Source organism: Lactuca virosa, chromosome 5 (genome assembly GCF_052849685.1).
Source record: "Lactuca virosa cultivar CGN04683 chromosome 5, Lactuca_virosa_CGN04683_v6, whole genome shotgun sequence".
Taxonomy (NCBI): Eukaryota; Viridiplantae; Streptophyta; class Magnoliopsida; order Asterales; family Asteraceae; genus Lactuca; species Lactuca virosa.
The window spans coordinates 360,676,177-360,748,265 of NC_136430.1; the positions used below are offsets into that span (position 1 = coordinate 360,676,177).

The 72,089-nt window shown below is 39.1% G+C and overlaps 1 protein-coding gene across 1 annotated transcript; it reads left to right on the top strand.

Annotated features, from left to right (window-relative positions):
- The first annotated feature begins 26,698 nt into the window (after positions 1 to 26,698).
- Positions 26,699 to 27,136, top strand: LOC145113523 (secreted RxLR effector protein 161-like). Its single transcript, XM_079049596.1, has one exon. The coding sequence runs from the start codon at positions 26,699 to 26,701 to the stop codon at positions 27,134 to 27,136; it is 438 nt and encodes a 145-aa protein (XP_078905722.1).
- Positions 27,137 to 72,089: the final 44,953 nt, after the last annotated feature.

A 72,089-nucleotide genomic window follows, 5' to 3' on the forward strand; every position in this document is an offset into this window, starting at 1 on the left:
CTCCGGAAATCCTCCGGCTACAATCCCCACAAACACTCAGTTAGAAACTGATATCTATTCTTAGGGTAAAATGACCATTTTACCCCCAACCAAGTCCAAGTCAAAGTCAACCTCCAGTTGACCCGACTCGCAGAGTTGGGTCGTCAACTCGCCGAGTCCCTCACCCTTTACTCGTCCTCATCCATGACCCCACTCGTCGAGTTGGGCCGTCAACTCGACGAGTTCTTCTCTCATATGAACATCACCTGAAAACTCATCCGACTCGCCGAGTTGATGAACAACTCGTCGAGTTCACCTTCATCTGATGAACAAGTTCTGTCCTCGACTCGCCGAGTTGATGAACAACTCGTCGAGTTCATCTTCATCCTTAAGAAGATTGCCTTGGACTCACCGAGTCCATTCATGCACTCGACGAGTCCCATGAATTCCAGAACCATAGCTTAGTCCAGAACGTTGGGTCACTCCTCGGGACTCCCTAAAACCTTTCCACACTCAACTGGGTCCTTTTGACCCTCAACTGACATGGGACAGAACCCCAGGACTCGCCGAGTCCAAGAATGGACTCGTCGAGTTGGTCACATCCTCTCACTAAATCTTCGATTTCTGATGTACAACCCTTGATCAAAAGATAGATCTATGCTTCTACCATCAATCTAGCACGTAAACTTACAACCTTTACGTGCTTGAATGGGACTTTGAGCTCAAAAGGTCCTAAAACAAGCTCTTACAATGCATGGGGCCTTCTTTGAGTGCAAAAGCCACTCCTTTCTGCCTTGTAACCCCTCTAAGGACCTAGATCTGAAACATCAACCCCAAACCATGCTTGCAATTATGGTTGGTGACCAAAATGGCTTAGAAAAGCCCTAGAACTCCACAAAATGGGATCTATCAAAAGAACAAACAAGGTATAGACTTTATACCTTCTGTAGACTGCAAATGATGCTCAAAATCGGATCCTTCTAGCCTCCTCTTGATCCTTCAAGTTTTTCCTTCCTTCCTTGGGTCACAAAAGCACCAAAATCACTCCAAATGCCTTAGATTGCTTCAATAACGGCTAGGGTTTCAATGAGAGGTGTTTTGGAGCATAAAGGGGCAATGGAGGCTGCATAAGGTTGTTTAAATAGGGTGCAAACCCTCGGATTAGGGTTTTTGTCCAGACAGTGTCTACTCGCCGAGTCCGGGACCCGACTCGCCGAGTACATCACTTAAATTTCGCGTCCCGTCCTGCTTCTACTCGGTGAGTTGGTCCTTCAACTCGCCGAGTCCAAGGCCAAAATGCAAAATACTTAGAAAGAAATACGTACCAAGAACCAGGTGCTACAAAAAAGGCAAGTTTTTTTGAAGATTCTCCTAATAACAATTTTGACGGTTAGTTTTGACATCATCAGATAGGGGAGATTGTAAGGTCACACCTTATGCTCTGATGAGTCAAACATTATCCACACGCTGTCCACCAGTGTCTGTGTTAGGGTGCAAAGTCATGCTTTGGTGCTTCTAGTAGCTTACCCTTTTTTATGTGTAATGAGTTGTATTTCGTATAAATAGGAAGTTAGTGACACTCATTTTATGTAACACCAGTCAAAATAGGTCAACAACAATCACATGTGATTATATCAATCATGTAATGTGATTTTGTTAAAACTAGTAATGCAGTAAACTTACTATGTATTTCATGATAATTCTAATATAAATATGAATTTTCATACATAATTTATAGTATAAATCAAAGTATACATCCATACGATTCGAAAAGTATAGAGAACATCTAAATCTAAATTCGCGTGAAGAAGTTATGATAAATTCTAACGCTATAATGCCTTATAACAAGAGGGATTTAAAATAGACTTAGAATTAGCTATTGGAGTCTAAAAGAAAGTCATAGTACTCAGAATTACCTACGCGTGCATATAAAGAACGCCGAAAACGGAGTTCGTATGCAAAAGTTATGGCCTTCCGAAGATGCAGCTGTCATAAACCCTAATTTGACTGAACTCACGACGTGAGCATCAAAAATTCACGACGTGAGGAGTCAACAGACACTAATCGGAGCTAGAAAACACGTGTTAAGGCTATGGGATGACTCATGGAAGTTCACGACGTGAACCTATCATGTTTACGACGTGAATGGCCCCAAAACACCCTATAAATAGCGATCAAAGCTCATTCAATCCTTACACCTTCTCCTTTCATTCTCTCTCGTTTCCGAAGGCCGTTTTCCCTTCTCGATCCTAACAACGACGAGCCTCTGACCGTTTAGATTCTATAATCATGCTACTAAGGTGAGTTTCACGGCCCCGCTTTCTAATATTTCGGGGGAAAACGCATGCTAAATATTATATATACGTTATTATTATGTCTATATGATAGTATATTAGTATCAACGTAGATAGTTATAATAACCGGATATAGTTATTTCATATTTGAAAGTATACAACTATCGTAAAGTTGTTAGCATGTTATTGTTATAGTAGTATATTAATGTAGATCTTGAGTTATACTTAGGATTCTATATATATTTTGTGTGCAATATAGTTCCGAAGTTATATTCGGAAGTTCTATATGTTAAGTTATAAAGTATGTTGCTATTATTGGTTTTATGTCAAGATAAAACTTGGTATGTTATATGTTGTTATTGTTAGTTTTATGTCAAGATAAAACTTAGTATGTTATATATTGTTATTGATAGTTTTATGTCAAGATAAAACTAGGAACGTTATATGTTGTTATTATTGGTTTTATGTCAAGATAAAACCTGGTTTTAATTCTAATTCTAGCTATTGTACTACCTAAGTATTATAAATATTAGGAGTAATGTTAAAAGCATAGTCTAATAACTTAGGGTTTTAGACACGAATATGATTTTACTACTAGAACTAACGGAACTCGACAAGTCTACATGAGCTATTGTATTCATCAACTAAGATTGGAAATCTTAGGGAAAAATCCTTTGACCTGTAACCGTTAATCCCGTGTGAGCGAGGAAGTCATGTATGAATAAGATACGGGTTGACAACCCCACTCGTGGTTCCTAGCTACAACAAATCCGTGTGCGAGTGACGAACTATCCTTTTGTTTGTTTATTGTTCCGACGTTGATGAAGCGTGTGGAACTTATCTCAAGATGAGAAACTTGTAGCATCAAGCAGAGGTTTGAAACTAGTCATATAGCCGCGGTTACGGACTCATGGTAGCAAATTGTTAGAAGCATTATACTTTGTCGTTATACAAGTATTAATGTTAAGTATAAGTTTCCCAAACACTTATACTCTAGGTACAAGAAACTGGTAGGTATACTACTTGTATATTAAGTAGATAATTATACCTAACACACATACTCGTATAGAATTGAAATAGATTTATACGTAGCGGTTTTACTCGTATATATATTTAGTGTGCGACATAGTTCCGAAGTTATATTCGGAAGTTCTATATGTTAAGTTATAAAGTATGTTGCTATTATTGGTTTTATGTCAAGATAAAACTTGGTATGTTATATGTTGTTATTGTTAGTTTTATGTCAAGATAAAACTTAGTATGTTATATATTGTTATTGATAGTTTTATGTCAAGATAAAACTAGGAACGTTATATGTTGTTATTATTGGTTTTATGTCAAGATAAAACCTGGTTTTAATTATAATTATAGCTGTTGTACTACCTAAGTATTATAAATATTAGGAGTAATGTTAAAAGCATAGTCTAATAACTTAGGGTTTTAGACACGAATATGATTTTACTACTAGAACTAACGGAACTCGACAAGTCTACATGAGCTATTGTATTCATCAACTAAGATTGGAAATCTTAGGGAAAAATCCTTTGACCTGTAACCGTTAATCCTGCGTGAGCGAGGAAGTCGTGTATGAATAAGATACGGGTTGACAACCCCACTCGTGGTTGCTAGCTACAACAAAACCGTGTGCGAGTGACGAACTGTCCTTTTGTTTGTTTATTGTTCCGACGTTGATGAAGCGTGTGGAACTTATCTCAAGATGCGAAACTTATAGCATCAAGCAGAGGTTTGAAACTAGTCATATAGCCGCGGTTACGGACTCATGGTAGCAAATTGTTAGAAGCATTATACTTTGTCGTTATACAAGTATTAATGTTAAGTATAAGTTTCCCAAACACTTATACTCAAAAAACTGGTAGGTATACTACTTGTATATTAAGTAGATAATTATACCTAACACACATACTCGTATAGAATTGAAATAGATTTATACGTAGCGGTTTTACTCGTATAGAATTAAAATAAGATTTATACATAGCGGTTTTACTCGTATAGAATTGAAATAAGATTTATACGTAGCAACTTTCGTTTGTATGGAATTACAAATACTTATACATAGTATATGAGACTTATAGGTAAACTACTTATTTGGTAAGTAAACTTTTATACCTAGGTTATATATGCTAAACGTTGGAGAGTCAAAATGATACTTTCAAAACTATACGTTTGAACTTGGAAAATGTATTATTTTTATATGGAGTCAAAACATGTGGACTCACCAACTTTATGTTGACGTATTTTAAAATGCATGTGTTTTCAGGAAATTGATAACTATGATACAAGAAATGATGTTACATCGCCCGGTGTTTCCGCCGACGGCCGGGTTGTGACAGATTGGTAGCAGAGCTATTAACTATAGTGAATTAGTACTTTCTTAGGAAAACACGACTATAGTGTAGGGCTTACTCTGTTAGGTTTAGGTATATCCCTTAACTAACAAGTAAAAAGTATTATTAAATTATACTACTGAAGGACTACTTACGTTAGCGGTGACAAGGATAGACATGTCGATTTGGGTTGCTGGATTTCAGAACGGCTATATGCTAAAATGATCCTGCCCACCGACTGTCCTGACTGGCCGGTGCCTTATCAGCTAGACCTGAAGTAACAAACAATAATTAATAATACTCGTGAATACAACAAACACAAAGATATAGAGTTATGTATGAACTCAGTTCCGCGATGAGAACACATGTATATAACCCAAAAATTTGGAAAACCCAAACCCTCGATAAGAATTCAACGTAAGGTTTTAGGTTAAACTACTTAGTCGAGTTTTATTGTACATGGTACGAACCACAACTAAACGTAGACTGATCACCTATGTTTAATTTTGGTCAGACCGATGCACAACTAAACTTGGATACGGTGTCTGATAGACTAAAACACCTGAAGATTCTAGAAGATTAAAGATAGATCTCAGATCAAGATACCATCAACTCGGAGTACAAGAATACGATGTTCTGAAAACAACATTTAGGACTCGGTATGGTCAATCTAAGTTCCTAGCTAAGCCTTTGGATTGACCAACGCTCCAACAATGTTCATGGACCTCATGAATAGTGTTTGCAAACCGTACTTGGATAAAATTCGTGATAGTGTTTATCGATGATATATTGATATATTCACGAACCAAGGAAGAACACGGTCAACACTTACAAATAATCTTGGAACTTCTAAGAAAAGAAAAGTTGTACGCCAAATTCTCCGAATGTGAATTTTGGATTAGAGAAGTACAAATTTTTACATGTAGTTAGTAACAAAGGGATTCATGTCCAACCCTCCAAGATTGAAGGAATTAAGAATTGGGAAGCACCAAAGACGTCAACAGAATTGCGTCAATTCTTAGGATTTGCTGGCTATTACCGTAGATTCATAGAGAATTTCTCCAAGGTAGCCAAGCCACTTACAACACTAACCCAGAAGGATATGAAGTTCAACTGGGAAAACAAACAAGAAGCTGCTTTTCAGAAACTAAAGCAAATGTTGTGTAGTGCACCAATCCTATCCCTTCCAGATGGGACGGAAGATTTCGTCGTATACTGCGACACATCAAATCAAGGATTGGGATGTGTGTTGATGCAAAGAGGAAAAGTTATCGCCTACGCATCACGACAAGTAACGGTGCATGAGAATAATTACACTACCCATGACCTTGAATTTGGAGCTGTAGTTTTTGCACTGAGAAGTTGGAGACACACAATTGGCCAGAGAACATTTAGGTGATACCTTATGTGCCGAGCCAGAAATAATCCACGAGACAAACTCAAAAGATTGTGCAAATTAAGGATTGATTAAAGGCAGCACGTGATCGTCAGAAGAGCTATGCTGACGTAAGACGTAAGCCTTTGGAATTCCATGTTTGAGATAGAGTAATGTTAAAGGTCTCTCCTTGGAAAGTCGTAATTCGATTCAGGAAACGAGGCAAACTAAACCCACGATATATAGGACCTTTTGAAATTATATCAAGAATTGGTTTTGTCGCATACCAAATCAAGTTACCTCAAGAGCTAAGCAATGTACACGATGTTTTTCACGTGTCAAATCTCAAAAGATGTCTATTCGATGCCACTCTGGTTGTACCTCTCGACGAGATACAAGTCAATACCAAACTCAACTTTGTAGAAGAACCTGTCGAAATCATGGATCGATACACCAAATGATTAAAACAAAGTCGTATTCCCATAGTGAAAGTTCGATGGAACTATTTACGAGGACCTGAATTTACTTGGGAATATGAAGATCAGATGAAACAAAAATACCCCCAACTATTTAATAAAACCCCATCCACAAGATAAATTTCGGGACGAAATTATTCTAGCGGGGGGAGAATGTAACACCAGTCAAAATAGGTCAACAACAATCACATGTGATTATATCAATCATGTAATGTGATTTTGTTAAAACTAGTAATGTAGTAAACTTACTATGTATTTCATGATAATTCTAATATAAATATGAATTTTCATACATACTTTATAGTATAAATCAAAGTATACATCCATACGATTCGAAAAATATAAAGAACATCTAAATCTGAATTCGCGTGAAGAAGTTATGATGAATTCTAACGCTATAATGCCTTATAACAAGAGGGATTTAAAATAGACTTAGAATTATCTATTGGAGTCTAAAAGAAAGTCATAGTACTCAGAATTACCTACGCGTGCATATAAAGAACACTGAAAACGAAGTTCGTATGCAAAAGTTATGGCCTTCCGAAGATGCAGCTGTCAGAAACCCTAATTTGACTGAACTCACGACGTGAGCATCAAAAATTCACGACGTGAGGAGTCAACAGACACTAATCGGAGCTAGAAAACACGTGTTAAGGCTATGGGATGACTCATGGAAGTTCACGACGTGAACCTATCATGTTTACGACGTGAATGGCCCCAAAACACCCTATAAATAGCGATCAAAGCTCATTCAATCCTTACACCTTCTCCTTTCATTCTCTCTCGTTTCCGAAGGCCGTTTTCCCTTCTCGATCCTAACAACGACGAGCCTCTGACCGTTTAGATTCTATAATCATGCTACTAAGGTGAGTTTCACGGCCCCGCTTTCTAATATTTCGGGGGAAAACGCATGCTAAATATTATATATACGTTATTATTATGTCTATATGATAGTATATTAGTATCAACGTAGATAGTTATAATAACCGGAATATATAGTTATTTCATATTTGAAAGTATACAACTATCGTAAAGTTGTTAGCATGTTATTGTTATAGTAGTATATTAATGTAGATCTTGAGTTATACTTAGGATTCTATATATATTTTGTGTGCGATATAGTTCTGAAGTTATATTCGGAAGTTCTATATGTTAAGTTATAAAGTATGTTGCTATTATTGGTTTTATGTCAAGATAAAACTTGGTATGTTATATGTTGTTATTGTTAGTTTTATGTCAAGATAAAACTTAGTATGTTATATATTGTTATTGATAGTTTTATGTCAAGATAAAACTAGGAACGTTATATGTTGTTATTATTGTTTTATGTCAAGATAAAACCTGGTTTTAATTCTAATTATAGCTATTGTACTACCTAAGTATTATAAATATTAGGAGTAATGTTAAAAGCATAGTCTAATAACTTAGGGTTTTAGACACGAATATGATTTTACTACTAGAACTAACGGAACTCGACAAGTCTACATGAGCTATTGTATTCATCAACTAAGATTGGAAATCTTAGGGAAAAATCCTTTGACCTGTAACCGTTAATCCCGTGTGAGCGAGGAAGTCATGTATGAATAAGATACGGGTTGACAACCCCACTCGTGGTTCCTAGCTACAACAAATCCGTGTGCGAGTGACGAACTGTCCTTTTGTTTGTTTATTGTTCCGACGTTGATGAAGCGTGTGGAACTTATCTCAAGATGAGAACCTTGTAGCATCAAGCAGAGGTTTGAAACTAGTCATATAGCCGCGGTTACGGACTCATGGTAGCAAATTGTTAGAAGCATTATACTTTGTCGTTATACAAGTATTAATGTTAAGTATAAGTTTCCCAAACACTTATACTCTAGGTACAAGAAACTGGTAGGTATACTACTTGTATATTAAGTAGATAATTATACCTAACACACATACTCGTATAGAATTGAAATAGATTTATACGTAGCGGTTTTACTCGTATAGAATTGAAATGAGATTTATACGTAGCGGTTTTACTCGTATAGAATTGAAATAAGATTTATACGTTGCAACTTTCGTTTGTATGGAATTACAAATACTTATACATAGTATATGAGATTTATAGGTAAACTACTTATTTGGTAAGTAAACTTCTATACCTAGGTTATATATGCTAAACGTTGGAGAGTCAAAATGACACTTTCAAAACTATACTTTTGAACTTGGAAAATGTATTATTTTTATATGGAGTCAAAACCTGTGGACTCACCAACTTTATGTTGACGTATTTTAAAATGCATGTGTTTTCAGGAAGTTGATAACTATGATACAAGAAATGACGTTACATCGCCCGGTGTTTCCGCCGACGGCCGGGGTGTGACATTTTATGTAAGAACTTGTGAGAGATTAGTATAGAGAGAGTATTTTTGCATGACCCGCTTTGTAATACTTTCTAGACTAATGAGAGCTTAAAACGAGATTATTTACATCCTTGTGTTCTTCGTGCTCATGATTCTTGTATGATTCACTAAATCATTTCATATTCCACATTCATCAACATGGATAGGATCACTACAATTGGTATCAGAGCGGGTGTTCTTGAATCTCTCAAGAATTGATCCATGATGAAATTTTTGATTTGGTGATTCTTAATTGTGATTTGATCTTCGTGTTTAGAGAGTTTTTGGATTCTAGAAATCGAATTGTTCCTTGATTTGATTCATAATTCGATTTTCTTCACTAATTCAAGTGATTTTTGCTTTCTCTCACTAGAAACCCATTCAAAATCACTTTCTCTCTCTAGAAAAAACCCAAGATCTTATCGATTGATCAAAGATGGTGTACTTTCCTTATGATTCATTGATTGTGATCATTGAAGATGTCAAATACAAAGTCAATGAAAATCAATTCTATGGATTATTATTGAAAGGCGGGTTGATTTCATTGGAAACTTTGATTTCTTATGGAGGTTTGAAGGATAATCATGGAAGATTGATTTTTCAACTACTTTCAAAGATTGGATGCTTAGTTGAAATTTCCATGAACATGGTATCTTGGAGTGAAAATCAAAAGGAAGGAAAAGAAAGAGATTTGTTTGATAAGAAATACATTTCTCTTATTAAAAACCCAAATGATCTTCATGCTCTTAAGTTTGTTGAAGTTCAAGACTATGGAATTCAATGTTATGTTCTTGAAGTTCAAGATAAGAAGATTCAAGTTGATTCTCATGAAGATGAAAATGTTTTTTTCTTGATTGGAGTTCAAAGGAATGATATTTTGTGTTCTTGTGATTCGTTTGAAGGAATGATTCCTTATCGAAAGCCATAAATTCAAGAAATAGGAAGTTAGTGACACTCATTTATGTAATAACTTGTGAGAGATTAGTATAAAGATAGTATTTTTGCATGACCCACTTTGTAATACTTTCTAGACTAATGAGAGCTTAAAACGAGATTATTTACATCCTTGTGTTCTTCGTGCTCATGATTCTTGTATGATTCACTAAATCATTTCATATTCCACATTCATCAACATAGATAGGATCACTACAATTGGTATCAGAGCGGGTGTTCTTGAATCTCTCAAGAATTGATCCATGATGACATTTTTGATTTGGTGATTCTTAATTGTGATTTGATCTTCGTGTTTAGAGAGTTTTTGGATTCTAAAAATCGAATTGTTCCTTAATTTGATTCATAATTCGATTTTATTCACTAATTCAAGTGATTTTTGCTTTCTCTCACTAGAAACCCATTCAAAATCACTTTCTCTCTCTAGAAAAAACCCAAGATCTTATCGATTGATCAAAGATGGTGTACTTGCCTTATGATTCTTTGATTCTGATCATTGAAGATGTCAAATACAACGTCAATGAAAATCAATTCTATGGATTATTATTTAAAGGTGGGTTGATTTCATTGGAAACTTTGATTTCTTATGGAGGTTTGAAGGATAAGCATGGAAGATTGATTTTTCAACTACTTTCAAAGATTGGATGCTTAGTTGAAATTTCCATGAACATGGTATCTTCGAGTGAAAATCAAAAGGAAGGAAAAGAAAGAGATTTGTTTGATAAGAAATACATTTCTCTTATTAAAAACCCAAGCGATCTTCATGCTCTTAAGTTTATTGAAGTTCAAGACTATGGAATTCAATGTTATGTTCTTGAAGTTCAAGATAAGAAGATTCAAGTTGATTCTCATGAAGATGAAAATGTTTTTTTTTTCTCGATTGGAGTTCAAAGTGATGATATTTTGTGTTCTTATGATTCGTTTGAAGGAATGATTCCTTATCGAAAGCCATAAATTCAAGAAATTCATAAATGTCAAACTCTAAAAGATTTGATTCAAACTTGCAAAGTTGAAGTTGTCAAGAATGAAGTTGTTCTTGATTTAAAATCTTCAAGATGCAAAAAGTTGAGAAAGAAAAAGAAGAAGAAGATCAAAAGTAAGAAGAAATGGGTTTCTTCACAAAAATCTTCAAATGTTGTTGTGAAGCCAAAATCTATGAAGCAAATTTGGGTTCCAAAGCAACTATCATCAAATGTTGCAATGAATTTGAATTCAAAACCCAAAAGTGTTGATGGTTCTTATGAAGACGATGCTAGATTGTTGAAGAACACGAAGAACGGGTTGTACAACCCGCATTGTGGGTGGTACAATGTGAAGATTGGTAAGTTTCTTGTTCCAAGAAAAGAACAAGATCTTCAATGATTGATTCGTGTGTTTCAAACGGAAAAAGAATCGTCAAGAAGGTATCACAAATTCTCAAGTGGATTCCGAAAAGTTCATGTTGAGATCAATGAAGAACGATCCAGGTTTTATCGAAATTCAATTTTAATTTCGATTCGTGTGTTTCGTTTTTTTATTTTTGATCGTTTTGATTCGTTGGATCTATTCCGTTTCAACTCCATTGTTGATCCAACAATATTTTTTCTAGATCAAGCCCAAAACAAACATTAATTTTGTTTTGATTAATTCTTGAGCGCAAAATCATTTTTCTTCAATGTTCATGAGATCCGATTCGTAAGCCCAAATCAAGTGCAATTACTGTTCATGATCCATTACTTCGAGTCCAACTTGAAAATCAGTTCACTGTTCATCTTTTAAGTTTCGATATCTTACATTCTCATATCTTCGACTTTGATCAAAGGAAATGTTCATGACTTTCAATTAATTTGTCACTATTTGATTTGTTAATTGATTCCTTCTCCTGAATCGAAATTGATGAAGGATTGATATATAGAACGAAGTAATTGTTAATTCTCGTTTTCTTTCTTTGCATCTATTTGACTTTTTGATTTTGTTTGAACGAAGAATTGATTCGATTCATCTTGGCGATTTCGATGAAATCGATCAACATAAGATTTCAATAATGGCAGAAATAAGTCGAATTGATTATTGAATTGAAAGTCAAGATTGATTTAGATTGTTAAAAGGCTCGGTCAAAAATTGGTGTTCTTGTAAAATGGATTTAGAATTGCTTATTGATTTCGAATTAAGGGATGATAATGAGTATCGATATGATTTGTCAATATGCGAATGCTGGATTACGATTTGTCTATGGTTGAATGTAATTTCGACTAGCTTGTTTTGGAGTCGAATGCTTCTACTGCGAGTCAAAGTTATATTCGACGTGATGAAAATAACTTGGAGTCAATTCTGACGGGTTGAGTGTCGAAATCAAAAGGTGAAATCGATTTCGAATTGTATTGTGTTGTCGTTAGTTCAAATCAAGAGGAACTGGAAGTCGAAATCAACTTGAGTTATTGAAGTCTGTAATTGTAATTCGAACATGTTTTTGGGCATTGAAGTTCGCTGTGCGACTGAACATTTCGACTCATGATGTGTTCTTGTTCGCTATGGGTTAATTGATTTGGATATAGAAATTAATTTCTTGGAGTTATCGAGTTCGATTTATGGATAGCGAAATTGGGATTTTGATAGCAAGCCGTTGAAGTTTGAGGTCGAACATGTTGCTTGAAAAACAAAATCGAATTTGTGTAATAACTTGTTGGGAACTGGAAAATGAGTTGGGAACGAAAGCAGTTTGTTTGGAGTTGACGATATTGATCGAAGTAGAGTTCGAAATGTTTTTGAAGTGGCAAGTCGAAAGCAATTTACTTCAAGTCGAGTATGTCAATTTCGAAGGTGTATGTGTTTTGAGTCAAGAGTTGATTTCGATGTGTTGGAGTCAATTTTAATTTCGAAGGCTCGTTGTGGGTATCGACATGCAATGTTGGAAGGTCATTGATTTGGTACATTTGAAATGGGTATCAATTTGCTTTGGTCAAAGGTCATTGAAACATATCTGATTTCGAAGGGCAGTGGAGAAGAAACAAAACCTGTCGATTCGAATCCCTAAACTTTCTAAGAAGTGGCAAAAGTTATCCACATTCGAAATGGGGACAAAATATGTGAAGAATGCATGATTTTTAATTTCGAATCCCTGAAGTTTCGAATATTTTGAAGAGTTTACCTAGTTTCGCAATTGGGCCAAATATTCTGAAAAATGGGAATCTTTTCGAAACAGGTCCCTGCAGTTTAAGCGAATTGACACTTTATGCCCAATTTCGCATTTGGGGAAAAGTTTCGCATCTTAGGTTGTTTTGGGCGCAACGGGTCCCTGCAAAATTCTGATATTCGCAGTTTTTACCCGGATTTTCGAAATTCTTGCAACTCTAACCCAAAAGTCGAAAATTTTCACATAAATTGGAAATTTTTCATGACTTTTTCGTGATTGTTTTTCATGCAAGTTTTTCGCAGTTTCATTTTTGGCACACATCGAGGGGGAGATTTGTGAAGTTTATTCCTCGGGCTTCTCAACCTTAGTGGGTTTTATAATCACTTGTTGATTATAAAAAGGGGGAGAATGTAGAGTGGGTATACGAAGCTTTTCGGGTATTCATTTGCGGATATGAAGACCGATATTACTTCGAGGGGGAGTTGGACTTGATCGCACAAGCTCGTTTGGAAACTAAAGCCGTGACATCCAATCCTAACTTTGAGGGGGTGAATGTTAGGGTGCAAAGTCATGCTTGGATGCTTCTAGTAGCTTACCCTTTTGTTTGTGTGTAATGAGTTGTCTTTCCTATAAATAGGAAGTGAGTGACACTCATTTTATGTAAGAACTTGTGAGAGATTAGTCTAGAGAGAGTATTTTTGCATGACCCACTTTGTAATGCTTTCCAGACTGATGAGAGCTTAAAACGAGATTATTTACATCCTTGTGTTCTTTGTGTTCATGATTCTTGTATGATTCACTAAATCATTTCATATTCCGCATTCGTTATCATAGATAGGATCACTACAGTATGCACCAACACCAACACCAACGTAAGCACCAGCACCAACGCCAACGTCTACACAACATCAACGGCAGCGTAATAGTTTTGTATAAAGTCCGATTCTTTTTTATATTAATCGGTTAGACACTTCGTACTAACAGATAATTTTGTATTTATAGAATATATATATCTGATCCATAATCTTAGTGATTAGGATCAGACTATACGTAGATTAGATTACATCCCTAAAATAAGGGGATTTCTGTTTATTGTAATCGTATATAGTCATACATTAGGGCTAAACCCTAATATATCATGGTGATCGTCTTTGTGACCGCCTTGTGCACCATTCTTTATGTGAGAACACTTTTCTTAGTGAAAACCCATCTTTGTGATAATCATTGTTCTTCTGTTCTTTTGTTATTCCTTGTGTTTATACTTGTTTGTATTCGATCAAGCGAACCTTCAAACCCATTCAAAAGTTGGTGCATCAAGAAACACATTGAACAAAGATTCATGTCAGTAGTGCACCCCCAAGCCAATGGCTAGACAGAAGTATCCAACAGGATGCTGGTCAACTGTATTTAAAAGCGACTAGGGAAATCCAAAGGTAATTGGGTAGATGAACTCCCCGGCATGCTCTGGTCATACATGCCACACCAAGAACAAGCACCCAATAAACCCATTTCAGCTTGACTTACGGAACAGAGGCGGTCCTCTCAGTGGAACTAGTGGTCCGATCAATCCGAACAACTAGATTCCATGAAGATAAAGTGGGGAACACCTAAGACAGGACCTAGACCTTATCGAGGAACTACGTGAACGGTCAACATCCGTTAAGGTAGCCTACAAGAATGTTGTAGAAATCTAATACAAAAAACGAGTAAAGGAAAAGTCTTTCAAAGTTAGCAACCCTGTCCTAAGGAAGACAAAGCGAGGCATGCATTGCCTCGGGGGAAGCTAGGATTGACATGGGAAGGACCTTACACAGTCATTGGAGCTTATTGAAATGGGTCCTACTCATTGGAGACCCCAGAAGGGAGGACCATACCTAGGACATGGAACGCCAAGAATCTCAAACCGTTTTTATATTAGCGAGAATAAGCAAAGACTCGAAAAAACATAAGGCAAAGCCAAGCATGGACTAGGATATTATGTAACCCCTACTCAGAAGGGATAATTACGAGTTAACCCCTAATCAGAAAGGATGATTATGAATTATTTTCCTATGTAATCACTTGCGTACTAGATGGTCTGATCACCCAGGCCAATGCTTAAATACTAAACGTATTTTCTTATACAATAGTTCGAACATAAGATATAATGCAAGCCTCAAAAGGATCATAAACTCAGTCTTAAAAGATGCTTGGCACTTAAGCTCATCTCATGTGCACTGGCTAGCAGACCCAAAACTAAGGACCCAGAGATAACAATGTCAATCCGAGAATATGCTTGGCACATAAGCCCATCTCATGTGCACTTGTCAGTAGGCCCAAAACCAGGGAACCAGATATAACAATCTCAAACCCAGAAAATGCTTGGCATCTCAGTCCACCTCGTGAGCACTGACCAGCAGGTCTGAAATCATAGGATCACAAATGTCAACCTTAGCTTCAAAAACAATTAGACATTCAGGTTCGTATACAAGCCAACAGGCTTCAACATCAAAAAAGAAGAATAAACAACAACAACAACAACAACAACAACAACAACAACAACAACAACAAAAACAACAACAACAACAACAACAACAACAACAACAACAACCACAACAACAATAACAACAACAACAACAACACAAATAAGAATATCTCAACAACAAGCAATTGAAAGCAGATAAGACATGGGGGCTAAAAATGCATAAATATCAAAAGCTACCCAAAATTAAACCAATACAATATTCAAAACCATGCCACAAAGCGCTTACTACTAGAACACAAAAGAACAAAATCAAAACAAGTTTTTCATCACACCCTGAAGAGTAGCACAATGGAATGCCAACACTTTACCTAATCAAACACCACTAACACCATCAAATTCGTCATCATTTCCACTAGATCCATCAGCATCTCCACCAACCATACCACCGCCAACAACATCACCATATTCACCAGCCCTACTACCATTAACTATACTATCACACCCACCACCAATAGTTCCCTGAACATGCCCACCACCCAAATCCTTGAAATTATCCTCTAAAATACACAGTTGCCTCAAACCTGTGATATCGAGGCGACCAATGCCAAGAAAAGACACATAATCCAGCGTTGCAAAACTCACATTCGCTTCATCAAGTTCAGTAGTATGACTGGAGCGGGATTCGCTAGCGTCAAGATCATACGTCCCAACATCAATCTCAGCCTTCAACCCAACACGGCTAACCTCCTCACCTGCAATATAAGCAGCATGACGGATCTGCCAGGCACCATTCACAAACTCGGGATGCTCAATCAATTTATCCATAATATGATAAACGCCCACGTGAAGTAACCAATTCAAATCCCTTTGCACATTCCCCAAGCTAGCCCTAGCCTCCACAACAAGCTTACCCCTATCAGCAACGTCGAGATCAAGACTTTGATTCTAAATCATCAGGCCTTCATTGGACTGGGTAAGAGCGTCCACCTTGCTCTCCAATGCCATCCGAACCTCCTCAACAGACATCTTCTCAGCCATCAAAAGCTTGTATATTTGATCAAACTCATGAGTTCTTCGCTTAAATTACACAATCTGATGCTTCAATTCAACTTCACTCGTCGCCAAATCCGCATATCTCTGCTCAACATCATTTACCGCTGGATACACTGAGAGGCGTCAACCAGGAAGAACATAGCCTGAGCAGCAACATAAGACATGTTGTGGGAAAGAGCAGGACCAATCAATGCATCCATATCTGCGACAGCAGCCAGAGGAAGTGCATGGCGAGAAAAATCTATGGCATTCACACGAACAGACAAATGCGAATCATTGACAAGATTCCACCCAGGAACAAAGGGGAGAGAACCTAAGCCTATAAGATTAGGAAGAATATACTCAGAGGGAACTCCACGAGGAAGACCCTTAGAACTGCCCCCTAACGAAACAGGGTTGGGATTAGAGTCAGGGGAAAAACCTCTAGAACTTGGCTCAGGAACAACCATCGTCGACGACACTGGTTACTCCAACTGGTGATGACCTCAACGCATAAATCAGAAGATTAAAAAATTACGCAATAGTCTTGAACTTGGGTAATCTAGCTGAGAACTACACCCTTGAACGAAATCTTTCAGCTATGAATCTCCACTCTTGTGCACTTGGAATATACAATTCATTCAAACGCGGCCAACACCAAGCTAAAATTCTAAATCGAACTAACGGAAGAACTAATATACTTTCCTCTAATGAATAACTCGAAAGGAGAAGATATCCCTACGTGGCTACGTCTAAACCACCCCAGCAATGCCGACCACCAAGACCTCGAGACACTACAACACAATTGTATACACATGACAACTGTCTTCCAGAATGAACCTTCTAATAACAAAGCTTATTTCATAAATGCAAGATATAATAAAATAAATTAAAAACATACCTATAGTTGCCACAGCCGCCATAACTAGATCCTCTGCAACAAACTGGTAGGCTATTTCTACATCCCTTGGCTCCTCAGCCCTCCCCAGGTGGCCATCTGGCATTTGTTATGCTAAAGGTGTGGGATCCTGCACTTCATCGAACATGAGGAGAGGACAATGATCTCTAATGCCACCCTCTTGGTCACAATGGAAACAAACCCGCCTGCTATGCCTGGAATCTCTACCAAAATACCCCTCCTTGCCACACCAGCTACATCCAACATCGATACCTTCCGCCATGACACTTCCCACACCTGAAACTCCCCTGCTCTACTAGTCTAGATCTCGAGTCGGGTGACTTGAATCGCTTGGCTGCCGGCTGCAACTGCACTAAAGTTGACCTCTCCTCTTTCCTATGGATCTCTAACTCAACATCCCTCCTCCTGGCATTCGACTACAACTCTTACAAAGACCGATATGGCTGAGTCAACACGAACTCTTGAATCTCTGTCTTGAGCATACTCAAGTATCGCGACATATGAAACTACTTTGAAGCGGCATACTCTAGGCAGAAAAGGTCTCTCTCTGTAAACATCTTGGTGATATCCGTCACCGAGTCAGTCGATTGCTTGGGTGACTGGTACTCTTGTACCAATGACTCTCTTTCTCTCTCTCTCTCTCTCTCTCTCTCTCTATATATATATATATATATATATATATATATATATATATATATATATATATATATATATATAATACAAAACATCTTCAAAAACTGCTCCCAGGTCACTACGGCTCGCTCTGCATACGTAAATCTCTGGGTCACAAACTCCCACTAATCTTTCGCACCCCAACGAAGACGATTCAGCGCAAATTTCAATTTTTGGTTCTCGAGACACGAACACATGTAGAAACATCCCTCCACGTCGGATATCCATCTCAAAGCACTAATCGGGTCCATGTCGCCTTTGAACTCCGAAAGCTTTGTGTTAGTGAACTCCTGGTATAGCATCTTCCCACTTCTATGAAGTCCTGCAACGGAGATGGTTGTAGTAGTTGCGGGTCGTAGCAGCCTGTGTGACGGCGTCATAGCGCCTGTAAAACTCCTCTATCATTGTGGTCTTAACCGACCAGAACAACTACAGAATTGCCTCCCTAATTGCACGTCCACCTTAGCAATAATGATCTTGTGGATCTCCTCATCACTCGGACCCATCCTCTCAGTGCCGACAAAACCTAATCCTAAACCTTTGATAGCCACCATACAAAAACATGTACAATATAAAAGGTCAAACATCAAGACACAGTGCCCAACACACCATGTCCTCACCTATTATTTCCTTAGTAGCCATGAGATTCCTTTTAGCTCTCATATGATCATGTGCTTTCAGTAGTACGAGCCCATACTATCTTCCACACCTATCCGTAATCGACATACAATTCACCCCAGGGTCCTAATTCACTACACTAGACCACCCCTAGGTGTACTGATGTCCACATGCTTCTAATATCCTTAACTAACTTCCTAGGCACTCCTCGTAGGATTGTCCTCAATCACGTTTCCGCATTGCAGGTTGCCTTGTACATGCTAGTTGTACATAATACTTGATCATATAGACTATCGAATAAATGACTCTACCCTAAGGCCACAACCAAACCAGGAACAGGAAATAGGGCTAACTCAATCATTCTAAGGCTATGTAATCCTAAACCATATACAACTATACAACATACACCTAGCAATTCACATAATCAGATAACATATAACAAGCATTTTCATAGGCTATAAGGCATCACATAAATCAGGCAATACTATCATACTATTCCTAAAGGGATCCTTAGCCTATCCACTAGAATGTATTTCTAACAATTCACATATTAGCAAGTTCAAATTCAACATATATAATAAGTATGGATATTTTGCGGATCAATTTCCTATTCGGGCTCTGGCTGACTGTACACATAGTATCTCCTTGTAAAACTGATGTCGAATCAGAGGTCCATGTTCACGATCCCAAACCAACAATCAAACAAGAACATGACAAGAGATCGATCCCATGTCTCTAACCCAACCATTTTACTAAAAATTCTTTTTCAAAAAAACGTTTTTTGTGAAAATTCTCAGATCCTAGTTTGAGTTTGGATTCACACTAGTGTTCCTCTAAATCCCTCAAACCATGGATCTGACACGGACTTGTAATGTCCCATTTTCACAAAAAAAAAATTAATTTTAATATAGGTAAAACTCCACATTATAGTATGATGAATGTGTACAATCATATCTTCGCCCTCATACGGTCACTACTAGTACGTGTAAAACATTAAATCCATAACAATAAGCCAAAATGTTAGTGAGTTACCCCAAAATACCACACACCACAATATATATATATATATATATATATATATATATATATATATATATATATATATATATATATATATATATATATATATACAATTCATGCACACTGGGCCCACAACACGAAGACTGGATTTCCACCAGGCCCACAACACGAAGATTGAATTGCCCCTGAGCCCACATCAAAAGAATGAACTGCACCCTCTAGGGCCCACAGCTCATGACTGCCTTGCTCCCGAGCCCACAACATAAGACTAGAAATTACCTTTCCGACCCTCAACTTATGACTGGATTGCTCCCAGGTTTTTTGGCCTATAGCACAAAGCAGGACCGCCTCACCCCACCCCACCATAATATATCGACATATGAAACAAGTAAGTAATTAAGTAATCACATAAGCACAAGCAACTATCTACCCTAGTCTACCTATCTAACAACTCACTACCACATACCCAGCCTCATACAATACTACACCACTACTGGCAGATCTCTAAAGAATGCATAGCTATATGTAACCAGAGGTGAGATAGATATTCGAACAAGAGATCCCACTCTAGAGCCACAACCAAATGAGGAACATGCAAGAAATTCTAGATCAATATTTCTCAGGCTATCCTATGTGTTGTGACATCGTTCTGCTGGCGAGACTCCGACTGGCTGAGGAATCTTCATTCAGAACCTGTATCCAGAATCAAACACTACATCAGGCGTTCTCCGGGAGGGGATCCTAGGAAGACGTTTTGACGATCTAGTCAGCTATCTGGGAGAGAGACTTAGTGGAGTATGAGGGAGAAAGTGAAATATATTGTACCCCTTTAGGCGTTTCCTGAGTCCCTTATATAGTTAGGGTTTTACATTGAGGGCACCATCATAATGGTATTTGATATAGCGGGCTACGATCTGTCCACATGTATCCGTCTCACTCTTCCTCTGTCCTGATTAAAGTAGAGGGAATAAACGGTAGTGACCTATGCACAACCGTACTGACTTCTCCCTGCGTATGACAGTTCATAGCCTTACATGGGGAGAAAGAGAATTTACCCTAGATGATGATGGATGGTTGTCAAGGATAGATGATCCTTTCGTCCGTCTTACTGGGGTGTCGCCTCGACATTCCCCTCTGCTAACTTGTAGGCTTTGTTGGGTAGTGTCGTTCAACTATTCCTTATTTCATATGTTCGAGCCAGCAAGCGCCTCTCTAGACGAGATATCATCTCGTTTAGTCACACCATGACGAACAGCTATGGGGTACATCATCATGCCCCCTAGTCTAGTAGTGATGGCGTAGTGTAGTAAGTCATCATGTGCTAGACTCATAGGTACATGTGTCGCTTATTTATCTATCGGGTAGTTAATACCTCCACAGATGGCCTGGTTTTTTTGGACGTTTGATTTTCCACGATATTTATACATAAATACCCGCCTTTCTATTTACATGCTTTCTTCTTTCCATCTCTTAGTTTTATTCTTCCTTTGTTCTTCGTCTTTTAAAGAAAATGACTCTCCTTATCAGCATCATCTCTTCTCATAGTGTTGTTCCAACTTCCGAGTATGCTGAGACTCTCTGGGAGAAGTATGGTTTTTGGATTAGTTGTCTAAGCCAATAACTAAATTGGTATATACTTGAATTATTAACAAAGTCCTTTTCGGTTGTACAAAAACTTGGTAATTGAATAATATGACTTTTAGAGAGAGGGACTGATTTATTGATTTATTATATTATTAACAAATAGCAATAAATGATCTTATTAATATGTTATGAGAATAATCTATTAATAAGAAATAGTATCATTTAATTAAGAATGAATCAAAAAATAATTGGAATTAATTTTGGAATTAATTGGATTAATTAATAGTGCAAGGACCTATGTTCGAATTTTTCAGTAGTTAAACAAAAGGGTTCCAGAACCTTCCCCATAGAGGTTGGAAGATTCTGGTGTGATTCTAGGGTTCTAGAATATCCCTTGGAGATAATTACGAAACCAGATAATTACCTGATTTAATATGTTATTATTTTAATTAAGTAAGGGTTATTTAGGGTTTTCTTATCAGCTATATATAGGGACCATTAGCCTCTAGATTTTGGCAATCACTCTAATAGATAAGAGTATAGCCAAAATTTCGTCTCTCCCTTCTCTTCTCTTCAAGTTTCCTAGTTGCTAGGGTTTGGGTGTGAACCATCAGAAGCATGATATTTCTGGTGATAGCTTCCAAGAGCTTTTTCAAGAAGGTTTGTTTGATTGTTTACTACAACAATTAAAAGGTATGTAATCTTCTTCTATGAATTTCGAAATTAGCTAGGGTTATAGGGTTCTTGTTGTTCAATAGAATGTTACATCAATAGTGTTATGACTTGATCAAAGAGGTTTCATGTACCCTTAAGTATATAAGGATATATCTGCGTTATTGCATGTAAAACCCATCAGTGGTATCAGAGCGTATGGTTGTCTAACAATTAATAGTATATTGCTTGAAATTGAACAAAACCCGACTTGGAGATTTATTAGAATCGTCATTTTGTCACAACACCACGTCGTTGTCCTCTTTTGCCACGACGTGGGGATCTTTATATCCGCGTTTTTCTTCGTTCTTTCTTAACGTGGCAGTCCCATGCCACGTCGTGGTGAACCCTCTGATCAGCGAAATCGTTTTTGCTTAATTCAAAATTGATTAGGATAATTACTTTAGATAATGTTTTTTAATTGTGTAAAACTGAATATTTATCTTTGCAATATGATATCCTATATCTTGAATTTGTGAATTATCCTAATAATTTAATTAGTTTAGTTAATTGTTAATTAAAAGATAAAGACTAAATCAAAATTGGTTTATTTTTAAATTATATTAATTTTAGTATTAATTTCGAGAATTTAAAATTAAACCTAGTATTTTAGAAAAGTTTTAAAATACATCTTATACTATATGTATAAATAAAAGTTTTAATATATTATATGTATAAGACAAGTTAGTTAAATTGCTAGTACGTCTCATTCACGAAGCCATACTATAAGGGGAGTTTAAGGAAGCAGCCTATAAAATGACTGTCATTGGGTATCCAATCTTACCCACCGCTCCCTTGTATGGTGGAGGGTCGTTAGCAAAACGGATTTGATAGGACATAATCTCATTAATAAGTATAATGATATAAAGTAACTAAATTATTTTTGAAAAATCCCACTCTTAGTTACTTTAGTAAAAATGTAAAAAGTATGCTAATCCATAAAATTACACATTATACTTTATATGTAGTTTGTGGAGCGTGTGTGATTAACCGCCACACTAATAGTGACTATAAAGAGAAATAATGGACATCTCGAAAATTATCCTTGTTAATGGAGCACGTGTGCTTCACCGACACATTAATTCGAGATGATAAATGACATTGGGAGTGCCAAGCTTATTTGTATGGTTATTCGCATCTTGTTTGTCATCATCGGCATACCAGTCGTAAATAGAAGAGCATAATTTGAGATTAAACATACCATTCAAAAGATTCAATGAATCTCAAAAGATCTAGGAATTTCATAGTTTGAAATTGGTAAATTGCCTTTACCTACCTTCATAAATTCGCAATAAGATTACGACATCCCTTTTCTTAGTTGTGAATTGTTATTTAGGATCCTAGCCTTCAATATTAATTATGGGTTAAAATATTAAGGATTATTGTCATCTAACTAAAACTACTTTCTTTTCTCTATAAATGTTTACTTCTGGTGATGCTTCTGCTTCTCAAAACTCTACCCACAACTTCTCGCTACTCTCGATTGTTTCCAAGGTTACATTGGATGGCACCAACTACAATGATTGGATGTGCAACATCAAGATGGATCTTCGATACGAGGGAAAAGAATATGTCTTTGAGAAACAACTTGTTGAGATCGATGAGACCACTGCTACTCTTGAAGAAATAGCCTCCTACAAGAAACACTATGACGACACGACTAAGGTTGCTTGCATCACAGTTGCCACCATGATTCCTGAGTTGCAAAAGTTTTATGAGGACAATTGGCCATACGAGATGAACTTGGATCTTGTGGAAAAGTTTCACAAGATAGCTCATCAAGAAAAGTATGAGGTCGTCAAAGGATTAATGGCTTGCAAACTGAAGGAAGGAGAATCTATCCGCAACTATGTGTAAAGAATACAAAGATACGTGGAGCACCTTGAAAGGCTTAAAGTGAATTTCGACGAGGAGTTGGCCATAGACATAGTCCTTAACTCTTTGCCTCCTTGTTATGATAAGTTCATTTTGGCTTATCATTTGAACAACACAGAAACCACATTGGCCCAACTCCACAACCTGTTGCGAACATCAAAGTCATGACTGAAGAAGAATCAAACTCCTAGCCCTACTAATGCTCCTTTCCTTGCCATTGGAAAAAACAAAGGAAAGAAAAGGAAAGGTTCTCCTAAGCATAATTGGAAGGGTAAGGACCATGTTGGATCATCAAGAAATGTCCCAAACCGAAACCCATTTCTAACATTCCTTCTGTTAATGATGCCAAGGAGGCCATTTGCTTCAATTGCAATGATAAGGGCCATTGGAAAAGAAGCCACCCCATGTACTTGCAGGACATCAAGGATATCAAAGTGAAGGCATCGTCAACAGGTATTTATACTATTCAAACTAATAATTCACAACCTACTTGTTCTTGGGTTCTTGATACAGGATGTGGTTTTCATATTTGTTCTGATTTATAGGGACTAAATGAAAGTGAAGAGGTGGGGCATGGAAGCATGAATCTAATCATAGGCAATAGGCGATCTTCTCCTGTTACCAAGATTGGAACTTATAGTCTTATGCTTCATAGTGATGTTAAATTAGATTTAGTTAATTTTTGCTATTTGCCAGAAATGACGCGAACCATTATTTCTTTTCATTCACTTTTTAGACAAGGTTTTCGATATTCATTTAATGACATGAATGGGTCGATTTTGGTTTATAAAAATGGAATTTTTATGTTTGAAGATTTACCTTGTAATGGTGTGTATAACACTGTGATTTGTGTTGATAGCTTAGGTAATAATGTATTTCATATAGATTCATCTAATGGTTTAGACAAGGCATGCTTGTGGCATTATCGTCTTAGGCACATTAACAAGAGACGCATCCCCCAACTCCAAAAGGATGGAGTGTTGGAATCATTTGACTTAAGGCTAGATGATGAATGCAAGTCTTGTCTTTTAGGGAAGATGACAAAATCACCTTTCATTGGATCTTGTGAAAGAGGTGAGGGTTTCTTAGATCTCATACACACATATGTGTATGGGCCCTTCAGATCCTCCACGAGGGATTCCAATCGATTTTATGTAACATTTATAGATGATTATAGCAGATATGGTTATATCTACTTAATCAAGCATAAATCAAAAACCTTAGAAAAGTTCAAAGAGTTTAAACATGAAGTCGAGAATCAATTAGCTAGGAAGATAAAGATGCTCTGATCTGACAGAGGCGGGTAGTATCTTAGTATCGAGTTCCACGACTATATCAAGGAATGTAGAATTATTTTACAATTGACTCCTCCTAGGACACCACAACTTAATGGTGTAGCTGAGAGGCATAATCGGACCTTCTTGGATATGGTTCATTCCATGATGAGTCAAGCGTATCTCCCCATTTCTTTCAGGGGGTATGCCTTAGAAACAACTGCCCATATCATCAATCTTGTCACTGCAAAAAAGGTTGCCAAAACGCCTCATGAGATGTGGACAAGGAAAGTTCCCTTGTTAGCACATATCAAGGTTTGGGGTTGTGAAACTATCGTTAGACGAGAGACTCATGACAAGATAGAACCTAGAAGTGAGAGATGTATTTTCATTGGCTACCCATAAAAGTCTTTTGGATATTTGTTTTACATACCTAGTGAGAATATGGTCTTTGTAGCACAAAGAGGCGTCTTTCGTGAGAGAGATCTCATAAACAAAGAGGTTGTGGGAGTACACTTGACCTTGAATAGATTCAAGAGTCAACCAATGAAGGAACCTTAGAAGATACAAGCTATCAACCAGAGAATGAGACTCCTGTTGAACCCATTGATAAATCATTACCTCTTCACCGATCTAGTAGAGTTAGTATGCCACCTGAGTTCTACGGTTTCCATATAACTATTGAGGTTGACACATTTGTCAGTGATCGTACACTGGTAAATTTGGATAAGCCAGCTAACTACAAGGAAGCGATGGCAGGCCCTGAGGCTGCAAATGGAAAGAGTCAATGGATAGGGAGATCAACTCCATGCATGATAGCTAAGTTTATAATTTGGTTGATCAAGAACCTGGTCGAAAGACAGTTGGTTGCAATTAGATCTTCAAAAAAAAGACTGACATGTATGGAAAGTTACACACTTTCAAGGCACAACTGGTTACAAAGGGATTTACTCAAACCCCAGGAATTGACTATGATGTGACCTTCTCACCAGTGGAAAAGATAAAGTCTATTAGGATGATGCTTACCATAGATGCCTTTCATGATTATGAAATATGGCAAATGGATGTCAAAACTATTTTCCTTAAGGAGAAGTTGGCTGAATATGTTTACATGAGTCAACCAAAGGGTTTTATAGATGCAAAATTTGCTAATAGACTGTGTAAGCTTTAGAAATCCATTTATGGATTGAAACAAGCGTCTCGTAGCTGGAATCTTTGCTTCCATGAGAAAGTCAAAGAATTTGATTTCTCTAGGAGTGAAGATGATTCATGTGTGTATGTCAAGGCTAGTGGGAGTATAGTAAACTTTCTAGTATTGTATGTTGATGACATAATCCTTATAGGAAACGACATTTGTCTTGGCTTGGAAAATGTTTTGCTATGAAGGATTTAGGGGAGGCAACCTATATTCTTGGGATAAGAATCATAAGGGATAGAAAGAAAAGACTAATTGGTCTTAGTCAAATTACATACTTGGATAAGGTACTAAAACGTTTTGTATGGAAAATTCCAAGAAGGAAGAGCTACCTATTCAAAGTAATGCCAAGTTAAGTAAGAATCATATCCCTAGTACAGATGAAGATATATCAGAAATGAGTCGAGTCCCATATGCTTCGGCTGTAGGATCGACCATGTATGCTATGACATGTACTGGCCTTGATGTGTCTTTTGCTTTAAGCATGATCAATCGCTTTCAGGGAAATCCTGGCAAAGATCATTGGACATCAGTGAAAAAAATTCTCAAGTATTTGAGAAGGACAAAGGATCTGATTATATTCCTTGGTGGCAGTGATACAATGAGGATAAGTGGGTATAGTGACACCCACTTTAAAAAAGATAGAGACAATCTTCGTTATCAATCTGGCTGGGTGTTTCTATTAAATGAAGGAGCTGTTACTTGGAAACGTTTGAAGCAGGATAAGGTGGCTGATTCTACTTGTGAATTAGAGTACATAGCAGCACGTGAAGCATTAAAGGAAGCGGTTTGGCTGAAGAACTTCATCGGTGATCTCGGAGTAGTTCTGACCATTCAGGAGCCAATGGAATTTCTTGTGATAATGAAGCATTAATGTAACTTTTCATGACTTTTTCCTGATTGTTTTTCCTTGCAAGTTTTTCGAGGTTTCATTTTTGGCACACATCAAGGGGGATTTTTGTAAAGATCAATCCTCGGGCGCTTCTCACCCTTAATGGGTTTAATAATCATTTTTTGATTATAAAAGGGGGGAGAATGAAGAGTGGGTATTCGAAGCTTCGGGTATTCATTTGCGGATTTGAAGACCGATATCATTTTGAGGGGGAGTTTGGTCTTGATCGTGTGAGCTCGTTGGATATTGAAGCCAGGACATCCAATCCTAACTTTGAGGGGGAGAATGTTAGTGTAACATCCTGTTATTTTCTACTTGTAAAGTCAACCCTAGTCAACCAAAGTCAAACTTGGGTCAACTAAAATCCCCTTTATTGTTTGGATTTCTACTAAGGTTAGAATAATACTTTTTACATGTTGAAAACCTTAGAATATTTGTGGTAGAATTTAGAAGGAAAACGCTTGAAAAACCGAGAAACTTCGCATCCTCTTTCCTTCTTTCTTTCTTCTCTTCGGATCACAAACATGACCGCAAACCTCGCATGGCCGTGAACTGTTTGCTGTCTTCGGGCCGTGAACAGTGAACCGCCTTCGGACCGTGAACCGAATCCGTGATCATGCTTCGGGCCGCATACGAGGTTCACGGCCGTGAACCACTTCGGACCATGAACCCCTTCCATATATATATATATATATATATATATATATATATATATATATATATATATATATATATATATATATATATATATATATATATATATATATATATATATATATATATATATATATATATATATATATTCGACTGATTTAATTCATTTCTACACTTTCAAACGAAAATCCAACCCTTTTCTCTCAAGTATCATCAGCCAAGAACATCCTCTCTCCTCAAGAACATGCTAAACTTATCCTTTCTCATCATATTCATGCGATAATCACTAGTTCTTCATAGGATCTAACAGGTATCATTTCTTAATCTTGTTATCATTTCAAAAACATCCTTCAATCTTCTTATACTAGACTGAAACCCGTTAATTTCACTAGTTTTCACGAAGAACACATGAAGAACACGAAGAACACGCGACCGAAAACCTTTGAATCTTCTTAGAAACTTGCTTAGGACCTTCAGGTGTTCTTCATTCATCAAGAACATGGGCCGTGAACACCCATCTGGGCCGTGAACCCTTCTTGAACCGTGAACCCTTCTTAGGTCGTGAACACATATCAACCTTCCATTTTTTGATTCTAACACTTCTTTGGTAAGTGTTTCTTACACCATAGACTGTTTCCTATACACCTTTATGATTATGAACACTAAATGTATACATATTTATATCATAATATGCTAAATAGGACTCGTTTGTGCTTCAGGATTTCACTCGAGAAACTTGCCATCCTAAATCAAAACTTCAATCAAATCACTCACGAAAGGTGAGTTCATACCCCTACATTTTTATGATTTTTAACTGTTTTAGGGGGGAATACCAGTTGAACACAATTAAAATTGTGTTAATATCTAAAATACTATTAAATGTTTTTAAAGTTTTTAAATTGTTATAATTATTAAAAATTACATATTTATATATGTGTAAATTATACAATTTGGATTCAAAAGATTTAGAATATATAATTTGACTCCATTTCCTGTTCCTTGTTTGGTTGTGAGCTTGGAGTAAAGTTATATAATCGAAGGTCTAATTAATCACAATTATATAAATATTACATTTATATAAATATAAAAGGGTTTTCAAACTGTTTGGTAGTATTTGGTACAAACAGTGAACTTCCTGGAATAACAATATTACCGATTCTTACCACAGTTAAACTATAATAGGTATAGTTTAAAGAACTCATTCGTCGGTACTTAACGGAAAACGAGTAGAAAACAGTTTTCAGAAAACAACCATATAAACTACATCTTATATAGATTATGAAACTGACCTACTGAGTATTTATTACATAGTAACTTGTTATTATTCTATACATAATCATCAATATAGCATTTGTGAGGCAACCTTCATGTACTTTTATAAGTATCCCAAAAGTCCTAAAATTACAACCAGAGTCTCCTTGAGGGAGAGCGCGACACTTGTGTATAGATCTATACGGGACTGACAATCCCGCACCAGAGTTGCTTGCAATAGCTAGGTCGGCAGACATGTGGTGACAAATGTCCTACCGATTGTGACGCCTGAAGAACGTCGTGTTCAGGCGATCCTTGGTCACCAAGTATGGTTATGATAACTCACATTTTGATATTGAATAAAATGATTAGTGTATGATTAAGTAAAACTTCACATAGTTTTATCTTTATAAAACTATAATACAATATTTTACCAGTTTAAATACGAAAATACTATTTTCGTATTGGAAAACGCCTTTTCTTTATGGTTTTATGTAAACTATAATACAGTATACCACTTAAGAACCAGAAACTTTCACCCCTTTTGCTTACCGTATAATACATTAGAAAATATAGGATTTTCTAGGAAAAATGTATTTACTTTATTAAAGAACGAGAAAACGGATTTGAGTTATAAACATTCTTATGAACTCACCAACTTAATTGTTGACACTTTTCCAAAACTACTTGTATTCTCAGGGAAACAGTAATACAAGTACACCACCGCTTTTGAGAAGATGGAGCTCTTTATACTTATGTCTTTTGAACTTATACTTTTGGTGTTATGAACATTATGTTTTGAGCACAATTGTCAAACTTATAACTTTGTAAATACAATGGTTGTTGTTGTACTTTGATTACTATTATGCATTGTTGTGATACTATACATGAAGTCCTCCACCCCCGAATGTTTCCGTCGTTCTGGATTGGGGGTGTGACAGTTAGGGTGCAAAGTTCTCCTTGGATGTGGCTTACCCTCTTGTATGTGTAAATGGGTTGAGTCTTTCCTATAATTAGGAAGTAAATGACTCCCATTATGTAATGTTCATTTGGAGAGATTAGTTTTAGAGAGAGAAATAGAAAACCCATTTGTACTCTTTCTAACAAACTAATGAGAGCTTGAAACAAGATTTATTTACTCCTTGTGTTTATGACTTGTATGATGATTCACTAGATCTTTCATATTCCGCAATTGTCATCATAATCAACACCAATACAATTGGTATCAAAGCTCTTAATTCTCACTATAGTGTTTACTTGAATTATTAACAAAGTCCTTTTGGGTTGCCCTCAAACCTGGTAATTGAATAGGATGACTTTTAGAGAGAGACTGATTTATTGATTTTTTATATTATTAATAAAAAACAATAAATGAATGAATTATTTGGAATTAATTAAGAATTAATCATAAATTATTTGGAATTAATTGGATTAATTAATAATACAAGGATCTAAGATGGAATTGTTTAATAGTTGAACAAAAGGGTTCCAGAACCTTCCCCATAGAGGTGGATGGTTTTGGGGTGATTCTAGGGTTCTAGAATATCCCTTGGAGATGATTAGGAAACCAGATAATTACGTGATTTAAGATATTATTATTTTAATCAAGTAAGGGTTATCCATGGTTTCCCAATCAGCTATATATGGGGACCATTAGCCTCTAAATTTTGGCAATCACTCCAATAGCTAAGAGAATAACCAAAATTTTGTCCCTCCCCTCTCTTTTCTTCAAGTTTCCTACTTGCTAGGTTTGGTTGTGAACCATCAGAGGCACGATATTTCTGGTGCTAGCTTCCAAGAGCTTTTCAAGAAGGATTGCTTGATTGTTTACTACAACAATCAAAAGGTATGTAATCTTCTTCTATGAATTTTGAAATTAGCTAGGGATATAGGGTTCTTGTTGTTAAATAGAATGTTACTTCAATAGTGTTATGACTAGATTAAATAGGTTGCATGTACCCTTAAGTGTATAAGGATTTATCTGCGTTAATGCATGTAAAACCCACCATGGTTTTCAGCCAGAGGACTGAGTGCTTATACCCTTGGACAAAGCCTCCTTTCTGGAACCCCCGCTGGGAAAGGTCGGAGTCTTTATCAGGACCTTTGATGCCGGCTATCGGCTTCGGACTATTGACTTTCTCGACGAGGTGCTTCGCAAAAATGGAGTCATTGTTTACGACCTTACCCCTAATGCTGTAAACAAGGTTATCGATTTCGAGATGTTTTTTTTTTATATCAAGGTTTTATTCCAAGCCTCTTGTTGTTCAAGAATTTCTTTCGCTTTTCTATTGTCGATGATAAATTTACCTTCTAGGCCCGGAAGAATGTTCATGTCCTTGTGCTTGGTGGGAAGAGCAGCCCGAAGAACTGGAAAAATCATTGGTTTTAGGTGGACAGTTCTCGAGTTGGAGCACCCTATTTTCGGACTAAAACAACTTCTGATAGCACACCCAAGCTACTTTTCCGGGATCAAGAAACTGTTCATCTTCTGTAAAGGTTTATTGTTGCTCTCGAGGAATTCCCTGAGTACATTCTTGTTGGAGCAGGGATGAGCATTTGGCGCCATCAAGATATTCCTGAGTTTATTGTCATCAATGGAGGTAAGTTTTTCCGTTTCTTTCTTTTGAATTTCCTATTTTTGTTCTCATTCCTTTTCCCTTCCTTCACCCCCCCTTTTTTAGAGATAAAAGACGATGTTTATCTTTCAGGGGAGGAGCGGGTGCTTTCTTTCTCTGATGTGCTTGGGAAGAATTCAAAGGAGACTTGCAGTTTCATCCAATCGCTCTACGCGATAGCCTTCCCCCTCCTAGCCAGAAATTTGCTTAAGGATTCACTACTCCTACTATTTCGGTGCCTTCGCAACTGACTCCTACGGGCGAAACGCCTTCGTTTGGCAATCTACCCGGCGTACCTCTCGTTGTACTTCCTCCTCCCGTCCCATCCAAGGGATTGGAGCATGTAGAAGATAACAAAGAATGGATTATGGCGGGCGCGACGTCCCGTGTGACGAGGAAGAGAGGGTTTTTGAGTATTGCTGCTCTTTCTGACGCGACGAAAAGGAAAACCATTTGTGACCGCTGCCGCCGACGCAAACTTGCCACCAACTTCGTCGCCACTTTGCTGCCTTCTAGTGAAGAGGTAATATGTATCCTTTTTTACGACATACACCATTCCGAAGGGATAAAATGGGAGTCTAAACAGCCCATTATGAACAAGGATTCCATCGAAGATGGCCCGACAGGGGCACTGCTGGTCCACCGAGGCAAATCTCCTACTGCTTTGGAGACATCTGACTATGATGATCTTATTTCCAGTTTCGAAGGCAAGAATATTTCTTCCAACAATCTTTTCATCCCTAAATGGAACCTCACTGATGAATCCTGTCTCGCCCAACAAGAGGTTTCCATGAGTTCTCACGTCCTGTTTTTCCTTAGGGAACTGTTTCTGAGATGGAAGCCTTTACTGATGATCAAACAATTGATTTCATGGAATTTGCTTCTACTCAAATTTCCTTTTTCACCGCATTCGGAGGCTTAAAAGTGTGGCTGTCAAGCTTCATGCGAATGAGAGGGGTCTTAAACAACGCATTGCTTCTTTGGAATCTTTGGTGGAGTCTTCTCGCTAATAATTGGAGTTGCTGGCTAGCGAGAAAATAACCCTTGAGGAGCGTTGTGCTCATGTGGACGCGAAGATCGATGACACCGTCCAACAGAATGATGCCTTGAGCATCCGAGTGGAGAGTTTGGAGAGAAAATTGTTAGATAAAGAAAAATTGTTGCCCGATCATGAGGCGAAGCTGTCCCGCCTTGAGAATAACCTGAAATGACTTGTCAATTATGGAGTTGTTAGGATTGTTGAATAAGTTATCGAACTTCTAGATTTTTTACAGGGTGTGGGCCGCATCAATAATATGTTCTTTACTGTTGGTGAGGAGTCTAGTAGAGAGATGTTGCATAAGGTGGGGGTTGATGGAATGTTTGATCCTAACGCTGCTAGTTCCACCTTGAGCCATTCAGGGGGGGATGGTTGATGCGATTGAATCGTTCATCTCTTGTGATTATGCTTCCATGAAGAAGTTGGGCTCCTGGATATCGACAACGTTCGCCGACTGTGTGCGGATGACGATTATGAAGGAGAAGGCCCTAGCAGCAATGCCAAGATCACTAGCTTGGATGGAAAAGCTGGTAAATGAATGATCCTTCTTACTTTTGGGGTTTGTCCCTGTTTTTCTGCCCTAAATGGGCGTGAATAAATATTTTGCTCTTTTTTTAGCCCTGTGTGGATTTGGCTTGCCAGGTTTTGGCGTGTAACAGAACTATCACTTCCTTCCCTTATTTTTCTATGTGTGCTAAGATATGTGTTTGTTTAATATTTTTCTCTTTATTTTGTATACTTATCTCTTGCTGGATTAATGTTCTAAACCTTTGTATAATTGGGTTAGGTCCCTAACCGCCATATAGAGCTGAGTGTTCGTGCCTCTTTTTTTATAAAGGTTACAATCCTTTTAGTTAAGACAGGGCTACACTACTTGCCCGTATGTGGATTTAGGTGTTTGAACCATACAACTCTTTATTGGAAAAGGTTTTAATTCTTTAAGCCAAAGCAAGACTAAACTGTTTGCTATTATATGGAGTTGGGTATTTAAACCATGAAACTCTTTCTTGGGAAAGGTTGTAATCCTTTAAGCTAAAACAAGACTAAAATGCTTGCTATTACACGAAGTTGGGTATTTGAACCATGCAACTCTTTCTTGGCAAAGGTTGTAATCCTTTAAACCAAAGCAAGAGTAAGCTGCTTGCTATTATACGACATTGGGTATTTCAACCATGCAAATCTTTCTTGATAAAGGTTGTAATCCTTTAAGCCAAAGCAAGACTAAGCTGCTTGTTGTTATACGAAGTTGGGTATTTGAACCATGCAAATCTTTCTTGGAAAAGGTTTCAATCCTTTAAGCCAAAGCAAGGCTAAACTACTTGCTATTATACGGAGTTGGATATTTGAACCATTCAAATCTTTCTTGGAAAAGGTTGTAATCCTTTGAACCAAAATAGTAATGGAAAAGGAGAGTTATAATATGAGTAAAACAATTACCTAGGGTGATCATCCCTAGGCATTTTTGACTTATTACTAATCAATTTATTACAAAGGAAAAACGACACTATTGGCTCTTTGGCTTCTTCACATCGTTTCTCCTCCCCCTTTCTCTTTTTTTCTTATACAAAAACGTTCCTCAAGTGCTGGATGTGCCCTGTTATTGGTATGGCTCGTCCCTCCATTGTTACCAATTCGTAGGAACCGTTACGGTGGGCGGTGTTTATCATGTATGGGCCTCCCCATGTTGGACCTAACTTTCCCCCTGGCTCGCTGTGGCTGACCTCATTCTCCCTTAGGACAAAGTCTCCAACTTTCATGTCTCGCCCTTGCATTCGTTTGTTATAGTAGTTTTCCACATGAAACTTATACGCTGCTTGGTTCAATTGGGCTTTCTCTCGTTTTTCGTCAAGTAGTTCCAAATTGTGGCGCAAGTCTTTATCTAATGCTTTCTAGCCAAACCCTATTGTGTATATTGACCCCATGAGTAACTCGGGCGGTAACACTGCTTTTGTGTTGTAAACAAGATTGAAAGGTGTCTCTTTTGTGCTGGTTCGTGGTGTCATTCTATAGGACGCCCAGTTACCATTGGCTTTTCTCAAGCGTTTCTTGATCCCATTCACTAGCGTCTTGTTGGACACTTCTGTCTACCCATTCGCCTGCGAGTGGGCTACTGAGGTAAAGCGTTGCTGTCTTGACACCATCCTCGAAATTGATTCTTAGCAAAATGTAACCCCTTGTCGCTGATCAAGGTTTTAGGGGTTCCGAAGCGTGTCAATATATTTTTCCACCTAAACTTAATCATGGCTCTCCCTGTAATGTTCGTGGCGGGCTTCGCCTCGATCCACTTTGTAAAATTGTCAACAACAACCACTAGAAACTTGATCCTTCCCGGGGCTTCTGGGAATGGTCCTACAATATCGATACCCCACTGGTGGAACGGCCAGGGGATAAAAATATTTGTCAGTGATGTGGATGGCAACCATTGCGTTGGAGAAAAGGTTTGACATTCTACACATTTCCTCGTTATTTCTTCCGCTTCTTTGTGCATGGTTGGCTAGTAGAAGCCCATGTGTAATACCTTGGCAGTTAAGGTCCTTTCCCCTTCATGTGCCCTTATTTCTCCTTTGGGTGCTTCTGTTATGATATCGACTCCCTCCAGTTATGTTATGCAACGTAACCATGACATTAGATCTAGATATCCTCTTTTGTATAACTGCTCATTTTTAATGATAAACTGGGAAGCTTTGATTTTTACTTTACGTGATTCATTCGGCAACAAGTTGTGCAACATATAATCATATAAGGGAGTTATCCAGCCTTTGTTTTCTGTCGTGATGGTGTCCACTTTTGTCTCGTCTATGCTTCTTGTTTTTAATATTTCCACCAACACTTTTTTGGATAAGTAGTTGTACGTTGTAGCTACCAATTTCCTAAGTGCATCTGCTCTCTTGTTCTCACTTCTTTTGACTTGCTCTATCTTCAAAGTGTCAAAATATACCATCATCTCGTTTACTGTTGTCATGTATTTCTTCATTCTAGGATTCTTAGTATTGTATACTTCGTTTATTTGGTCAGTGACTAACATTGAGTCAGTCCTAACTTTAAACTTTTTTGCTCCCACTCTACGTGCCAATTTTAATCCGGCTAGAAACGCTTCGTACTCAGCTTTGTTGTTTATAGTTTCAAGTTCGAACCATAACACATAGGTTATCTCATTTCCTTCAGGGTCGGTAAGTATGAGGCCCGCTCCAGAACCTTCCCTGCTGGCTCACCATCGGTGTACAACGTCCATGCTGAATTATTCTCCATGGCCTCTAATATGTCATCTTGTTGCATGGTGGTTATGTTACACTCTTTGTCTGGAACCTCTGTTAAGAAGTCTTCCAAGGCATGTCCTTTTATACTTGTTCTGGAGTGATATTCTATGTCTGGCAGCATAAACTAATGTCAGTATAACTTTTCCGATCGTGGGGTAATTTAATTCTCCCTCTTGCAGTGCTCTGCTGAAAAAGTATATGGGAAGTTGTTTGCTCTATCTTTCCACTGTAAGCACCACTGATATCTCGTCCGTTGTTGTGGATAGATACATCGACAAGATTTCTCCTGGAATAGGGCTTGCCAATGTCAGGACTTGTCGGAGGGATTTTTTCAGTTCTTGCAAAGCATGTTTAGCCTCGCGAGTCCAGCTAAAGTTACGCATGTCGATGCATCCTTTCAACGTCTGGAGTAGCGGCATCACTTTATCCGCCGACCGTGCTATGAACCACCCCAGAGCCATGATTTTTCCATTCAGGGCATACATCTCCTTTAAACTCCATGGCTCTGTCGTTTCTAGCAGGTCAGTGACCTTTTATGGATTTGGTTGGAATCCCTCTCTTGTTATGTAGTATCCTAATAACTTTCCCTCTCGTACTTCCAATGTGCATTTTATTGGGTTTAATTTCATTTGTGCCTTCTTTAGGGTTTGGAGGCTTTCTTCAATGTCTTGTAGTAACTTTTGGTCATTTTGGCTTTTGATGACCATGTCATCAACGTATACCTCTACATTTCTTCCAATCTGATCTTTAAATACTTTGTCGATAAGTCGTTGGTAGCAAAATGTTATTTGATCATTGTAAAACTCTGTCTTTTCCTCGTCTTCTTTTTTCATCAACACTTGTTGATAGCCTTTATATGCATCGAGAAAACACTTCCATTTGAACACTTGCAATGACTCCACTTGCTGGTCTATCTCCGGCAGTGGGTAGGAGTGCTTGGGACAGGCTTTGTTCAAGTATTAATTATCTATGCATATCTGCTAGCTTCCATCACTTTTTCTAACAATAACTGGATTGGCTATCCATACACCAGCTTTGCTACTTCCAAGTTAATTGCTTTGTTCCTCTCGCTCGTCTGGCCTCACTTTTTCTGTTTTATCGGGCCTGCTCCTGGCTGTAAGTTAAGCCCGTTTTTTATTACCTTTCTATCTATCCCTACCATATCTGCTGGTTTCCATGCGAATACATGTTTGTATTTTTTCAACAGAATCACCAACTTTCCCCTTATATCCGGAGGAAGCTCTGTGCCAATTCGTATTTTCTGTTCCGAAAAACTATCGTTGACCGCTTTTTTTCCCTTTAGAGTCTCGTTGCACTTTCACTTTCCCCCTGGCTATCTCTGTTCCCTCCATGATTTGGTAGCACCGGTGCCTCGAACGAGTCTCTGTCATCACTATTGTTGGCTCATCTGGTGTATTAAATTTAACTAGCCCATGTATTGTCGATGATATGGCTCTGAAGCGTAATAGGGCTGTTCTCCCCAAGATGGTGTTATGCTCTTTCATGTGGCGTACTGCCACGAATTCTATCAGGACCGTCTTTTTCCTCCTATCATCTTGGCAGTATAAGGATAAGGGTAGTTGTATTATTCCCAGCGGCCGTGTGCTGTGTCCCGTAAATCCTGTCAATCTTCCCACTTTCGGGCGCAAGTGCATCCTCCATTCTTGAGTCAATTGTGTGAAACAATGTTTGTATATTATATCAGTCGAACTACCCATATCAACAGATACCCTGTGAATTGTGGAACTGCGGATGCGAGCTTGTTCCTGACCAGATCTTCTGTGTCGTGACTATTTGTGCTTCTTTGTTGTTATGCCCTGATGGTAAAGATTTCTTGGGTTTTCTCTTGGGGTTGCTTTTCACCTATCTGCTGCCGTTGCACATTTCTCTTTTCCTCCCATTCGATCCTAAGAGTCCGTGCCACTTCCCTCAGGCCCCCTTTTAGATTCTTCTCGTCCATTTCTCTTCGTAATGAAGTACAGTCACCTACATTGTGTTGTGCAGTTCGATGGTATTCATAATATTTTGTTTTCCGCCTGCTATTCTTTTCCTGCCGCTTTTCAGCCACTGTATATACTTCTGGATGCCTAGTCCTCCTATTATCTCGGTGATACGACTTGTATCATCTCAACTGTCTATTTGTCTGGTAGGGTTGTCTTGTCTGCCTTGTTGGGCTGTAATTGTTCTGTTTTTCGGTTTGTTGGTATTTAGTGGCAGTCAAGGCGTCGAAGTATGCTTATTTGTCTGCTATAACTTCCTCCTGTTGTATATATTTTTCGACTCTTTCTTTCAGCTCATGCCTAGTCTGAGGAGTTCTTCCTAAATTTTTTTTTGACAATTCACCCGGAGCAAGCCCCATGTGAATGCGTTGGTGACCATTTCTTCGTCTTGTCCAGGGTGTCGAGGGTCTCTTTGGTGAACCTTTTAAAGTATTCCTTTACTGTTTCTCCTTCCGTTTTCTTACATCCGATTATGGCGTGTGTATCCCCTTTGTATCACTGCAATTGCATGAATTCAGTGACGAAAGCATACTTTAACTGTGAAAAATTACTAATGCTTCCTAGTGCTAGCGTTTTGGACCATGTTCTCGCGTTCCCATCCAACATAGTGAGGAAATAAGTACACCAGAATCTTTCATTTAGCTTGAGGGACATCATGGTCCATTCATATGTGTCTATATGGCTATCTGGGTTTGTTGTACCATTATAGGTTTTCAGTGTGGGCAACTTGTATGTGTTTGGAATATCATAGTTTAGGAGGTATGGTGTGAATGGTGAGAGAACACTTCGCCCCATTGCAAATTGTGATGCATGTTGGTATTGTAAGTGTGCATACAACATTTGGAAAGGCATGTATGAGGTTTGAAAAGGGATATATAAGGTTTGGGGAGGCACCTATGTTGTGCTATTGGTGGTGTTAAACAGTGGCATATATTTACTTCCATATGCGTGGTTGGAAACTGGTGTTATGAATTGGTTTGTGGTTTGTGCATGCAACAATGTGTTTTGAATGTTGGATATTGGTGGTATTGTGGTCATGAATGGCAGCAACTGGGTATTACTGTGAGTGTTTAGAAACATACCCCATGTTACAGCGATGCCATCATTCGTCATGACGCTGGTTGTGTTGTGGCCAAGAGTTTGTGCTCCAGATCGAGGGATGAAGAGTGGTGGCGTTGTTGCTATCGCCAGCTCCGATCCCCGGAATATGCTTGGTTTCCTCATTAACATCGTTGTGATGGTTGTTGGATTCGACAACATTGTAGGTGTTACAATGGTGTGCTGTTCTAACGGCTGCATGGGACATATCGAGCTTCTATTGGCCATGCTTCCTTCTCCGTGTTCCTCTACTACCTTTATCTCTTCTTCCTTGGTCATCATAAATTTGATGTGTGATTTTTGTTCGTGTTGTCACGCAACGGATTACGCCAATGTTGTAACGTCGTTCCACTGGCGATTCTACAGTTGACTGAGGAATCTTCGGTCGGAACATGTAGCCATAATCAAACACTACGTCAGACGTTCTCCGGGAGGGGATCCTGGGAGCATGCTCTGACGATCTAGTCAGCTATATGGGAGAGAGACTTAGTAGATTATGAGGGAGAGAGTAAAGTATATCGTACCTCTTTAGGAGCTTCTTGAGTCCCTTATATAATTAGGGTTTTAGCTGGAGGGGACCATCATAACAACATTTGATATACCGGGATGCTATTGGTCCACTTGTCTCCATCTAACTCTTCCTCTATCCTGATTGGAGCAGAGGGGATAAACAATAGTGGCCCGTGCATAACCGTACTAACATCTCCCTTCGTCTGACAGTTCATAGCCCTGCGTGGGGAGCAAGAGACTTTCCCCTAGATGACGCTGTCTGGATGTCGAGGATAGTTGATCCTTTCATCCCTCTTACTAGGGTCTCGCATCAACGTTCCCCTCTGCTGACTTGTAGGCTTAGTTGCGAAGTGCCATTCAGCTATTCCATCTTTCATATGTTTGAGTTAGCAGCTGCCTCAGTACACGGACCGCTATGGGGTACATCGTCACTACATAATTACATACAACCCCTATATCACTTCACTAGATGATCACCAACCTACTGGTACTCTAACCAGCATACTTCTACTCTTATATCCTAACATACAAGGATATACACTGTAATACATAGTATAGTGAAGAAACTCACCTGAATCAAAGACCCAATAAACACAACAACACGCTCAGTCCCCACACTAAATGCTTCCGCGAGCCGACTAGCACCAAACCATGGTAGAACCTTAATCAATAACCCAAATCCTTCAAGTTTTACCCAAAGTCAACTAGTCAAAAAGTCAACGGTCAACGGCCAACAAAAGTCAACGTTCAACGAATCCCCACGACGTGGAAAGCTTTTTTCCATGTTGTGGCCAGCTAAAGAAAAAATATTCACGAGGTCTTCAATTGTCAAGATGTGACAGGCATATCGTCACGTTGTGAGTGTTCTGGTTAGCTTAATGGATTAAGCCCTTAATCCATTAAGCCACACACTCATCTCCTCCATAAGGCTTCTTTACACCTCAAAATTCATAAAAATCGCTACTTTATAGAGACATGCATGCCCTATGCAAGTATTGATCTCTAATTAGGTCACCAATGAAGAAAAACAGGTCAAATCCTCATGCAAGAGTTCAAAACTCCACCAATCTTCAGATCTAGCACATCTAACCACAAAGCGACTCTGAGGACCCATAAAGTTGCCAACTTTATGGAACCCCAACACTCCAACTAGTCTAAATATGGAGAATAATACATAAAAGTCTAGATCTAGAAACAAGGAATCATAAAGATTGAAGCTTGAATACTCACAAAGGTCCAGAGAAATTGCTAGAATATGCAAATGATGATTGCAAGCTCGATCTAAGAACCAAGGATGATCTCTTCTCCTTCAAGTCACCAAAATACCACCAAAATCTCAAGAATCCATCAATAGAGGCTAGGGGTTCATTAAGAGGGTTTGGAGACTGAAGAGGACACCCTAGGTCTTGAGTTAATGACTTTAATATAAGATACACCCTAAAAATTAATGGGCTTGGTTTGCAGCTGCTGTCACGTCATGACAATATATATGTCATGTCGTGACAACCATTCCGAAATGCGAATCATCCAATTGGAACGTCACGTCATGAAACTCCATTCGTCACATTGTGACACTAAGTTTTTCCCAAAAACCTTACCTTTAATCATTTTGAACCCTCAATCGATCTGTTCTGGAAAACGGGTGTTGCAATTCTCCTTCACTTAAATTCTATTTAGTCCTCGAAATATGTTCTAACATTTACTCTTGTAACACCTTTCAAACCCCTTGTGGGTTCTCCAACCTCGATTGCTCTAACACTAGTTGAGATCACTTGAATGACAACATCGGCAATCCTTAATAAAAAGGTTCCAAAACCAGTCTCCTGGTCCAATCCGTGCAGAAACTCCAAAGGTCAAAATCACCTCTAATGCAACACCTCTTAAGCAGTCGACCACCTTCCAACACTTATGCCAACACCATTCTTAGTGAGAACTATGCAACCTTACGAAGAACAAACTCCCATATAGCATCACTATTCCAAATTTTAAAGAACTCTCTCCATTGCCCATAACTGGTAGACACCAAAGTCATACTTGTCATCCATATGGACAGATCCACCTATACGCCACCCATGCTAACTAACAGCTTACAAACCTGATTCGACCAATACCTATTGATTTTGTGCCATCAACCCATTAACTGATGAAGGAACCTACAACCAATACCTTAGCCTGCAACCGCACACACCTACAAACCAGCAAAAACCCTAAACAAAAACGCATCATTCAAGGAACACACTTGCATATACATCCACCATGCCAATCAAAATCCGCAAATTGATCGGTTCAACATCTTCCAAGACACGCGTCGTCCTACTAGTAAGCCAAAATGACACCCATGGTCGACCTCCACCATCGATATCCTCGCATATATATAAATAAATGCACTAATGAATTTGAACGGAAACCCGATTAATCGCATACTAAGCTAAACCATATACTCACTCCGCTCAAACAACCATGTCCTGTTATCCTCTAACAACACTCGGGCTTACCCTCGATCTACCAACCATTAACAGCACTCGGGCTTACCCCTGATCCGCTAACCACTAATAGCACTCGGGCTTACCCCCAATCCGTTAACCACTAACAACACTCGAGCTTATCCCTGATCTACTAACCACTAACAACACTCAAGCTTACCCCCATTCTGCTAACCACTAATACCACTCGAGCTTACCCCTAATTTACTAACCATTAACAACACTCACATCCTAACATAGGCACACACCAAACTTGCAAAAGCTTAATTATTCCTATCAGGCATGTGGGCCGTGACTCAGACTTCCAGGTCCCAATCAAACAAGAATAGACAAGAAAGCCCTCTTTACAAACCTCGACTTGAGCTCCTAACACCCTAGGATCCTAAAGCACGAGGAATCCCTACAGATTACTAATACAGCCACAACTAAGAGAATTCGAAAGGAAATTCAACAACTGATGATGACCCTGACACATAAATCATAAGATTAAACAATTACACGAAAGTCTTGAACTTATGGAATCTGGCTGAGAACTGCACCCTGGCATGCATTCTCTCTGCTACGAATCTCCGCTCTCCCCAACTTGGAATATACGAATCATTCAAACGCGGCCAACAAAAAGCTAAAATTCTAACACAAACTAACGGAAGAACTACCTATACTTTCCTCTAATGAATAACCTAAAAGTAGAAGATATCCTTGAGTCTAAAACACCCCAACAATGCCGACCATGAAGACCTCAAGACACTACAACACAGTTGTATACACAGGACAACTTTCTTCCAGAAGGAATTTCTAATAGCAAAACTAAACTCATAAATGCAAAATTTAATAAAAAAAATTAAAAAACATACTTGTAGTTGCCATAGCCTCCATAATTGGATCCTATGCAACAAACTAGTAGGATCTTTCTTCAGCTCTAGGCACCTCATCCCTCCCCTGGCGCCCATTGAATATCTTTCATGCTAAAGGTGTGGGATCCTGTAGTTTACAGAACACGATGAGGGGACAATGAGCTCTGATATGGCCCTCCTGGTCGTAATGGAAACAAACCTGTCTGCTCTGCCTGCAATTTCTATCGAAATGCCCCTCTTTACCACAACGGTGACATCCAAAAGATTGACACCTTCCGCCATGTAACTCCCCACACTTGTGACACCCGGAACTTCCCTGCTATATTGATCTAGATCTCAAGTTCGCAAACTTGAATCTGCTGGTCGTCGGCTGAAACTGCATTGAATGTGACATCTCTTACTTCCTCTAGATCTCTAACTTGATCTCCCTCCTCCTATCATTTGATTGCAACTCTTCCAAAGATCAACATGGATGACTCGACACAAACTCTCGAATCTCCGTCTTGAGCATACTCTAGTATTGCGACATCTGCAGGTACTCTGAAGTGGCATACTCTATGTAGAAAAGGGCTCTCTCTGTAAACATATTGGTGATCTCTGTCACTGACTCAGTCGACTGCTTGAGCGACGAGTACTCCTTTTCCAGTCGCTCTCTCTCCACAAGTGGAACATACTCCGTACGAAACATCTTCAGAAACTTCTCCTAGGTCACTACGAATCAATCTGCATACGTAAAGCTCTGGGTCATAAACTCCCACCAATCTTCGCACCCCAACGGAGAATATTCAACGAAAAATTTCACTATCTAGTTCTCGAGACACGAACATGTGTATAAACATCCCTCCACGTCACATATCCATCTTAAATCGGTAATCGGGCACATGTCATCTCTGAACTCCGAAGACTTCATATTATTGAACTCTCAGTACTGCATCGCCCCACCTCTCTAAAGTACTGCAACGACGATGGTTATAATAGTTTCGGCAACAGCAGCCTAAGTAACGACGACATAGCAGATGTCAAACTCCTTTATCAGCGTGGTCTTAGCCGACCTAAACAACTCCGTAATCACCTCCCTAATCACCATGACCACCTCAGCAGCAATGATCCTGTAGATCTTCTCATCACTTGGACACGTCCTCTCAGTGCTGACAACACCTGATCCTGAACCTATGATAGCCACCATACTGAAACATATACAACAGAAAAGGTCAAACATCAAGACACAGTGCCCAAAAACCATGTCCTCACCTATTATTTCCTTATTACCCTCGAGGTTCCTTCTGGATCTCATACGAATACTTTGCTTTCAGTTGTACAGGCCCATACTATCTTCCACACCTATCCGTAGTTGACCCAGAATTCACCCCAAGGTCCTAAGTCACTACACTAGACCACCCTTAGGTGTACTGACACCCACATGCTCCTAAGTGCCACAACAAACTTCCTAGGCGCTCCTACTAGGATTGTCGTCAATCACATTTTTGCATCGCTGGTTGCCTTGTGAATGCTAGTCGTACATAATACTTGATCAGATAGACTATCGAATAAATGACTCTACCCTAAGCCCAAAACCAGACCAGGAATAGGAAATAAGGCTAAGGCAATCATTCTAAGGCTATGTAATCCTTGTATACAACTATACACCATACACATAGTAATTCACATAACCAAATAGCATACAACAAGCACTTTCCTAGGATATAAGGCATCACAGAAATCAGACAATACTATCATACAGTTCCTGAAGGGATCCTTAGCGTGTCCACTAGCATGCATTACTAACAATTCAAATATCGGCAAGTTCAAATTCAACATATATAACAAGTATGGATATTTTGGGGATCATGTAACGCTCGGTTCCTGCAGTGGAAGCTTGAAGTGCTTGGTTAAAGGAAGGAGCCTTGGATCCAGAGATTTTGTTGTCAAAGCAGCCTTATTAAGGTAAAGTCTATACCTTGACTATTCATTTACTAGATCTCTTCATGGGGTACTTTAGGGCTTTAAGGAGCATATTTCGGAGCCATTCATGGATGCAAACATGTTTTGGAGTCATGAATTCAGATCTGGAGCCCTTGAGGGATTCCATGGCATAAAGGTGCCAACTTTATGGCCATGGGAGTCCCATCCAAACTGTGAACCACTTTTTAGGGCTATTTGAGCTAAATAACCCATGCATGGACATAAAGTTAGAAACTTTACGTGATATATCGACCCTAGGGAACCAGATCTATGTTTTGGATGCATTAAGCCCGACTAGAAACGACTGTATGGATTTAGACTATAGGGGGACTCGACGAGTTGTTCATACAACTCGGCGAGTTGGGTCATGGTCCCTCAACCTTTTCTGTTACTGATTAAACTCGTTGAGTCTAGGAGATGACTCAGCGAGTTGGACATGTTTTGGGCTTGAAGATTGAAGAACTCGACGAGTTCAAGGGGGAACACGACGAGTTATGAGCAAAATGTCCTCACTCTGTATGAAGGAGAACTCGACGAGTCCAAGGAGGAACTCGGCGAGTTATGAGTAAAAGGTCCCGACTATGTTATAAGGATGAACTCGACGAGTTCATAAAAGGACTCGACGAGTAGGATCGAGATTTCGGGGTTTTATGGATGATGGAACTCGACGAGTTGATGGACCAACTCGGCGAGTTGAGTCGACCAGTATGTTGACTTTGAATTTGACCATTGACCAGAGTTGACCCTTAAAAGGGTTATTAGTATGAAAGGGTAATTAAAGGAGATAATTATGTGTAGGAGTTTTAGAGGAGTTGATCCAGGAGTTGAGGACAATTCAGCTTCTTCACGACATTGAGGTGAGTTACCTTCCAGTAGGAGTGGGTCGAAGTCACCAATGTCGGTCCGCTAGTATTGATTATAGTTGAGATGATTATTTGGTATGCCACTATCTGTTATGCTTTATATGCTAGTATGTTATATTATTGTGTGGTAGTGGTAGGGGTGAAATAGCCCCCAGTTACCAGTTGAAAGATACCGAAGGGGAGGCCAGCACCCATATATGCTAGGCAGTTAACGGTTGAAAGATACCGAAGGGGAGGCCAGCACCCATATATGCTAGGTAGTTACCGATTGAAAGATACCGAAGGGGAGGCCAGCACCCATATATGCTAGGCATTATGTGTTTATATGGTATGAGGTATGATGGGGGAACTCACTAAGCTTTGTGCTTACGGTTTTCAGTTTTTGTTTCAGGTCCTTCTTCTTCGAAGGGAAAGGAGCCGGCAGGGTAGCATCGCATCACGCACACACACATTTTCCGCATATGAGATCGTTGGGATTTGTACTCTGACATTATTACTATCTTATGACATGTTTTTGAGATTTGTGATCTATGGTTTTTATGAAATAAGATAACTTGATGATGTTTACTATAAATTGTTTTATGAATGATTGAATCAAAAATGAAATTTTTGGTCTTAAATTTTGGGATGTTACAAGTTGGTATCAGAGCCTTGGTTTGAGGGATCCGGACATACCTTCGGGGGTGTCTGGACTCAAATTGAGGGTTTGAAAGATCTAAAATTTAAAATAAAGAGTTTTGAGAAAGAACAAGGTGTGTGATGCGTGCAATCGGCCGAGCTCAAGTAAGTTTTCCCCAAGATATCCATACATGTTTATTATGATATATTATATGATTATGAGAACTGCATGCTAGATTAGGGATGAGGATCTAGGAAGGATGCATTATATGCCTATTGTATGTGTATGAGAACTGCATGCTAGATTAGGGCTAAGGATCTAGGAAGATGCCTTATGTGCCTGCTATATGTGCTTATTAAATTACATGCTAGAACTGATTAGTCAGTAATATGATGGCCTGAATAGGATATGCTTGGTTTGGTTATTCAATGCTTGAATGTTGCTTGCTTTGTGCTTTTTGGAGTTCTAGTTATCTTTAACTAACTAGTAAACGAATACATTAAGTTACATATTGCAAGGACTAAATAATTTCAGAAGGTTAGGTCTAGCCCTATGTCGCAGCTCTTGTTTGAGTCCAACCGTTGCAGGGTAGGACCTCTCATTCGAAGAATTATCTGGTCTTAGTGATATGTAACGGTATTCGCAAGCTAGTTAGGTAAAGGTAGTAGGGACTTCTTATGCAGCTGATGGCGGAGAGTAGGTCGAAGAGTTACCCTAGGGTAATCCTAGGATGAGATTAGTGTTGCGAGCAGTAGTAGTAGAAGGGACTTGGTGAAGTCAAGGCAATCCTTGAGGAAAGTACAGATAGATGTGGAAGGTAGTATGGGCCCATACTACTGAAAGCAGAGGATCCGTACTCGAGTCAAGGAGGGCTGAGATACAACCAGGGAACTTGTAGAGTGTATAATACCTCTCAAGGTTATGTATGACCCTGACGATTATGTGTTTTATTTCAGAATGGTGGTGACACGTCACAAAGCAGGAGGTTCAGGGTCTGGGTCAGGATCAGGTTCAGGTTCGGGTGCAGGTTCTGAGCCGGTTGATGACGGACTGCGCGAGTTCACCGCGTCTGAGATCACGAGAGTCATCCATGAGGCGACCCCGGTGATATTCAGGTTGATCAAGGAAAGGATCATTGAGCTGATGGAGGATCGCCTCAGGGCGTTCAGGAGCAACATGGCATCTGGCCAGTCAGGGATACACAAACTCTCTTTCAAGGATTTCAGGGGATGTGGTGCGCCAGACTTCCACGGGGTGAAGGACTCCATTGTGGCCAGGAGGTGGATTGCAAACATGGAGTCTTCTCAGTTGACGAGCTTCTGCCCTGAGGGGGTCAAAGGTCCGGTATGTTGCAGGATGTTTGAGGGACCGAGCTCGAGATTGGTGGGAGGCAGTAAGTGATTCGCTGGGAGCCCCAGCCATTGAGGCTATGACCTGGTCAAACTTTGTGACCAGGTTTAGGGCGGAGTTTGTGCCGACTGTGGAGCTCCAACAGCTGGTCAGGGAGTTTCTGGATATGAGGCAAATGACTGATTCGGTGGCAAAGATTATCGCCAAGTTCAGGGAGAGGGCTTTACTGGTGCCTCAGTATGCTGCGGATGAGGAGATGAGGAAGACCCGGTACCACGACATGTTGAGGGCTGACATCCGGAAACATGTCAGCTACTCGGCATGTCCGACCTTGGAGGACATAATTGCGAGGGCGAGGGAGAGGGAGATTGATATAGAGCACATCAGGAAGAGGAAGGCGGAGACTGAGTAGGTTACTCGGGTTTCAGGGAAGAAACCCAGGGGATTCGACTCTAGGTCGAAGGGCCAGCAGGGCCGGGGCCGCTGTGGGAAATACGGCATGTCACATGAGGGGGTATTTTGAACTGGGGTATCAGGCTGCTATAAGTGCAACAAGACTGGGCACATTCGCAGGGATTGTACTGCCCCTACCCCCACCTTCCAGACAACAGACATGATTTGCTTTCATTGTAATAATCAGAAGGGCCATAAAAAAGGCCAACTGCCTGAGATTAGTACCAGCATCGCCAGTGGTGGCGCCAGCTCGAGCGACCCTGAGGATCACGGATGGCCGTCAGGGCAAGCCAGAGGCTCCAGTGGTGAGGAGCCGAGCCTTCCAGTTGACCGCCGAGGAGGCGCGTGCCGCACCGGATTTGGTGACGGGTATGTTTTTTTCTCCCTAACTCTTATTACATGTCGGTTTTGATATTTATGTGCTATGTTTATGTGTTTTGTTTAGGATCGTTCCATGTGAACGACATCCCTGTGCAGGTGTTATTCGACTCGGGGGCTACCCGATCATTTGTCTCTTTTGCTCTTAGCAAGAGGTTTTCTGAGTCTTCAGGCATGTTAGATTGTCTTTTAGAGGTCGAGATTGCTGACGACCGATCTATCCGGGCATCAGAGGTTTTCAGAGATTGCGTTTTGAGGTTGTATGAGTCTTCAGGCATGTTACCTTGTGGATTTGGTTCCCATTCCGTTACGTGGGAACAAGGTTATCATCGGCATGGATTGGCTGAGCCCTAATGGGGTAATGATCGACTGTGCGCAACAGTTGGTGTGTGTCAGGACCCCAAGTGGGGGAGAGCTGGTGATTCAGGGCGAGAGATCGCAGCGTGGACCAGCTTTGTGTTCGGCAGTGAGGGCTAGGCGCTACCTTCAGCAGGGTTGTGCAGGGTATGTCACCTACATCATGGATACCCGAGAGACGGGTAAGGAGACTATGAGTGATGTACCAGTGGTGCGAGAGTACCCAGACGTATTTCCAGAGGAACTGCATGGGATACCTCCGGAGAGACAGGTGGAGTTCAGGATCGACCTAGTCCATGGTGTGGCCCCGATAGCCAAGGCACCATATCGGCTGGCTCCTCCCGAGATGCAGGAGTTGTCTACACAGCTGCAGGAGCTGTTAGACAAGGGATTCATTAGGCTGAGCAGTTCGCCCTGGGGAGCCCCGATCCTATTTGTGAATAAGAAGGACGGGTCGCATCGGACGTGTATAGACTACCGGGAGCTGAACAAGGTAATGGTCAAGAACCGTTACCCACTCCCGAGCATTGATGATCTCTTCGATTAGCGACATGGGCATCTTGGTTTTCCAAGATAGATTTGCGTTCAAGTTACCACCAGATGCGAGTTAGAGATGAGGATGTACAGAAGACTGCTTTCCGGACTCGTTATAGCCCCTACGAGTTCGTGGTGATGCCCTTCGGGCTCACCAATGCTCCTGCCACGTTCATGGACCTCATGAATCGCGTATGCAGACCGATGCTAGATCAGTCTGTAATAGTCTTTATCGATGACATCTTGGTTTATTCCAAGACGCAGGAGCAACACGAGGAGCACTTGCGGGAGGTGTTGGATACCCTGAGGAGGGAGAGATTGTACGCCAAGTTCTCCAAGTGTGAGTTCTGGTTGCGCGAGGTGCAGTTTCTGGGGAACCTTGTCAACCAAAACGGGATTTTGGTTGACTCGGCCAAAGTGGAGGCCGTGATGAGATGGGAGGTTCTGAAGTCTCCATCTGAGATTCGGAGTTTCCTCGGGTTAGCAGGCTATTACCGGAGATTCATACAGGACTTCTCCAAGATAGCGGTACCCTTGACCCGGCTGACGAAGAAGGCCGTTGTATTCCGTTGGGGGCCTGATCAGCATGCAGCGTTCGAGACGTTGAGACAGAGGTTGTGCGAGGCGCCGATCTTAGCATTGCCAAAGGGCGTGGAGGGCTTTGTAGTGTACTACGATGCGTCCATTTCAGGTTTGGGTGCAGTGTTGATGCAGAGAAGGCTCGTCATCGCCTACGCCTCGAGGCAGCTGAAGCCTCACGAAGTGAACTACCCGACGCACGATCTAGAGTTGGGGGCGGTTGTTTTTGCCCTCGTGATTTGGCGACATTACCTCTATGGGGTCCGTTGTACCATTTACACTGAGCACAAGAGCTTGAGGTACCTCATGGATCAGGAAATATTAACATGAGGCAGTGTCGGTGGCTAGATATGGTGAAGGATTACGACTGTGAGATCCTCTACCACCCGGGGAAGGCTAGTGTTGTGGCCGATGCGCTTAGCCACAAGGCAGCCCCGATCGGAGACATTTTCTTGAGGATGACGGTGGTGACTCCTCTTCTGGAGAAGATCCGGGAAGCCCAGCAGGAGGCTATAAAGGAGGAACACCGAAAGAGCGAGCGCATTATGGGCCAGAATTCCTCCTTCAACTATGATAGCCGCGGGCTATTGACACTACACCGTCAAGTGTGGGTTTCGTATGCAGGTGGCGTGTGCCAGATCCTGATGGAGGAGGCGCACAAGTCCAGATTTTCCATCCATCCCGGGGCGACGAAGATGTATAGATATCTTCGTCCAGACTATTGGTGGCCCTGCATGAAGCGGGATGTAGCCTGGTACGTAGAGAGATACCTGACCTGCAGGAAGGTCAAGGACGAGCACCAGAGGCCTCACGACAATACACAGCCGTTGGATATCCCTATGTGGAAGTGGGAGGATATTACTATGGATTTTATCACGAAACTTCCCAGGACCGCACGGGGAGTGGACTCGATTTGGGTCATCGTGGATCGATTGACCAAGAGTGCCTATGTCATTCTGATCCATGAGAGCATTTCGGTCGAGAAGTTGGCCGACATCTACATCAGAGAGGTAGTAGCTCGACACGGAGTGCCAGTTTCCATGATTTCTGACCGAGACGTGCGATTTACTTCCAGATTCTGATAGAAATTTCAGGACGAGTTGGGTACTCGCATGCACTTTAGCACGACTTTTTACCCGCAGACGGATGGTCAGAGCGAGCGGACCATCCAGACTCTATAGGATATGTTGCGGGCATGCGTCCTGGACTTCGGTGGTAGATGGGATACCTACCTTCCCTTGGCAGAGTTTTCCTATAATAATAGTTACCACACAAGTATCGACCGTCCTCCTTTCGAGATGTTATATGGGTGGAAGTGCAGAACCCCAATATGTTGGGGTGAGGTTGGACAGAGGGTCATGGGGAGTACCGAGGTGGTATTCAAGATGACAGAGAGGATCCACCAGGTCCGGCGTAGGCTTCATACTGCTCAGAGTCGGCAGAAGAGCTACACCGACAGACGCCGATCGGATCTGGAGTTCCAGGTCGGGGATATGGTTCTCCTGAAGTTGTTACCTTGGAAAGGTGTCATCCGGTTCAAGAAGCGGGGTAAGTTGGGCCCCAGGTACATTGGTCCTTTCAGGGTTGTAGCTCGGGTGGGAAAGGTGGCGTATAGGCTGGATCTGCCAGCCGAGCTTAGTCAGATCCATAGTACCTTTCATGTCTCCCAGCTACGGAAGTGCCTGATAGACGAATCTACGGTGGTACCTCTAGAGGATATGCAGGTAGATGACAGCCTGAATTACATCGAGCGACCGGTAGCCATCCTCGACAGGAAGACGAAGGATCTGAGGAACAAGAAGGTCGAGTTAGTGAAGGTGCAATCGCAGCACCACAAGGGCTTGGAATGGACCTGGGATCCGGAGGACGAGATGAGGAAGCACTACCCCGAACTATTCCTAGATGCAGCAGACTTCAAGGACGAAGTCTAAAATAAATGGGGGAGATATGTAACTCCTGGTTCCTGGAGTGGAAGCTTGAAGTGCTTGGTTGAAGGAAGGAGCCTTGGATCTAGAGATTTCGTTGTCAAAGCAGCCTTATTAAGGTATAAAGTCTATACCTTGACTATTCATTTACTAGATCTCTTCATGGGGTAGTTTAGGGCTTTAAGGAGCATATTTCTGAACCATTCATGGATGCAAGCATGTTTTGAAGTCATTGTTGGATTAGATGTCTAAGCCCATAACTATTATTGATATGTATTCGACCCAAGAGTAGCATGGTCCATTTGGGTTGCATGGCATCGGAACACTTGGATAGATAAATGAGAAAATGTTATTTATGATTTATATTAATATATTATAAGCTCTAATATATTAATATGAAATCATATTATTTAATTAGTATTGATCAAGAATTAATTTGGAATTAATTTTGTGATCAAAAGAGACTAATTAAATATATGGGGATTGATTATGTAAATCATTCATTCTTATATATGTGGGCTTGTGATCCATTGTCCTTCATGTTGGGCTTAACCCATGGATACTCCATGGAGGTTAAAACCCATGGATCATGAAGGGAATGGAAAGTCCTGGGTTTACATGGTGTAACCCTAATGAGCCACATTATATAAAGGACCCCATGGTTCATGAAATTGGCACTAGTGCATACACAAAAGAGGGCAGCCGAATTCATAAAGAGTGAACCAAATAACCTTCTCTTAAGTTATTCCAATTGTTGGTGGTGTTGTGTGAACCATTTGAGGTGCAACACTTGGGGCACTAAGCTCTTAAAGGTTCAAGACTTCAAGCTCCATCAAAATGTATGTCATCTAACTAGACTTTTGTAGTATAGTTGCTTCATAGTATGCTAGTTAGGATGATGCTTTGGAATTTTGAATGTATGCATGTATAATAGAGAAAACATAGATCCAAAGCACATAGGGTTGCATGTACACCATAGGAGTGTTAGAATGCTCAAAATCCAACAATCATGACTTCAGATCTGGAGCCTTTGAGGGACTCCATGGCATAAAGGTGCCAACTTTATGGCCATGGGAGTCCCATGCAACTTGTGAACCACTTTTAGGGCTTTTTGAACTAAATAACCCATACATGGACGTAAAGTTAGAAACTTTACGTGATATATCGACCGTAGGGAACCAGATCTATGTTTTGGATGCATTAAGCCCTACTAGAAACGACTGTATGGATTTAGACTATGGGGGGAATCGACGAGTTGTTCATACAACTCGACGAGTTAGGTCGTGGTCCCCCAACCTTTTCTGTTACTGAGTAAACTCGTTGAGTCTAGGAGATGACTCAACGATTTGGACATGTTTTGGGCTTGAAGATTGAAGAACTCGACGAGTTCAAGGAGGATCTCGGCGAGTTATGAGCAAAATGTCCCGACTCTGTATGAAGGAAAACTCAGTGAGTCCAAGGAGGAACTCGCCGAGTTGTGAGTAAAAGGTCCCGACTATGTTATAAGGATGAACTCGACGAGTTCATAAAAGGACTCGACGAGTAGGATCGAGATTTCAGGGTTTTATGGATTATGGAACTCGACGAGTTGATGGACCAACTCGGCGAGTTGAGTCAACCAGGATGTTGACTTTGACTTTGACCATTGACCAGAGTTGACCCTTAAAAGGGTTATTAGTATGAAAGGGTAATTAAAGGAGATAATTATGTTTTGGATTTTGAGAGGAGTTGATCCAGGAGCCGAGGACAGTTCAGCTACTTCACGAGATTGAGGTGAGTTACCTTCCAGCAGGAGTGGGTCGAAGGCACCAATGCCGACCCACTAGTATTCATTATAGTTGAGATGATTGTCTTTGTGATAATTATCTGGTATGCCATTATCTATTATGCTTTATGTGCTAGTATGTTATGTTATTGTGTGGTAGTGGTAGGGGAGAAATAGTCCCCAGTTACCGGTTAAAAGATATCGAAGGGGAGGCCAGCACCCAGATATGCTAGGCAGTTACCGGTTAAGAGATACCGAAGGGGAGGCCAACACCCATATATGTTAGGAAGTTACCGGTTGAAAGATACCGAAGGGGAAGCCAACACCCAAATATGCTAGGCATTATGTGTTTATATGGTATGAGGTATGATGAGGGAACTCACTAAGCTTTGTGCTTACGGTTTTCAGTTTTTGTTTCAGGTCCTTCTTCTTCGAAGGGAAAAGAGCCAACACGGTAGCAACGCATCACACACACACATTTTCCGCATATGAGATCCTTGGGATTTTATGACATGTTTTTGAGATTTGTGATCTATGGTTTTTATGAAATAAGATAACTTGATGATGTTTACTATAAATTGTTTTATGAATGCTTAAATCAAAAATAAAATTTTTGGTCTTAAATTTTGGGATGTTATAGATCACTTTCCTGTCCGGGATTTGGCTGATTGTACATATCACATATCCTTGTAAAACATAGGTCGAGTCAGAGGTCCATGTTCGCGATCCCAAACCAGCACTCAAACAAAAACATGACAAGTGATCGAGCTCGTGTCTCTATCCCAACTGTTTTATTAAAAAAATTCAAAAAACATTTTTATGAAAATTATCGGGTCATAGTTTGAGCTTGGATTCACACAAGTTTTCCTCCAAATCCCTCAAACTAGGGCTTTGATACGAACTTGTAACGTCACATTTTCACAACAAAAATTTTAAATTTAATTAAAGTAAAACTCCACATTATGGTATCCAAGTTAAGAAAACCATTTGTTCCAAAATACATTTATTGAAAAGTTAGAGTAATATAATAAACATGAATCTCCATGGTTGTTGATGAATGTGTATATTCATACATTCTCCCTCCCACGATCAACATTGGTACCTGAGAAACATTAAATCCACAAATATAAGCCAAAGCTTAGTGAGTTCCCCCAAAATACAACACACCACAATATACATACAATGCATGCACATCAGTCCCACAACACAAAGACTAGATTGCCCCGGGACCACAACACAAAGACTGGATTGCCCCTAAGCCCACACCATAAAACTGGATTGCCCCCTCCAGGGCCCACAACTCATAACTGGCTTGCTCCCAAGCCCACAACATAAAACTAGAATGCCCTTTCCAGCCCTCAACTTATGATTGGATTGCTCCCAGGTTTCTTCGCCTACAATACAAAAGCAGGACCGCCTCAAACCATCCCACAAAAATATATCAACATACGAAACAAGTAAGTAATCAAGTAATCACATAATTATAGACAACTATCTACCCTAGTCTATATGTCTAACAACTCACTACCGCATACCTGACCTCATACAGTACCACACCACTACTAACATATCTCTAAGGAATGCATAACTATATGTAACTAGAGGTGAGATAGACATTCGAATAGGAGATCCCACTCTAGAGCTACAACCAAACGAGGAATAGGCAAGAAATCCTAGATCAAGAGTTCTCATACTATCCTACGTAACTACATATGGCTCCTATGGCACTCCACTAGAAAATCAACAACCTACTGGTACTCTAACTAGCATACTTCTACTCCTATATCCTAACTTACAAGGATATACACTGTAATGCATAGTATAGTGAGGAAACTCACCTGAATCAAAGACCTTAGAAACACAGCAACACGCTCACTCCCTTTACTGATTGCTTCCGGGATCCGACTAGCACAAAACCACGGTATAACCTTAATCAATAACCCAAATCCTTCAAGTTTTACCCAAAGTCAGCGAGTCAAAAAGTCAACAGCCAACGGCCAACAAAATTCAAAGGTCAACGACTCCCCACGACATGGAAATCTCTATGCCATGTCGTGGCCAGCTAAAGACAAAACAATCGTGAGGTCTTCAATTTTCACGACGTGACAGGCGTATCGTCACGTAGTGAGAATTGGTCCTGGTCAGCTTAATGGATTAAGCTCTTAATTAGTTATGCCACTCACTCATCTCTTCCAGAAGGCTTCTTTACACCCCAAAAGTTATAAAGATCATTGCTTTATAGAGACAAGCTTGCCCTATGCAATTTTTGATCTCTAGTTAGGTCATCAATGAAAAGAAATAGGTTAAATCCTCATGTAAGAGTTTAGAACTCCACCAATCTTTAAATCTAGCACATCTAACTACAAAGGGACTATAAGGACCCATAAAGCTGTCATCAATGAAGAGAAATAAGTTAAATCCTCATGCAAGAGTTAGGTCATCAATGAAGAGAAATAGGTTAAATCCTCATGCAAGAGTTCAGAACTCCACCAATCTTTAGATCTAGCACATCTAACTAGCAAGAGACCTCAGTATAAAAGGTCTACTCCTTCACCATGGAAAGGGAGTCATTCTCACCTCTTTCCTTCATACACTCTCAGATAAACCACTAACTTAACCGTCAGAGCATTTTCCCGGGACCTCCTCTCGAAAAATGGATGGCGGGTCTTTTCCTGTTGTGACTTCTCAGGTCTCATCAGAGTCGAATACACCCTCAAGGCGGTATCGGAGATCTAGGTCGCATTAATGTGTGTGTGTATATATATATATATATATATATATATATATATATATATATATATATATATACCACCAGATATTATCTTGGTGCCCAAGGTATGAACTAAACAAAGAAGAAGAAAAGAACAAGAACGAGGAATTACTTGGTGAATTTTATTGCTGGAAAAAGTTAACTTAAATATCCTAAACATTAACCTTATTTATACTAATAAAACTAGACTCCTACTCTAACACAAAAACTGCATAAAAAGAATGTTTCCTAAAATACCCCTAGAACTAAAATTTTCCCAGATTTCCTCTTATGATAAATCGATTAATCCAACAATCACCTCCTTAATCGGTTTGGTTGTACCACTCGTTCATAGTAGTGTTGAATCACCACCTTCTGGAACCATCCCGACTTTTCCCAGACACCAAACCTCCATCTCGGTCACATCCAAGTCTTCTAACAACCTGTTTTAATTATTGACAACACATGTGATATATACCACGGCATCCCGTTGGACGTGTTCAGTACCATCTCGACTTTTCTCGGATCAATGACCTCTTCCTTGGCCACATCCAAAGCCACCCGATTTGCAATCCAACGCCATAATGTTCACACAGAGTAATTTGTCCATTCTCTTCTTGTCTTGACAACCATACCTTTGTCGATCAATAATATTCCGAGAGATTCTTCCACTTAACGCCCTCGATTTAACCTTATCGCATATGTCATGTGCATCCATAATCATCTTGACTTCGATTCCTCACACCGGATAATTCGTTGGAGTCAAAACCGGAACTTGATACATCATCGAACCTCCTTCTTTAGCCAACGTCATCCTTTTCTCCTTAACCCCGACCTCTTTAATCAAGCTTTTTCCGAGAGCACTCTTCCACCGGACAACAAGACAAGGTCACGACCACCTTTACCATCTTTCGTCACCCGCAAAACGAACCGAATCAAAGCCACCCACTTTGACGTCTTCCCGTATGTTTATTCCGCGCCTCCGGTTAGTCTCTCACAAGCTCGATTAAGAGAAACCGGGGTTGCTTGTAATCAACGTTGAATCACACCCCCTTCAACGAAACTGCTTTGATACCAAGTGTAGGTATACCACCTGATATTACCTTGATGCTCAAGGTATGAACTGAATAAAGAAGTAAAGAACAAGAACGAAGAATTACTTGGTGAATTTTATTGCTGGAAAAAGTTAACTTAAACATCCTAAACATTAACCTTATTTATACTAATAAAACTAGACTCCTATTCTAACACAAAAACTGCATAAAAGGAATGTTTTCTAAAATACCCCTAAAACTAAAATTGTCCCAGATTTCCTCTTGTGATAAACCGATTAATCCAACAATATAGACACATGCACACTTAAAAGAACTACTAATTTAGTTTATGAAAAAAATAGATCTTGGTAACTAATTATTTGCAGCTTAATAAATTCAAACAAAATTTTCAAATACTTAAATATTATTTATTGGATGAAAATGTTGAATATTGTTATGTATATCATCAATATACCAATCATTAAATGTGGGTCTTACCATTTATTTAGTTGAGTTTGATAGCAAACATATTGAGACACCTATTTAAAGAGTTTACAAGCTATGGTTTACAAAGTTCATGACATTTCTGTAATTTTTCATAATAGTTTGTTTATATTTTTTTACCGAACAAAGTTGAATGATTATTTTTGTCTAATTTTAACATTTTGGTAATTTCTAAGTCATCTTCCCATAATAAAATTGCTATAGGTGCTATTAACTACTATAGCTGGTGACAAAAAGTTATTTTTTTGAACTAAATGATAATTTTAATGGTCATATGTGTAAAATGTTATTGTTTGTTGGTATTTTTGTACTTAATAAAGTTGAACGGTATTTTTTTATTTTTTATATAAATTTGAAACTTTGTTATTTTATATGTCATTTTCTTTAAATATCTTTATATATTTGTACTTGAAAACATACAATCAATTGCAATTTTTTACCATGAAAATAGCCTGATAGAGAAGATGGAATGAATACCACCAAACTAACATAGCCTGATAGAGAAGATGGAATGAATACCACCAAACTAGACTATCTTATGCTTTTGCATTTGCTACATTATGAGAAGTAAGTAAATATAAAATTATTGGTACAGTATACAACAACACAAGAAGCCCAGAAATACTATTATTTACATAATACCATAATTAAGGTAATAACTAATTACTATTATTTAGTATTTACAGGCAATTAATCATAATCCCAACACTAATAATTCAGTTATTTACTATTAACGGATAACATCGTTCTTTTAATACTACTATCTTAAAATAAGTGTTTCTGAAATTAAAGTTTGGTTAAAAGTAAGTTTTTGTTCATGTATAAATTGTCCTAATTTTACTAATGAGATGTTGATACTTTGAATATTTAATACTTGATTTTGGGGCAGAATCTTAACCATGTTCACATATACGCAGTATCCAATGTAACATTTGGACTAGCATGCTATTTAAAATTTAAATATTTTCCTTTAACAAAGATTGGAATAATCATAAATTAATATTCCAACTTTACGTTAAAAAAGAACATTGTTCCTTTGACTCGAAATCGTTACCGGGAGGTGGATCACACAACCATGAACGAACTTTAGTCAAACCGTCTTAGATCTGTAATAATATAAAATAATGATTGGTATTATATACTATAGTCTTTAGGGATATCAGATATAATGTAAATAATGTAATAAAAGTAAAACTTTTCTTTAAGAAAACCACAAAAAACGAACTGATATTAATATCTAATAGTTAATTAAATAATAAAAATAAATTAAAATTGCCATTTGTTAACCCTAGTATCATATAGCAATTATAAAATTGATAAATAAATTAATATTATCTAACAATTAATGAAATAATAATAAACTATATAAAGCCTTTTTTATTGAATAATATAAAAATATTATATAAATGCTAAATAAATTATATATTGCAAAAACAATAAAAGAAGTTATACATCAGTTAAACAATCAACTTATGAACTCCTTCGGATATTATGGATTAGATAAGATTATTGGTTGAAGCAACCTTTTTGCTGAATATAATTTTGCTGAATATATTTATTTACAAAAAATTGAAGACAAAACTGTAAAAATCATCCATGTGGTATGTATTTTTTTTTTTTTTGGTTTTAGTCTAAACTTTAATTTTTTTTGGATTGATAGTCATTTTGGCCATGTTTGCTTGAAATTTTGGTCCTTCGGAAAACTGAAAAGATTAAAATACGCTTTTGATACGTTTTTTTAAAGATTTGTCTATTCTATTTAAAGTTTTATTAATTAAAAAATATAGTCTCTCTCTCTCTCTAGATATATTCATCCAGAAAATCATTCTAAAATATTTTCTTCACGAACAAACCCAAAGAAACTTCTACAACCAGTACTCATGTGATCTTTAGAGCTCTATCAATGGCGATTGAAATTGTTTCCTCTAGACCCTTGCATCCCAGAGCTTCTCCTTACAAAACAATCATATTCCTCAACGTCTTCCCTTATCTGCCATATTTATGTTCAAACAATGCTCATCAATAGCCATTGCCCACCAAGTCATTACCATTACCACTTCCTCCACCACCTTCTCCGACAACAACCCATGTAGCTTAGTCCCGGTTTCTTTACAAGGAAACACATCTGCTCCAAAACCTGATCTTCAGTAATTTCTTTGACCCCATTAAACACATAAACCTTGGGAACTTTGCCGAAAAACCCCAAATCATGAACACAAACATACCTCCCAAAAGTAATAAAACCGACAAGAGAATTCTCTGGAATCTAACTAATAAACCTTGAAAGTTTCGATTTCCTCTTCAATCATACAAGTATCCATGACGAAGAAAAATACTTGAGGAATAGCTTAGGAGGGGGTTCTCTCATTTTAGGCTTCGTATTCGATCGGCTTCTAGAAGGGTAGATTCAAGTCGGAAAGTCTCAAACTTTTCCTGATTTAACTCAGAAGAAAGGAACAGCCACCGCTAGATCTGCCGACACTGATAGTTGTTACAACTCTGTCTTCTTTCATACCTGGAGTAAACAATAGAGGTTGTAGGTACGGGGCTCGAAGCACATACACATCCAACACCATTAATTAGACTCCGACAATATACGAGCCTTATTCTCCTCGACAACCTAGATTTCGATTAGACACGACGAGACGAGCACCACACCACATGCATCGGATTTGAAATTTTACGCTTTGCTGCTTGGTAAATAGGAGAAGATAGGGCTAGTGGGGACTGGTGAATATGACATATTGAAGGTATCAAAAATAGAGGAAAAAGATAAGATGGTCCTGTATGTTTGTATATGAGAGTGGGGTGGGCGGGTATGTTGAATTTGTTAATATGAATAATACGATAGTTACTTGGAGAGAGAGAGAGAGAGAGAGAGAGAGAGAGAGAGAGAGAGAAAGAGAGAGAGTGTGACAACCCGAATTTTTTTTCTTGTAAAGTCAATTCAATCAACCAGAAGTCAGACTTAATTCTAATGTCTTTTAGCCTTGTTAAGGGTCATTCTAATGAGCTCTAAGCCTAGTACACTCAAGGGTTGAGTGTTAGGGAGTATTAACTCGAGATCAGAAGGCTGCACCCAAACCAAAGAACCAAACACTTGAGGTTCACGGCCGCAAACCTAGTTCACGGCCGTGAACTCTCTTCTGGCCGTGATCTTTCCCCATTATGTATAGATTTCCCTCATTTCTTCATCATTCTTCAAAATCCCAACTCAAGAACTTCCATTCTCTCTCAAGTATCATCAAGAATTACTCCCATTTCTCGTCCAAGTTGTAAGTGATTCTTCCATTTGTTCCTTGATATCCTTCTTGATCTAGTACAACCCTATGATTTCATCCATGAATTCACCACTTTTGTCTAGATCTTCAAGATCATCATCTTTCACCAAGAACACACACTTGTTCTTGGTGGCCGTGAACTCCCAAGGGATCCCAAATCGTAAGTGTTTCATCATTTATCTTGTTATTCTTGAAATACTACTAGATCCTAGCCTTGATTCTTCATAATTCATCACCATCTTCATGAGCTTGAGGTGTTCACGGCCGTGAACCCTTCATAGGGCCGTGAACCCTTCATGAATTCATACATGGCCGTGAACACACCATGTGTTTTATGGCCGTGAACACTTTCCTTTGGCCGTAAACTCCTTTTGATCAATCACATGTGATTTTAACACTTCATTTCAAGTGTTTCCTAGTCCTTAAGGTAGTTTCCTTGCATGTTAGTTGTTTTAAACACCAATTACATGCCTATATATTCCATTATATGTCATTAGGACTCATTTGTGTCTCCGGAATTCATTCGTGGAACTTCTCATCCTTACACGAACCTTCAATTGAATCACCCACATAAGGTGAGTTCATACCCCTATAATCAATCTTTTAAATGTTTTAAATGCTTTTAAGGGGGGGGGGGGAATACAAGTTGAACACAATGATAATTGTGTAAACGTTTATTTGTGATAACCATCACATTAAAGGATTTCTTATGCTTTTATAAGTGATCAAATCATTTCAAAAACTCTTTTAAAGTTATGTCTCTTTGTTGTTTATAAAACTCTGTTTTTAAAGTACAATCATAACTCAGTAGATAAATGAGTCTTTTCTTCAAGTCAGTAACAATTCAAGTAAACATACTAGTAAACTATAATAGGTATAGTTTAGGGGTTCAGTTCATACTATAACTAGTACAAGGAGGAACATACTATAACTAGTACATGGAGGAACATACTATAACTACTACAGCGAGGAGCCTATTATAACTATAACAGAAGAACAAATCATGATTTACACATTTATACTATAAATTCCCAGTAACCTAGGAAGGGGACGTATCATTAACTCATTGTTCTAAACAAAAGATGATAATAAACATGGTATAAGGTTATACATATATGGTGCATCTACAAAATGCCATGATTTATATATATATATATATATATATATATATATATATATATATATATATATATATATATATATATATATATATATATATATATATATATATATATATGGGGTACATCTACAAAGTAACGGAGTTATATATGGGGTACATCTACAAAGTACCAGATTTTATTTATAAGGGGTACATCTGCAAAGTATCGGACAATAATAAATAAAACATATTAATATATACAAAACTCACAACAGTATCGACTAAGGCGTTAAGAGTGCAAGATTTCATTACTTCTAGTAGTCGTCCTAACGATATAACAACGCCACATAACTTACTAGTAACATGAACATTCAGTTAGAAGGGGGCCTATAATGCTAACTTTATGATTCCTCGGTAGATACATCAGGGATATATATTAATCGGGCCCGGCATATAGTAGGATGTGTGTCGTCCGCTTCATTTCCTGTTCCTTGTTTGGTTGTGGGCTTAGAGCAGATTCACCCAGCCTACTATCTATTCGATTTTAGCTACATATATATATATATATATATATATATATATATATATATATATATATATATATATATATATTCTGTATACACCCAGAAATCATAAGGAGTACCAGGTATGGGTCAGGTCATAATATACAAATTCAATAAACCGTTTTCTTGTACAAAAACATACTTTTCAGAGAGGAACATTTAGTAGGCTAAACTAGAAACTTACCAGTAAAAGGGTTTAATTCATTTTATTAAATCAGTATAACTTAAAGGACCTTTAGTGGTTAATTCTATAATACCTTAGTTTATACATCAAGGTTATATATAATTAATATCCGATAGGTAGTTGGATGTGTGTTTTCCGCCTTCCTTCCTGTTCCTTGTTTAGTTGTGGGCTTAGGGCAGATTCATACAATTAACTATCTGTTCGATATTAGATTATATATAGCTTGTATAAACTAAGTGATTATAGAAGGAACTATTGTGGTTACCATTTTTACTAAAGGAAATAAGGGTTTTTCTTAAAGAATGTTTTCATCAAATATAAAGGAACTATTACAGTTAACTCCGTGAGTACCAAATGAATACACCAGGGTTATATACAATGAAGATCTAACAAACAATGGGATGTGTGACTTCCGCCTCATTTCCTGTTCCTTGTTTGGTTGTGGGCTTAGGGCAGATTCACACAATCGATTGTCTGTTTGATCTGGATTCTATATAACTTGTATCCATTTAGTACTCATAGAAGGGATTGTAGAGCCATTTTTACTTATCTTTCATCATATCAGAAGATATAGGATCTTCTGGAGGAACAGGCGAACTTTTCTAAAAGAACTTACAACTTACTCTTTACATCACTAAAATACTTATAAACTCACCATCTTAAATGTTGATCTACGCTTTCAAAATAACTTGTATTCTCAGGAGACTAGTAGACAGGTACGCGCTCTGGGATTCAGAAGATGGAGCATAGTAGCTTCATGTCTTGTTTTGTTATTTACTTTTGGAGTCTAACTTTTGTGAATCATACTTTGTAAACACTTTAATGTTAATACAATGGTTGCTTGTTACTTTGATTACTATGATGCATGTGTTGTGATACTAAAATGACGTCTGTGACATCCCCATTTTCTCTGCCAGAAAAGACCGATTTTGTTTATGCTTTATAAAAATCAGAGTACCTCTCTTAATAAAAATGTTGCGGAATTTGTTCCCAGAAAAAAAACATGATAAATACATTATCAAATCATTTCCGAAGAAATGTATTTTTATTCATTTTCAAAACCTTGGGATGTCATCGTCAATACAGAAACATAAGCATAAATAGAACTTACATTCATTTACACTAGTGATCTACATCTCTTTTAAATCTCTCAGTGTAAAGTAGCTTCATATCGACACCTGTGATACAAATAAGCTTGAGTGGGTCAGGTTGGGAAACCTGGTGAGTACATAGGGTTTTCAACCCACAATAATATAATTATTATGTTTAAACATCAAACAATCAACCCAATTACCATCCCCATTATCTTCTTTACTCTTAAGGATCTACCCTAAGAATTAGCTATTCCTCATTCATTCATTCCTAAGGATCATCCTAAGGAATCGGTACGAAATTCATCGTTGCCAGGGTTTACTCGACAGGCACTAAGTCGCATAGTCGCCAGGGTTTAGGCACTAAGTCTCATAGTCGCCAGGGTTTATACAACAGACACTAAGTCACATAGTCGCCAGGGTTTAGAGTACACCGGGTGAACACATCGTTCACAACACCTGCTAGTGTTCCACTGGACTGTCTAGAATAGTCTGTGGTTGTCATCCATACTCTGCTAGATGACGGGGCCATCGCTTGGGTCATCGCTTAGGTCATCGCTTCTCACCATAATTTACCACTCATATATCATCGCTCATCATTCATCTCATATTTCATCGCTCATCATTTATCTCATCTCTAATCTACCCATGTTTTACCCAACATATTTTGTAGATATAAAATACATATACAGTTTAAATCATTTAAAACATGTATAAAAGCGTTCATCCAGCATACATAGCAAGTATACATATAATATGCACACGTAGCACGTAATTTATATAAAATACTTCATATCTATGTGTAAGATGAAAGTAACTATGCACTCACTTGTTAAGGTGGTGATTCCGAACTCAGACAGAGCTTCGATTCTTAAAAATAATTTCCTTCGACAAAACCTAGTATTATTACCACTAGATTTTAGTCTAATATTTACCGTGACGAATTATTAGTCTTATTATTATTATTATTATTATTATTATTATTATTATTATTATTATATAGGCGTTTAAACAATATTTCTCAACCACTAAGTACAGACAGGGGCCAGACATAAAACACCGGAGGGCAGGACCATTTTGGCATATAACACTTCTGAAATCCAACAACCTTATGCGGCCCTTTAAACCAGATTCCCCGTACCGCGAGTAGTTAAAAAGATATTATAACGACACTTGTAACATCCAAAATTTTACGCCAAATTTAAACTTTTCAAGCATAAATAAAACCCAATAGTATTGTTTACAAAAATGTTTTCAATTCATTATTCAATCAAAGTGTCCCAAAAGCCAGATCATAAGGATGAGGAGCGGTACGGTCACGCCTTCGCCTTGCCATGAACTCCTGAAGTACCTGAAACAATAAACTGAAAACTGTAAGCCCGAGGGCTTAGTGAGCTACCCCCCCCCCCCCCCACCCCAAAAATACCAATACCACACTGATAATACCATATCCGTAATAATCAATCAATCAACATGCATATTGGGCCATCGGCCTGACTGGACCGCCCTACAAGGCCTACAGTCCAACTGAATATATACCGAGCCTTCGGCATGACTGGACCGCCACGTGGGTCTACAGTCTTCCCGGACCGCTCATAGGGTGTGTTGGCCTTCAACACAAAGCAGGACCGCCTCAACCCAAGCAACAAGCAAGTAACCATGTGCGCATAACTAATATATACTGGCATATACAACCATCAAGCATATCTATCTCACTGAGCATCAAACATAGCAATCTCTTATAACTAGAGCACTGACCTAGCAGGTCATTAACACATCAATCCCTACGGATCATAAGAGCATAACATACTGTCTATCCTGATTCTGATCTAACAGATCACATCCACATGTAGCATACCATAACGGTAACAACTAAAAGGGCCGGCCTTGGTGCCTTAGACCCTATCGATATAGTGAGGATAACTCACCTTGCAGATGTCGACTCGGTAGATAAACTTCAACCCTCGGATCACTGCCACGAACTCCACCACCTATAACCATAGTATAATCATACCCATAAGCCAACTAATCAATCCTGGTCAAAGTCAAAGTCATCAGTCAAGGTCAACAGTCCATGTTGACCTCGACTCGCCAAGTACCCCCGGCTACTCGCCGAGTTCCTTGAAGTACTAACCCACTCGCCGAGTCACCCGAGTGACTCGTCGAGTTCCTTTGGTTTACGATCGAGACCCTAAGGCCACTCGTCGAGCTTCCTTCTTGCAACTCGACAGTTACCCGCACATACATAAGTTGGGGCAACCTCATCCAACTCGCCGAGTTGTTCATACACTCGTCGAGTCTACGACAATCTTCATTGGACTCGCCGAGTTGTTCTTCCAACTCGCCGAGTTCATGTCTATCTTCATATGACTCGTCGAGTCGACCATGCGACTCGCCGAGTCCCTTCAGTCCTTTTTGCCATACAGACTCATTTGAGCCATGCAGGGGCTCCAAACTACAGATCCAAGCTTCTAAGGCATGCTTTTCACGTAAAGTTGCAAACTTTACGTGCATGCATAGCTACAAAGGCTCTTAATGTCAAATCCAAGCTTACAATGGGGGGGGTTCATACTCAAAGAGGTTTCATTCACGCCCAAACCAGAAACTTTATGACTCTAGGACTTAAGAAGGGTCCAGATCTGAAGTTACAACTTCAGATCTAGCCCATAGTCCACCTTATCAACTCAAAGATCCATAAAAGCCCCAAACTCAACCAAAAAGAGATCTAGAAGGGAAAAGAAGTAAAGGTGCCGACTTGATACCTCTGGAAGATGCTAACTGAGGTAGATTATGATTCCCACACTTTCCTTGCTCCAATTCCCTTGCCTTCCAAGTTCCTCTTCTCCAAAGATCTTCCTCCCAAGCTTAATACACACACAATAGAGCACCACACGAATTAGGGTTTCTCAAGAGCTCTCTAGAACTGCAAAGAGGCCAAAGGAGGCTTATGCTTCCTTAAATAGGGTGCAAAACCCCGGGATTTAGGGTTTCCTCTGCTAGCTCCTACTCGTCGAGTCCCTTCATGGACTCGGCGAGTAGGTCACTAAACACGCGTACAAACCCGTTGCTACTCGACGAGTAGGGCAACCAACTCGTCGAGTAGGCCTTGAAACCAAATAAATTCTTATTTAAACAATACCTGGGAATCGGGGCGTTACAACACTTATATAAGTCATAATAATAGCCCAAATATTTATTATAAGTTCATAATAGCAATACTAATTTTAAATATAAGCTATATTAAAATAGGGTAAGCATAACTTACTTACAATGGGGTTTTAGCTACGAGTCGGGCTCTACAGGGGAAGAACTTCGTCGCTGAATCTTTCTAAGAAAGATTCGTGCAGCGCTTCAGCGCTCACCTTACCTAAACTCTTCCCCGCTTCCTTTCCTTTTTCTAACACAGACTGAGACGGTGTTGACGAAGTTGCTTCTAGGATCCTAGCCAAAGGTTTCCCAGGAAGTAGTAGCCCCTGAGGAAGCCGAAGGCATACCAGATAAGGATAAGTAGAGTTGGTATTGAGTTCATGGAAGACTCATAAGAAAAGGTATTCAGTCTGATAGTGCTTTAACTCATCCCGTCATTTATTAGGATTGAGAAGGCAATCGGACTTAAAGAGAAGACTTAAAGAAGCTAACAGCAGACGGGGGGTGAGAAGCCATAGCAAGATTATATGCATTTCGGGCCTCAGTTTCTGCATCATGATCCACCTAATATGGGTATTGTGACTGGCATATGGATTTTTAGAATTGTTGGAAGGGGACTGATGTTGATTTATGAAGGTGAATGGATAACTGAAGTTAGGAGGATTATAGAGTGACAAAGGAGCTACTTGGGATTGGAGGAATGCCGAACGCATTACAGACATGCCTTTGGATATGGTTTCCGCTTATTGGATTAGTCTGACCATCATCTTCTCTAACCTAGTCAAATAAAGACTGGCATTCATCTCCATAGCCCTTTTTCTTTAGCAGTACAGGCCGGCTGGTCGGGGTTGTTTCCCCCCCCCCCCCCCCCCCCCCCGCTACCACAAAGATCACTGCCCAGCCACCGCTCGAGGGTACCTCCGCTCCCCAACTGAGCAAAATGGATCAAATTCGCGGGAAAGGAGAGATAAAAAAGGGAAGGTTCTGCTGAGACTCAAGTTAAAGAATCAGTCAAAACGAACCCTGAAACTAAATCCGCAACAGAGCGAGTAGCCAGGTGTGAATGTTATGGATCTAGCTCTTCACGAGCAGCAGAGCTAGACAAGCAAGCAACAAGGCTTCAGCCGGGTGTTTATCCTGATGAAATTGAATATATGTATATACAGGCTCGCTACTACTACTCGAACTACCCGAGACAGAACCAGACTTGCGTAGGAAAGAAAACAAAGTAAGTCCTCTCCTTAGCCCTTAGGCTAGCTCGAGGGGAACTGCTGGCAAAGAATATACTCAAACTACAGAAAGAGAAGTCGAATCACGAGGGATCGAAATGCTCGAGGGATAAGAAGAGAAAGACTCTTGAATCAAGAGAATGGTGCAAGAAATATGAGAGCCCAATGCTCTTATTTATAGTAATTGAATTTACAAAAACTACCCTCCATAATTACTTAATGACCTTATAGTTATATAAACGACTAAACACCCCTTCATAATACTATTTTAAATAGATTTAACGATATGTGTACTAAACTAATGTCGAAATTACTCAACACTAGTCTTATAATGACCGCATTGTCGATACCTTTCTAATGATATATACATTTGTATATATATGTATACGTATATATGATTTATACTTTATTTTAATACGTAAATATGCTATTATAATTTATAACTCGTTCATACGAACTCCGTTTTTGACGTTCTTTATGTCCACGCGTAGGCGGGACCGTACCCTACAACTTTCGTTTAGACTCCGTCGGCTAATTTTGACTTTATTTTTAAAGTTATATTTTTAACAGGCCGGGACAGGAAAAGTCCGTTAAAAATTCATAACTTCTTCATCCGACGTCCGTTTTCGTCTGTCTTTTTACCGTTGCGCTACTGTTAACGAGATCTTCGATTCTCGTTTAGGTTGTGTCAGCCAAAAATCGACAGATCTAAAATTCGAATTTCGGGTTGTGCACTGCTATGCCAAATCTTAGAAAAATCATAACTTCCTCATACGAAGTCAGATTTTGACGTTCTTTTTATGCACACTCTTGGTTTAACGTATATTACAACTTTCATTTATATATCTAAGGCTAAAAATTAGTTTATCAAAAATTCACTTTTTACGTTACGCGGTGTCGTGTCGGTTTCGCCGTAAAACTTCGACGGGCCATAACTTCTTCGTTATAACTCGAATATCAGCGTTATTTATATGTAAGGAACCCTTGTGACATATATAACTTGGTTAAGATTATTAATTCTAAATAATCTCCTATAAAAAAGTCATTTTTGACGCTTATTGTTTGTAAAGTGACTAGCCCGAATCTGCGGGCGTTACAATTATCTCCCCCTTAGGTTGATTACGTCCCGAAATCATCAACGAAACAGGGCTTATATAATGACTCCATACGTTATCTCTTCATCCTAGGTAATAACTGTAACTTCTATGTTCATTCGAATAAGTATCTAACTATTGGATTTCTTGACTGCTGACGGTGCTCAATCTTGCACCTGCTCTTCATACCATGTTGGACTTTCAATCGTAACCTTCGAGTTACAAATTCGATCCTTATTGGAGAATCATGCTCCTTCTTGACAGACTTAACTTAAGATAGGTTCTTTCCTTTGATTATCGTAACATAACGATGGGTTATGTTCTAATGACCTCTCATTGTATGATGCAACGCTTAGACTCAGGTCTTTTAGAGTCAAATTCCTGAATGAAATATACCTTCCTTCATGTTCTAATGTGATATAATCACATGTTAGCATGTAGCATCTCTTGCTATAAGCTTCTTACTTTAATAACGATCGCGATACTTCTATTGATCGCTTCGATTATATTTCACTTCAATCTTCTGGCTTAAGTCAAACGCTACATCGAGCTTGGTTCTCTGAACCACGTAAAATACATATCTTATTCAAACTCGATATGATATGACCACTAGGGTCGGAATAGTAATCATCTTCTTAGTCATTACCGAATCGATGGTAACGACATACTTGAACAAAACAGAATCAATTACTAGTGCCTTGGTAACCTTGTGACTTTCCTTGATCCAAGTGCGAGTCCTGTGCTTCCGGTAGTATAGGCCTCTACTACCTTTCACACCTACTCATACTCGTCCCAAGTATTGTCTCGCAGTTCTCCAAGTTATCAGCACAAAACAATTTTAACACATACAAATGTGTCCAAACAATCATATCATTTTTCGTAGACTCTACTAGGACTTCTTCCGTGCGTATCTTCAATCATCAATTCTGATTCAACTCGGTTGGTGATGGAAATGTTAGACGATGGGATAACTTCATGGATTATACCAAAAATCTTTCTTTCTGCTAATCAAAAGTGTACTTCTCCTGTACTAGACGTATTATTTATTAGATGCATTCCAAAGGCAAGATATCACTCTTACGATATCTTCCGATAGGTGTCATTCACTATCGTAATCCTTCTCATTTCCTCAATTTGCTCAGTCTGCTATGAGTCCTTATCATGACATTCTATACACTAAAGCGGGCGTTCGATGTATTGAGACGAGAATATATATAGAGGAAGATTTAGACGCGTATTCCTCCTTTTTACTCCAAAAAGTTACATGCCAGTTCTAATATCGTAATTAAACGTTTAGAAATCTGAACACATAAAGTTTCCAGATCCGGTCGGCAACAGACCATAGATCCGATCAAAGGATAGCATAAAGCATCACAAATCATTTAGCACATAAAAGCATGTTAGGCATTTTCCCTAAATAAGCTAGTACTTGCGTCTATTTAGGTGTACTACCTAAAATATATTAGACACACTCCTCACAATCATCGCTTAGCATTCTAAGTTTAAGTCTTGAAATAATTCTTTATTCCTAGTTCGCTTAAACAAATGCTCTGATACCAACTGTGACATCCCCATTTTCACGGCCAGAAAAGACCGATTTTGTTTATGCTTTATAAAAATCAGAGTACCTCTTTTAATAAAAATGTTCCGGAATTTGTTCCATGAAAAAAACATGATAAATATGTTATCAAATCATTTCCGAAGAAATGTATTTTTATTCATTTTCAAAACCTTGGGATGTCATCGTCAATACAGAAACATAAGCATAAACAGAACTTACATTCATTTACACTAGTGATCTACATCTCTTTTAAATCTCTCAGTGTAAAGTAGCTTCACATCTACACCTGTGATACAAATAAGTTTGAGTGGGTCAGGTTGGGAAACCTGGTGAGTACATAGGGTTTTCAACCCACAATAATATAATTATTATGTTTAAACATCAAACAATCAACCCAATTACTCATCCTCATTATCTTCTTTACTCTTAAGGATCTACCCTAAGAATTAGCTATTCCTCGTTCATTCATTCCTAAGGATCATCCTAAGGAATCGACACGAAATCCATCGTTGCCAGGGTTTACTCGACAGGCACTAAGTCGCATAGTCGCCAGGGTTTAGGCACTAAGTCTCATAGTCACCAGAGTTTATACAACAGGCACTAAGTCGCATAGTCGCCAGGGTTTAGAGTACACCGAGTGAACACATCGTTCACAACACCTACAGGTTGCGAGTCTGCTAGTGTTCCACTGGACTGTCTAGAATAGTCTGTAGTTGTCATCCATACTCTGCTAGATAATGGGGCCATAGCTTGGGTCATCGCTTGGCTCATCACTTAGGTCATCGCTTCTCACCATAATTACCACTCATATATCATCGTTCATCATTCATCTCATCTTTCATCGCTCATCATT

What these genes read in the sequence shown, in the direction of transcription:
- LOC145113523 (XM_079049596.1), top strand. Translation starts at nt 26,699, where the DNA reads ATGTATGCTATGACATGTACTGGCCTTGATGTGTCTTTTGCTTTAAGC.